The following is a 53,073-nucleotide window of genomic DNA, read 5'->3' as shown; positions in this document are numbered from 1 at the left end:
GTTTGATATTTAAATTATACTCATATCTTTTACAATAAATGTATTCCTTTCCTACACTTCTTTTAAATGCATTAGCTCACCCTAATATTCTGTTGGTATGTTGTTTTAGGCTTATCCCCAGTAATGATAATATATAAAATATGTGAGCTATAACAGGTATAGATAGACTAGTAGCTCTAGAGCTAGGTTAGAGTCTTGACTAAACAGTATTAGTTTAATTAGGAATATTTTCTTAACTTTTGGAATGAATGTATCTAGGAAACATTCCATCTTTTAATAACCTCTAAACAATTAGTATGTTTATTTTTTTAATGATATTGAATTATAATTAGTATTGCGTTTACCAAGTCGAGGACACCTTGTGAAAACTCTTCAAACTCCTTCTGGTAAAGACTCATCACTCTTCAAACTAAAATGTTCTAACTCAATGCCTCTTCAAGAGAAAAAAGGAGTGTTTTTGCAGATGACACTGTGATGCCAAAGTTAGTCGGGTGCGTCAAATAATAGTTAATGTTATAATAATGAATGTAAATTATTTACTTTGATGGTTGTATTATTTATAGGGTAATTATGACATTTATGGGCCCTCATCTATAAGGGCCTGGGTAGGCCCAATGACCCATTTACCTCATGAGTCAATTGTTTGATCTAGATTCTACTAAGTTACAAAGTAGTAGATCATTAGCTTTGTCAGTCCAAAAGGTAGTTGGACAGACCAACTTATGGCTGGGTAGTGGTGGTCATTGATGAGGCCCAACTTAACTTGTTAGCCGTTGCTAGGACTCGGGTTCAATCCCCAAATCCTTGGCAACGGCGCCAAATACTTGTTAGCTCAAAAAATACTTGTTGGGCTCGATTTCGGCAAGTGCACCGAATCGTTCAAGTAATAAACCGGTAAGACCGGGTATCGTTTTCCCAAGAGACTCGTAATACTAGAGAATTGTGCGATTAACAACTCATATAGACTCAATAACATAACATCAATATACAGAACAAGTGCATGAATGTAAATTGATACATAATTACAAGGTTGGACTTTGGTATTGAAGGCACTTGGAAATGGAAAAGACTTGAAATGGTATGAAATGACATTGCTAAGGTTAGTTTTCACCAATGCACTCTTGTGTATAACCAATTTTATCTCCTCTCTATCAATTTACTAAAGTCAATCCACTAAAGCACTCTAGCCCTAATTCCTTAGATGAAAGAGCCTAGGTTTTCCTTATCAAACCCCAATTCCTTGGCAATCTAACAAGCAAAACCCGCATTAAAGAGCTGGGATCTAAGACAACATGTGAATCATCTTCCATTCCTAGAATCAATGACCCACAAGGACTCCTATTTTAGTTCCGGGTTTCATCTTACATTCCCATAATCCATAAAACCCCAAAATCAAGTCATGAACGTTCCCATTACATGCAAGCTTTAAGATTGGAAACAAGAATACTAGTAATTGATAGAAAAGGCATATATATAATCAAATCATTCAACAATTACACAAGAATTCAAAGGCTACAACTAATCCCAACAAGATGGGTTTGGTTCTCCATTTCCATGGAGAACCCTAAAGCTTACAACATGGAAGATGGAAGAAGAAGGAGAACCCAAGAGGAAGAAGGGAGTGTTCCCACGAACCCTAACAGCCCTCCAAGCTCTCCTCTCAGTGAAATCGCGCCTCCAAATGACCAAAGACCCTTAACCCTTCGCGTTTCTGGGTTAAATAAGCTGTCTGCCACATCAGTAAAAGTCGCGCCCGGGCGCCCTCTGCCAGTCGCGCCCGGGCGCGAGACTCTCTGGAAAAATTGAAAACTAGCGAAATGTCGCGCCCGGGCGCCCCTTTTCTCACGCCCGGGCGTGAAACTCTCTGGAAGCTGAAAGTGGACGAACGTCCACTTCTCGCTGCCGAGCGTCCACTAACGAGCGTCCTGGGTGGACGAGCGTCCTCTGCGTGTCTCGCTGGACGAGCGTCCTCTTATCTCGCTGGACGAACGTCCTCTTATCTTGGACGAGCGCCCGCTTTCCTGGACGAACGTCCGCTCTCTTGGACGAGCGACCTCCTAGCTGGGACGAGCGCCCTCTCTGCTAGCTTGGACGAGCGTCCTCTGCCTGGCTGGACGAGCGTCCACTTCTGCCTGGCTTGGACGAGCGTCCTCTTCTGGCTTGGATGAGCGTCCTCGGACGAGCGTCCTCTCTCTCTTTTTGTGGACGAGGACGAGCGTTCTCTCTGGCGACGAGCGTCCTCTTGCATGTGCTCACTTTGGTTCATCTCTATACATGGTTGGAGACTCTTCCAAGCTCGTTTTTAGCTACAAAATAAGGGATTATTGATGAAAGTACATCAAAGTAGCCAAAAACACAAATATATAGAAAACAAGACAAAACAAGAGGATTAAGCAAGTTATAAGTTAGAAAGGAGTTGATTTTGCTACTAAAATGATGCTTAAAATATGGTAAAATTTAGCATTATCAGTCATACAGGCCAACTTGTGTCCAGGTAGAAGCAATCAGATATTGTACTAACAAGTTTGCCTTGTGGTTGGATAGATCACCATTAACTTTGGCAAGCGGCACATGGAACTAGTAAGAAGCATGCAATCCTTGGCAGGTGACACCTAGTTATCGGCATACGACATCAAGTCCTAGTTGGCAACACATAGTACTTAGTAAGTGGTACATGACACTCAACGGGTAGCACGTAACCTTGGGCAGGTAGTACTCGACCTTCGGCATGCGACACATGACCTTTAGCAGACGGAAAGGATTTAGAGAGTGTGTAATAGTTAATAATCAAGAGGGGAAGGGTAAATTGGTTCTTTTTAAGACTTATGATTTTCTTTTAGAACTTTCGTCGAACAGTTTAAGTGCTAAAGTTACAGAGTCAAAGAAAATCAACACAAATGATTTTATCCTGGTTCGAATCAAAAGATTCTACGTTCAATTGTTAATTACTATAAAGAGTGATTAACCTTTTCCACTAAAATATTGTTTCAGATTACAAACAGATTAATACAAAGATTAAAAGATAGAGAACACCTTCCTTCGACAAACGATGGAAGAACCTATAGCTCAATCAACTTGAAGAGAACCGCTTCGACTTTAGACAAGCTAAATGCAAGCTTCTCACATTCACAAGACTTGATATGAGCACTCTAAGACTTGAGAACTTCCTCAGAACTTTTATGTATTCTCAAATGGCTTAGTCTTTTCACACAACTTTAATACTCTCAAATGAAAAGTTACTCTTTAAGAGTTGTGGAGAACTCTATTTATAAGCCAAGGTTTGTGCAAAGTTAGAAACTGAAAAGGTAACTCCCAACTGCCAGTAATAACCGATTATCAAAAGTGATAATCGATTATTTTAGGCCATTATGGATTTTGAAAGACGTGATAATCGATTATCCTAATTGATAATCGATTATTGTCACACCCTGGACAATATCAAACCAAGCAGTGATAATTGATTATACCCTGTGATAATCGATTATTTGCGCGAGCAACCCTTTTCTATTTTAGTTTGTGATAATCGATCATCCCCTATGATAATCGATTATTCCTGCACTAAATCACTAAATTAAGAAACCTTCTAAGTACTTACAAAAGTAAAATGATTCCTATACAAATTGTTTCTACATTAAATGTTTTAAACATTTACAAAAGGTTCTTCAAGTCTTCACTTGTATCATCATCAAAATTACTTTAAAGCAATAATGTTATCCATTGGTAACAAAATTGTGTGATATGCCTTGTTCATTACAAAAATTCTCAAAGTTTTCATTCTGGAACTCTCTCTCATGATCACTTCCAATAGCCTTAATCCTAAGATCTTTTTCATTCTAGATAACAGAGGAAAACACTTACAAGTTTTAAAGGTATCACTCTTAGATGCAAGATAGAAAGTTCAAGTGAACCTAGAATAATCATCTATAATGATCGGACCATAAAGATTTCCTCCTAGACTTTTGATTCTTGAAGGGCCACACAGATCCATGTGTTTTGGATTTGAAAGATGATCTGGTTTGTTTTCCCTTTTGACAAGCATCACAAAGTCTGTCAGATTCATACTTTATGTTTGGCAACCCTAACACAAGACCTCTAGATGCAAGTTTATTTAAATGAGGCATGTGAATGTGTGCAAGTCTTTTGTGCCACAACCAAGGTTCATCTTCTTTAAACAACAAGCATATAACAGATTTAGAGGAAGTCTCACTAAAATCAACCATGTATATGTTGTTAAGCCTTTTTTCATTTAACACAAGTGTTAATAAAAGATGTGTTTCGTTTATCACACCAAGAAAGGGGTGAATTCACTAAAAAAAAACTATTATTTAATAGAGGTTATTTTGTGGAGGTTTCAAAAACCCTCCACAGATTAACATGATTTAAAATGATTTTGGTTAGGGATGGGCAAATAGAATTGAACTACACTGTATTACTAAAATATGTACTGAACTAAAAACTAATTTGTCTAAACTAAACTAAGCTATAAAATAGTTCAAACAAACTGAACTGAACTGTTTTTTGTTTTATCAAACTAGACTGAACTGAACTATACTAAATTGTACTAAACTACAATATAAACTAAATTGAACTACTAACTATACTAATTTTAAACTGAATTGTACTAGTTTTTAAACTGAATTGTACTAGTTTTTAAACTGAATTGTACTAGTTTTTCAACTAAATAGTATAACAATACATGTTCTTTTTAATTGAAATTTATTTTAATATTTATTTTATTTTATTCATAAGTGTCTTACAAATTAACTTTTTAATTATTTGATATTATTATTTTCTATTTTATTTATATTTCTTTTATTATTATATGTGTATGGAAATTATTTTATTATTTATTTTTTTATTTTATTTTATTTTTTATTTTTTATTTATATTTATTTTGTCATGAATATTATTTTACTTTTATATTTATTTTTTTAATTTTGTATTTATATCTTTTTGTTTTATATGTGTATATAATTTATTTTATCTTTTTATCTACTTATTTTATTTTAAAATAATTTTTTATTTATATTTATTTTGTTCCCTCATAAAATTATTATATTAATCAATTATTTATTATTTATATTAAACTAATATTTATTAATTATTATAATATAATAAAAGATTATACTAGAAAAATTACTCTTAATAAACGTTTGTTAATTTTTTTGTCATTTGATATTTCTATAATATTAATTATTTTTGCTACATTACTATTTTTTTATGATATTTTATTATATATTCATTTAATAAAATTTAACGTTAAAAAATATATTTTAGTTTGAGTATGTAAAATACTATCATTTAAAAATAATAATATTGATATTTATTTTAAAGTAAGTTGATTTTTAAAATAAATAGTTATTTTAGTGTGTGCGCTTACACACATTTTAATATCATTAAAAGTTTTTTTAACATATTTTTACATATTTAATAATATGTTAAAGAATATAATATATTTAAAGTATTATTTTTTTACATAGTCTTTTCTTTATGATTTATATTACTTAAGCATTTAATAAAATTAAATTTAAAAAAATATATTTTACTTTTATTACTTAAAATAATATTATTTAAAAAGTAATATATGTTTATTGATAAAAAAATATAAAAATTTGTGATAAAAAAATTGTCTTAAAAAATTCATTATTAATTTTTTATTTGAACGGTTTCTTTTATTAATATTTTATTATTAGATAACGTTTTCTTAGCAAGACGAAACAATTGAATGGAAACTAGAGAAAAAAAAAAGAGTAGATATAGTTCTCACAATTAACTGAACCAAAACTGTTATAAGTTCAGTTTTTAAAAACTAAACCATAAACTAGTATACTGAACTTTTAATAAAAGTGGATCAGTTTTTTTAAGTATAATATAGTATAGTTAACTATAGTACAGATCAGTTATTTTTGCCCAGCCCTAATTTTGGTGAATTGTTTAAGTTCTAACAGAGGAGGATTAAATTCTTTTTAAAGGAGGTTAATATCTAACATAAATTATAATCAATTTTTCGTTTTACTTTTTTTCTTTCCCTCCATACTTTTGAGTTCCCTCCACGATTTTACACTCATTAAAACTTCCCTCCAAATCAAAACCCTAAAATAACTTTTTCCCCAAATCAAAACCCAAGAACCAGTTCATGGTTCAGCAACCTGGACCTCATCAACCTGCTTCATCTCTACTGCCACGCCTTCTCGACGAAGCGAGTCTAGCCAACGAGGTCGCCGACGATCGCTGCCTATTCGCTCTATCCTAGAACCCCCGCTAATGCCACCGTCCCAATCCTTTTCCCCATTCTCATACATTTGGATTCTTTGAACTCCTCATCGATGACGGAGTTTAGGTTTTCGAAGTCATCCACTTACGAACCACAATTGTGCTCCTTGTCATTGTGAATGCATCGCAAAGACGACAATAGCGATACCGAGGAATAACTGCTAATCGAGAATGCAAAGAAGGACAACTTTGAATTTGCAATTTTCGTGAATTCGATCGAAGTAGGGAAGGGGAAAAACGGGAATCACCAATTCATAAGCGAAAAATAGGAAACTCACCAGAAAGAACAACGTTGTCGTATCCTAGTGACCCACTTCGTTTCACACAATCCAATAGCGTGGTAAGTTGTTAAGGATAATCTTTATTTTGGTTGATGTTGAATAGTTTTGAACATTCTTATACTTCACTAGCTATATGAGATATTTTGTTTCACACATCTGTATGTGTTTACTTATTGTTACTACATTTCCTCTACTTTTATGAAAGAAATGTTGAGCAGGAGCCAAATAGTAATGTTTTATGGGAATTCATCATGATTTATATTTTCTGAATATGATGGAAGCTAATTACCGTGTAGCTATGTAATAAGAATTACTATACAATGAAACAATGCGCTTTTCAACTAGGAAATGGAAGTAAAGTTCAAAGAATAGGTTTTCTGCCATGTGGGCTACCTATTATGATTATGTTACTTGTACCTAAAATGTAATTTGCAAAATATTTAGGTTTCTCCTTGGCATGATATTCCATTGCTATCGGGTGATGATATCTTCAACTTAATTGCTGAGATTCCTAAAGTATCCAATGCAAAGATGGAGGTTGCAATTGATGAAGCTTTCACTATCATAAAACAAGATACAGAAAAAGGGAAAGCTCCGATATTACATGTGAGATACAATTTTTGAGCTCATGTTATTCCTTTCTTATTCTAAATTACAGTATTTGTCATTGCCAGTTCACTTTTAAAGTAAATATATTCTCTATATTATTTTAATGCTTTATTGTCGACATAAATGTGGTGTGATATTTTTTCTTCAGTGTTGTCTATTTACTACCATAAATCTACTACTTTTAGGGTTCAATACCCATTGCTAACATTTCATAATTACCCTTCCTTCTTAGATGCCATCTTCATGTTAATTTTTTATCTTTAACAGTTGAAGCATTTTGCATCTCTCATTCATCACATCCTTGGCTTCTTTTACTGTGTCTGGTGGATCTAGCTAGACTGATTTGGTTTCATATTTAGCCTATTCTGAAACATATCTTATTCATGTTCTCCAGCTACAATATACATTGGAACTATGGCTTACTTCCACAAACATGGGAAAATCCATCTTTTGCAAACTCTAAAGTTGAAGGAGCACTGGGAGATAAAGATCCAGGTATTCCATTAATAAAGATTCTAGATTTCCCTCTCTGCCATAATGTTATATTACGAATACAACACAATATTCCTGAAATCATTGTAATTCTGCAGTTGATGTTGTTGAGATTGGTGAAAGAGAGAGGAAAATAGGTGAGGTTTTGAAGGTCAAACCCTTGGGTGCATTAGCCATGATTGATGAAGGAGAACTTGATTCGAAAATAGTTGCAATCTCAGTAGATGATCCAAAGGCATCATTGGTGAATTATGTTAATGACATTGAGAAGCATTTCACTGTAATATCTCTATTACCTAACTATCTGATAACTTCTTTCATAAGTTTGCTCTTGTTCATTTTGTAGTTTATGATTATATTGAGCAGTTAGGTGATTTGTTAACTGTTTGATCCAAGCCAGGTGATTTTGTAGTTAGGGCAGTCAACTTATTTACCATTCTTGCTTTCTTTTGAGCTTTATAGAGTTATAGTATAGTCTTCTTCAACTTGTTTCTTCAATGTTTGTGATGACTTGGAATTGAAAGTGACTTAAAATCAATCTTTCTTCTTAGTATTTAACAGGAATGGAGCTACCTTAGGAGTGACCTTACAACTATTGATCGTGGCTATCGATGGATTTATAACATTCACCATGACATTGGAACCCATGTCATTCATCACATTTTCCCTCAAATACCACAATCTCTCTTAATAGAAGCAGCGAGTGTCCGTCTGCTGCACTTATTTTGATGAATTAAAGGAATGCTAATTTTATAGTAATTATTATCTCAGTTATAAATCACATATTTTTTTCTTATTTCATAGTCTATGAAGCATTGTGTAACTATTGTGGCTTTTTGTTACTTGTTTACTGGCTTTATTGCAGGCTTGCACATATTTTTGTCTTATTTCATATTGTATGAGGCATTATGTAAATATTATGGTTTTTATAACTTCTTTCTTGGCTTTATACAGGCTTGCATTAGTATATGCTTCCAAAAACATTAGTGGAGTTCACAAGCACGGTTGGAAGTACCTACCAAAAAGGAAAAGCATCGGAAACCTCAACAAACTCAACAAGAAAATGAAACAAGATGATGTTTTGTAGTGAACTTGTTTAAGTCATCAGCATTAGTTCATATGTTTTCAATTGGTCTAGTTGTATTTTATCATGCTAGATTTGTTAGTCAATCTTGCAATGTTTTTTAAACATTGTGTATTTTTTTATATTTACATTGTAATTGTCAATGAATGTACACTATCTTAAATTGTTAATAAAATTAATTTTTATTATTTGTTGTGTACCTTACAATTTTATATATTTTATTTATTTCTTATTATAAAAAACAAATTTGATTAAATTAAAAAATTATGAATATAGGTGGAAAATTATAAATAAAGGAGGTTTCAAACCTCTATAAAATAAGTCACTAATAGGAGAGATTAAAACCCTTCACAACAAAACTTCTACAATATAAATATGATACCAGGGTCATTAAAAACCTCCGCAAATTAATAGCTATGACTCTAATTGTGAGAGTTACAAAAACCCTTGAAAATTAATTTGTGGAGGGTGAAAACCTTTGCAAAATGAAAAAATAACCTTCATTAAATAACAATTTTTTTTGTAGTGATTGGTGTTGTATAAAAATGATTGCTTTTGAAATATTTTTTGCAAAATTACAAGTCTTTAAATTTTTCTTGAATCGCAAGTAACAATGTATGCAATGTGATAGTATGAGTATTCGAATACAAGTAATATGCAATCGATTAAATGCAGAGTTAGGGAGAAGAAGATACAAACTCCGAGTTTTTATACTGGTTCGGCCAAGCCTACATCTAGTGTCCTTCCGATCAACCTTAGACCGAAAGCCAATTACACTATAAGATCTGAGTTTTTACAACAAGGTTTTTACAGCGACCTCACTCGTCAAAATGTAAAGAACCTCTCTAACTCACTAATCTAAGATAGCCAATTACAACAGACTAGCAGCAAGAACAAACCACTCCTGCAGTCAACCCTTTTGAGATCCCCCTCAAAGTCAAGAACCACATGTTCTTCTTCCTTTATACACCACAGGGAAATAGCAACACTAAAGCGTTTGCAAGAGCTTCCTAATCTAGCAGTATGCACCTCTGTTGTGCAGAATGATCAGACAATTTGAATCAATCAATCCAACTTCTCAAGAAAACATCAAGACTTGTTCACCACGACAATTCTTGTTTCTTGGAGCGGTTTCCTCTTCTGTAAAACTTTAAAGCATTTATCTGAAACAGATATGAAAGTGTTAAAATCAATTGTCTTACAGAATTTCAAATCATGCGTCTATGTATAACATAAGTCAAATCAGACGCATTTAAATCGATTATGCTATTAATCTAATCGATTTCATCTCATAGTTATAACAGATTAACAGCAGTCAAAGTCATTAATGAATGCACAATTAATGTAATCGATTTGTAATTAATGCTTGATTAACATATTTTAAAATATGACCATTGTGACCGTTATGTCAACTAATGAAATAGTTTTCAAATCTTTAACAAACTTAATTGAATACAAGATGCATGTAATCGATTCAGTTTTAACACTTAGTATATTTTTTTGAAAACTTTTCTTCTCAAAATTCATCACAGCACACTTGAAAAATATTTGTGCAAATACACGAGTTTTAATCAATTTAACCACTAACGTAATCAATTTAAAACTTGTTGTTTTGCCACAGTTTAAAGTTTAAGCTGTCTAATGACTTTAATTGATTATCACACCATTGTAATCGATTAAGTCATACAGATATGCTTGGTGCATGTGATTTTTCCATTTCAAAACTCATATTATGCATACACAGATATAATCACATTTTCAATATAGTAGTATGCAATAATCAACATGATATGTTCATAATTATGCTTGTACATATCTCACAGTAAGCATATACGCATATAACACATATAACACAGTACATATACATGTGTTTTTATTAACTGTGTGTTGTCATCATCAAAAATAGATATCACAGAGATTGTGGGTTTAGCTAAACCTGTACTCCCCCTTTTAACAATCTCAACAACAAGTTCATTTGAAGATGCATGACAAATTAAACAATGATTTGGTTCAAATGTAACTTTTAATCCTTTATCACATAATTGGTTTGAATGATATTTTCAATGATATATGAAGACATTTTCAATGATATATGAAGAAGGCATTTGTATTTTACCAATACCAACGATTTTACCCTTACTGTTGTCCCCATATGTGACATAACCGTCTGTTTTGTAAGATAGGCTGATGAACCTTATAGGATATCCAGTCATATGTTTGGAACATCCGCTGTCCAAATACCACATGACTTCTTTTTCACCTTTTTCTTCATTGTTTCCAGTTTGTGCAGATTTGGCCATCATGCTTAAATCTGTTTGTTGTTTTGGGTGTTTGCAAACATCTTTTCTACCTTCATTTTGTTGCTGCAGAACTTGGTCTCTATAGTGCTTTTGATTTTCTACAAGATTCATGTCAAATTTCCTTTTGCATGTCAAGAATTTTGAGAACCTTTTAGCCATCAAATTTGTGTCTTCATTTTCTGGATTTTTTGTAGACTCTAGGATGTTGGTGAATCTTTTCTCCATATGATTTGATCTCTTTGATATATTTGTCTTAATAGGCTCATGAGAACTGTTAATAAAAAAAACTTCCATACACCTTTATCTATTGAATTCAAGAAATCATTATCAATTACACCTTTGCTCATGGTTTGAGACATATTGACCATCAGGAACAAATTAATTGATTATACTTCAAATCTAACCGATTAAAATTCGAGTAAAATTCGAATTCCCAGATCTAGTGCCAATTGTAGAAAAAGTGATGACTTATATCTCAACAAGAGGGGGGAGGGGGGGGGGGGGGGGGGGGGGGGGGGTGGTGAATTGGTTAGCCCTTTAAAAAATTGTTCTTTCCAAAAGCATTTCAAAAGCTTTTCAAAATCTTTAAGTTTTCTTGAAATCAATTTGACAAGTATATGAACAACAATAAAAGAGAAGGAAAGAGAGATCAACACAAAGGTTTATACTAGTTAGGCCAAGTCTACATCCAGTCTTCCTTCAACAATCTTAGTTAAAGTGAACCACTATAATGATAGAGTTATACAAGGAAGAATACAAAGAACTCCCCTCTCAATGCACTCTTCCTCCCAAACTCAATATCACTTACAGCACAAGATGTGAACACCTCACAATCTCACAACCCAGAAAGTAATCCCAACTTTTTGTACACCTTGTAGCAATCCAACTCTCAATGCAAAACACACAGGTTCTCCTCTTGGCTCACAGCAACATGAAACACAATCCTCTTGATTGTAGTGTAGACATTGATCCTCAAAGAGTACACCTCAAGTGCATAATATGATCAGCAATGAATAAGCATAACTATCTTGCAAGAATCTTGATGAATTTCTTTCCAAATGAATGATCTTGATTCTCCAAGAAGTCTGGGACGCTCCTACAATTAATACTTAACAAACAAGTCAGTTATGAAAGTGTAAGTATATATATTCATATTGAATGAGCACGCAACGCGTCTATTTATAGAATTTTTCAAACCAAACGCAGTTTAATCGATTATGTTTTTAATGTAATTTGTTAAGATTTTCTTTCTGCTTTAATAGTTTTACATCTGTTTCATATTTAAGTGATTAAATGGCGCATGTAATCGGTTAAGCAAATCATACAAGCCAACAACAAACAAATATGATCGTTACAGGTAGTTATGATTTTCAATGAAAATGATTAAACACTTTAACTGATTATGAAACTTATGTAATTGGTTAAGTTTCATAGTTAAGCAAGTTTCAAAATCATTTTCCATTCTAAATACATCAATGCACTCAACAAACACATGCTAGCATAACAACGTTTTTTAATCGATTAAACAACTAATGTAATCGGTTAAAACACAGCTATTTTGCCCCTGTTAAGCATGTACTGAAATCTGAAGAAATTTAACAGATTATATATAAACAATTTAATCGATTATTTCTTCCAGATATACAAAGTGCAATATGTTTCAACTTATGATTCATTTTCATGTAATGAATGCATATAGCAATCATTTCAAGCACACACATAATAAAGATCAAGCAATAGTTTTGTCATTTGTTGTGCAAGAAACTACAAAACATTTTTGTTCATCATCAAAAACACATATGTGAGATGGGTTTTGCTAAACATAACTCCCCCTATCAACAACCACGATGCCGATATTCGGTAGTCGTCAACTATTCTTACCACGCCGAGTACACCTTGTGAAGACTCTTCAAACTCCTTCTAGCAAAGACTTCTCACTCTTAAAACCGAGAGAGGGTGTGTTTGCAGAATACCCTCTGATGCCCAAGTTAGTTGGGTGCGTCAGGTAGTAGTTAATGTTGTAATGATCACTATAAATTATTTACCTCGATGGTTGTACTATTTATAGGGTGATCATAATGTTTGCGAGCTCTCACCTACATGGGCATGAATGGGCCCAATGGCTCATTTATCTCATGATTCAGTTGTTTGATCCAAATTATGGTAAGTTACAGAGTAATACACCATTAGTTTTGTTAGTCTGAAAGGTAGTCAGACAAACCTGCTTATGGTTGGGTAATGGTGGTCATATAGGTCGGCTTGTGGCGGAGTAGAAGTAGTCATATATTGTACTTATATGACCGACTTATGGTTGGGTAGAATCAGTCAGACATTGTACTTACAAGGCCGACTTGTGGCCGAGTAGAATCAGTGACATTATACTTATGAGGCTAGCTTGTGGCTAGGTAGAATCAATCACACAGGTTGTGGCCGAGTAGTTCAATTAGCTTTAGTAGGTGACACATGGTATTATAGGAAGCACGTAGTCCTAATAAGCAACACCTAGCTATCAGCAGACGACACCTAGGTATTATAGACAACATCAAGTCCTAGTTGGCAACATATAGTCCTTAGCAAATAACACATGACACTGAGCTAGCAGCACGTAACCTTCGGAATGTAGTACTCAACCTTCCGCATGCAACACATGACTTTTAGCAAGCAACAGTTAACCTTCGACAAGTAGCACTCGGTCCTCAACAAGCAACACCTAACGCTCATTGATAGACGACACCTGACTCTCGATAGATAACACTTACTTATAGTAGTCAAACACTTAGTTATAATTGGTTATAATAGTCAACACGTTTTACTAGTTGGCACTATGCAATTAGTTTTTTCTCGCTTATGTTTCCATCCAATTATTTTTTTTAGTAACATCACTAACATTTCTAGTTGTTATTACTATCTACTACTATTATAACCATCATCATGTAATAATTTATTATTATATTAGACCCGTTTATTTTATTTTTCTTTAAAAAATACTAAAAATAAGTAAAGTTCCAAACTTTGATGTGTTTATCAACTTTATTCATGTAATCATTCAGTTATAAAATAAGTAGTTTTTTTTCGTTTTTTAAGAATTAAACCTTATTTGGTTTTTAAATTTAAAATATTAATTTTAAAACACTTATTTTAAGTTTAAATTATTAACTAATTATCTTCATTATTTTATATTTTATTTGTCTTTATTATTATTATTATTATTATCAAAGTCATAAACTATTTAAGTTTATCACCATCTATCATCACTTTAAGTATAAATTAGTGTAGAAAGAATATACTATTATTATTTTTCATTATAATAATTTTCAGATCTAATTGTTTAATACATCCTATTATCTTTTCATCATTAATATTATTCTTTCGTTAAGTTGCATGAAACATGCACAATATACCGTCAATACCTTTTTCTTTTCTTTTGAACAAGCATAGTGTAATACTTTTTTTAAAATAAAATACTTTTCAACTGAAAATTCAAGACTAATTTATTAAAATACTGAGATTTTTGGGAATTTGTTCTTTGGTGTTATCTCAGTCCATATATTAAAATACTACAATAATGATTCTGATATATTAATTTTTTAAAACATTTTATTATATCAAAATTAATATATTTTAAAAATATAATAAAAGAATAATAAAAAATAAAAACGAAGTTAACTTTTTTTTATCACATTGGTTGTTAAAAAATAATAATTGTTAAAAGATATAAAAAGTTGCTTTAAAATAAAATATAAGTTCTTTCCACTTTTGATTTCACATCAGAAACTTCTATGATACTACTACTAACTAATAAAGTATGAAAAAAGTTGCTGATTTGATTGTTTTTTAATTGATCATAAAGAACAGTGTAATTGTAACCTAATTATTTTATTGGAATTTTGTGGTGTAAGCTATAAAAGTCAATCTCAGTGGGGTTTGGTGTGTCTATTCTAACTATTTTCAGCACATAAATTATTATAAAAAAAATCACTTAAACAAGTTGGGAAATTAAAAAAAAAAGAATAATTAAATCCAAATACAAATACTTTGACCAAATAATTTATTTAGCATAATTATTATTGGAAAATATTGAACATTTATCTAGATGTTCACTTTTTTTCTATTAGAGACCACAACGAAATTTCTAATTGTAGTATAATTCGAATTGGTTATAACGTTAACGTATAATATTTGAATTAATTGAATAAAAGTAAATATAGATAAAACTTTTTTTTTAAATTACATATACAGATGTGTTGTTATTTTTCTATTAGTCTCTGTTTTAAATTAAAGATATCTCTGTATTTATAATTTTTTATAATTTGACATTGAATTTTTAGTAATATTATATTAATTTTATTTTTTTATAAAAACATTTAATAAATATCTAGAGAAATAAGATTATATCTGTTATTCAAATACGTACAAATTATATGTCAGTTAAATATTATAAATAAAAATAAATATGAAATCTTACTTTTAAATGAAACGAAGACTAAGTCAAATGTAGTTTTCGTCTTTTCTAATCATTGAATAAGACAACGTTTGAATTTAAAGTTATCAATTTGAAATTAATGAAATTTTAATTTTTAGAATTATCAGTTTGACTATATTTTTATCTATGTTAAAAAATTTTTCACCAACCATCCAAAATTATCTATAATTTTAACATTTGTAACTTTCTTAAAATAATTTATTTTTTCTATTTATAACTAGTGTAAACTTGTTTGTTTTTATTTTTTATATTAATAAAAAAAATTAAAACACTAAAAAAAGTTATCAAAATGGTTCACAATATAGGTAACACAAATAATAACACAATCTAAAGAATTATCACAATTTTAAAGATGAAATAGTAAGAAAATATTGATGAAAAACAAATACAAAAAAATGTTATAGATGTACCATTAATTATTAATTTTCTATCACAAATGATCGTAATCTTAATAATTAGAGTAAATACAATATAGTCATTAAAAATAAATCCATTTTAATAAAATTGTGTACATGAATATTTATTTATTATTCTTAATTTATCAATAAAAAGAATATAATAAATTCTTAAAATGTATATAAATAAATTGTGATGGAAGGGCAATTTGCTTGGATTTTATTTATTTTTTTACTCTGACAATGATGAGTTGTTATCATTTATAACTTTCATGTGTATAGATTAATTTAATCACTGATTATTAATTTGTGATATCAACCAGTGGTGTCAATTTCGATAACTAAATTATTCTAAAATTGTGAAAGTCAGAAACTAAATTTTCTGAGTCTTTTTAGAACATCATAGACTAAATGAATTGACTTATAATTTTAATGATTTACCTTATGATATGATTCCAGAATATTCCATTAAACACATTCAACAGCTTTGGCAGTTAACAGAAGACAAGAAACATCATATTATTAAAAGAAAGTGTTACCATTACAAGTCTCAATTTCTTGGTTTAAACTAAAACAACATGTGTGAGGCGGCTAGAGAGGTTTGACTAATTGAGTTGATGATTGAAATGAAAATGCTCTCAAAAATTGAAAGTAGAAACATCCTTTTTGTGTTAATGGAAATGGCTGTTAGAGTTTGATTGTATGAAAAAAATCCTCGTCATGACAGTGACTTCTTATTTATGAGGTGGACATTGTCTGAAGGCACGGTTAGGTTGATGCATTTAATAGGAAATGTGTCTGACGAGACCATGAATTGCTGTTATTCACGTTCTTTGTTCTTTTATGTGTGAGACAACCATGTAATGAATTTTGGGGTGTCTGGGTGGTGTTCTTGTTTGAGACCTGGGAAAGGTTTCATATAGGAGAAGCTTCTTCACCAATAAGGATTTGAAGCTTTTCACTGTTTCAACATTCAACTAAGCAGGGGTTTGACTGGTAAGTTGAAAAGCCTCCTATGGTTATTTTTTTGTTTTGTTTTGTTTGTTTGGTCTGTTTAAGTATATGGATTTCTGAATTTTTATCACACTCTCGTCCCTTTGTCCATGGATCTTTGAAATTTCCTTTTTTTATCATTTAAAGTTGATAATTGCACACTGAGTTCTTTCTGGGGATTGTTTACAGAGTTGGGAATTTGGGATTAGGTTTTTTGACTCATTCATAAAGAGAAGAACTTTGTCCTGTGAAATTCAGAAATTAAATTGTTTTAATTTGGAGCTTGAAACCCTTGTCCTTGATTTATCAGGTTATTTGAAAAATTAATGGAGGTTGCTTTCTCTTTAAAACAAAAATAGTTCCTACAACACTCATTGTTTTGTATATTTCTAAGATTTCACTGTATAGATAAGTTTTATAGTATCAGTTATATACTGTTAGACAATTTTGCTTTATGTTAATTGATTTTAGCTTGAAATATGACACTGTAACCCTACTTTGTTATGACCTACGTAAGGATAAGATATATTTAGGAAAACTTCTCTATAAATGCTTCAAAAGAGAAGTAAAGCAATAAAGAAAAAAAAAATAAGTATTTTGAAAAGACAAAGTTAGCTTATGCATAATCTAATTTATAAAAGTTTGATTTTAACTTATATATATATGTTGATTTTCGCTTAATAGAGAAGTTTATTCCATTTTCCTATCTTACTTTCTTCTCTTAAAAATACTTATGAAGAAGTTTATCCTAGTAAGTCCTTAATGTGGTTTAGAAATTTGTTGCAAGTGTTTTGACATGAAGCTGTTAAATTTTGTTATTTTTAGTGCGTGCAAGTAACTTGATATTCTGATAGAACATTCATTTTGTTTCTTTTCGGCTGTTACAGATAACTTACATCCTTATTCGTAGGGAAGAGAGATGGAAAAAATTCTGGAAGCAGATGCAAATACTGTATCTCAGCGTTCCTCATCTTCTTCAGTTGTTGCTTTGGCAATCAAGGGTAACAAGAAAAGCAAATATGTGGTACAGTGGGCACTGAATAAGTTTGTTCCCGAGGGAATGATTATCTTCAAGCTGATACATGTTCATGCTACTATAAAAGGAGTTCCAACGCCATGTAATGTATTTTTATGTTTAATGTGTTCAATAAAGTCTGAACTTTATGCATATATTACATTGGGAAACTTCTACAAGTAATGATAACTGCATCAGTCGCACTTGTATCCTGAAGAAGTTTGTTTAGGTGGTCTGGTCTATTTGTAAAGGACTATGACTATCCAATTAGCAGTCTTGCATTGAGCCTCAAAGTTAGGGAATTTTCATATCTGCATAACTTTTGTCAACATGACAAAACTTTAGAACGTGATTTTGGGCCATGTTTCTGTTCTGTTTTCATTTTAATACTTAAGAGTTTTCAGCTGGAGAACATAAGTACTTAATTATATGGGTTACTTAAGTTTTTCTATAGAATAAGTAATTTGATAATGCACAAGTGAAGTGACATCTGGTAGAAGATGGATATGAATTAGCAGAAGATTATTTCGTTAGGATAATATAACATTTTTGTATTTCCAGTGGGAAATGTGATCCCTCTTTCACAAGTGCGTAATGATGTAGCAACTGCATTCAAAAAGGAAGTGGAGTGGCAAACAAACCAAATGCTGCTACCTTTCAAGAGATTGTGTGAGCAAAGAAAGGTCAGATATGATAGATCATGTAGATTAATACAATATAGGATTTGTTTTCTGATACTGTTGGTGCAGGTGCATGTGGATGTTGTACTGATTGAATCAGATGATGTGGCTATTGCAATAGCAGAGGAAGTGGCTAAGGGTGCTATCACCAAACTTGTTGTTGGAGCTTCATCTCGTGGCATATTTAAAAGGTATTTGCTGATATGTTGATGCATAGTTCAATAAACCAGTTCTGCTAAGAAAAATGATAAGTACTTAAACACTTCAAAAGCTAACTATTAAGGGGAGAGAATCAAACACTTCAATACTCCACCAAGCATCACATACTACTTAGTGTAGGATTTGGACACTCTCTAATACCCAAATTTGTATCATAATCTAATCACACATGAGTCCTTAAATTGGATATTTGGATTTAGGAGGACTGTTGCTTTTACCATTAATTACTATTTGTTGGCTGATCACAAATTGTACTTCATTTTTTCTTTTTAACTATGAAGAGACCTAGCTTCGTTCTCCTAACCTATATCACTGCATAGTTGATTATGAATATTTCTGGTATGAAAAATGCTATGAACATAAACTTTTTAAGCACCTTCTTTTTATTAGAACAAACTTCTAGGGAATCACAAAATTATGTGAAACTCACTTCCTATTGAATGAGTTTCATTTATGATTTTCAATAAATTTCAACCAATAATGGTGTGTTAGAAAATGTTTATTATAATACTCCTTTTTTGAAGTATGATAGGAACACTTGAGGTTGCTTTACCAATAAAATTCAAAATAATGAAATGTATCTTACCTAGACATTTTAGTATGAAATTAGGTTAAATACTCCATGCTAAATAGTGATTGTTCCCTAAACTTAATGGCTCTGTAGTCTCTAATCTCTCCTTGCACTTTACCACTGATTTTGTCCCTTGTGACAACTTTGTGATCAGTGACAAATTTGATGATATAGATGAATAAAATAAAATAGGCAAAGTTATCTATTAAAAAACACAACTATATTTGTAAATAATTGATCTTGTACACTATTTTTTTTTCTTTATTTGTTCAAAATGTGTAATCTCCTAGAGCATTATTATAGGTTTTTAAATTTTAAGGCCTGCTTAGAATGACTCATTCTAAAAGATTTTATTTTTTTACTTAATTGTACTTCTGATCTTCTAGTTTAGATTTTTGTTTTCCAAGTTTTCTTTGAATAAAGGAAGTCCCTCTATTTTTTAATTAAACAAATTTAGGCTTGTTGTCAAATTTTTTCTACCTGAAATTTCCAAAATATTAACTTCTATTCAAATATTTGGGGATTTGGGATATGAACAAATTTGGAAATTTATAAGTCACATATCTAGTGGGAGCTTAATAAAATTTGAAGGGTTTAGTAGGATGTGAATTTAGGATCAAAAGAGAGAAGATTTGGAATTTTTTATTTTTGTGGAAATTAAATACTTAGGTAGTAAATTTTGGGTAAAAGAAAGTTTAGAACTATTTAAATGATTTTGTTTGTGATGATTTTCAGTTGGAAGTAAGAATTTGAGAGATATAAGTAGAAAGAAAGTGACAGAGGGACTAATTATAACAATTGAAGACATTCAGATTGTCTGTAGGATGGTTTTCTTTTTCTGGTGTGCTCTAAGATGACTTATTGACCAAAATGATTTGTATAAGAACCTGAAAGTTAGTATTTCTTCCAACTTTTGTACATGATATGATGAACCATGAAAGCAGCAAACTTTTCGTAAAACTTCTATGACCAAAATTTTGTTCCAGACTAGATTTAATGTCAATGTTATGCTGAGAAAAAAGATTACCAATTCTGTGTTCTAATTTAGGATGGATATTTTGTTAACAATTTTTAACTTTGCCGACAAATTCAGAAGAGTTCTTCCTTCTTGTTTCTTTGTAGTTTGCCTGGACAACTCTGAATTGAGGTGTTTGAATTACCTGAACTAGAACTTCAATTTAATTGATAATAATATTCATGATAAAAACCATTTCTGCGCTTCTCTTAATACTTAGCTTATACGATGATTTTGTTCAATATATGAATATTTAGAGCATGGTTACTTATGGATTTTTAAACTGAATTTAATGATGAGCCTGGAATATTTTACAGTTTGTATCAGTGTTGAGTACATAATGTTTCATTTCAACCAACTATCTTGTGGTCTCTATCTGATTATATTCCCCCTTTACTAATGTATTGTTTTCAGTAAACAGAAGGGTATATCTATGAAAATATCAGTAAGCACTCCAAGATTTTGCACAGTTTATGCTATTTCGAAGGGAAAATTGTCCATACGACAGTCAGACATTCCTATTGATGGAAGCATTGTAGATGATGCTAGTGAAACCAGTTTGTCTTCCAGCAGCTCATCTAACTACACTTCCACCTCTCAGACAGGTCTACTACTACTAGTAACTTCTGCAAAACTATGGTTTAGAAATTTGTAAACCCTTAATAAGTTATGAGATCATATTTAAATTCTTAAATTGCTATCATCATGTCAGCATAGGTACATATCCAATGCCTGAAATTTTCCAATTTGACATTCTTGTGTTGCAGCATTGTTAGTATACAGATAGACACCTGCTCATATGTACTCCTGTAAATGGTAGACATTCACATTATTCTTCAAACCGTAATTTCCAATGACTCCCATCTGGATTATTAGAAATAAGGAAATATAATAAGAAATCATCTATATTTAAACTGTGCCACTATATTTTACAGTTCTACTGTGATATTTAATGTTCATATTACTCACCTACATTGCAAATAAAGGCAACACTATGGGGTGCTTGGTTTCAAAGATATGTTTATCTCTTCTCAGAAATTCTAGCCTGTGTTGCATCATGAAAACATCAAAATTGACTATCCCCTGTGTAGTATAATTATTATCATTTTTGGATGTATACAGAATCTGCCTCAGTTTCATCATATGCTGGTTTACACTCGTCTTCCCTAGCAACACAACGATTTCAAGCTCTTTCAAGTATAAATAGTGCACTTCTAAGCACAAATCCGAGTTTAAGTGACACTAGCCATTCTAGAGGCCAATCTCTAGATTTTGGGAGAGAAAATACTGCTACCAGCTCTGCCAGAAACTCAGACATTGATCATACCTTAAGTCGAGTCTCTAGTTGCAAAAGCTTTATTTCTGATACTGAATCTTGGATGTATGATCAAAATTCTATAAAGGATGTGCCACTAGCAACTACACTTCCATCACCTAATAGGCAGGTAATTGAAATTTTTTTCATCTGGCTTGATGAAATGGTACTGATTTCTAGCTCATACATCAGGTGATGGTACCCTATTGGAAAACATAGACATATGTATACATGATTTAACATCGGATGGCAAAGTGTTCATTCCTTTTTTTTATTTAATTTTCGTTCTATCCTATACTTGACAAGTCTCCAGCAACACAAATTTTATCTTCCACTAGAACCAGTTTTTTCATGCAAATGTAAAACTACAAATATGTTGTGCACAATCGAAATTTTTATTAATATGCAATCCTTCATAAAAAACTTTATGTTGCTTGTCATATAGCTATTGCTTCAGCAAATTCTAGATAGATACAACTCCAATTTGCAAGTGAACTTTCTTTTTGGTCATTTATTTTATCAGGCAAAATTGAACCTTGAGCTGGAAAAGTTGAGAATTGAGCTAAGACATGTCCAAGGACTTCATGCAGTAGCTCAAAGTGAGAAAGTTGAAGCATCCCGGAAGGTAACATCTGTTTTCTTATTGCCAAAAACACTTTCTTCTGCCTAATAAGTACAATAATTTAATGGGACCCCTGCACCCTAGCATACCTAAGTTGTTTCCTTGTTAGGTTCTTTGCTTTGACATCCATAAAGATACCTTACCCTATTATAGCAATTGGAAGATGAATTCACCATCCATATGCGTGCAACTAAAATCTTTGCTGGTATTGTCAAATGGATTAACATCATTTATTGTTTTGAACAGCTGAATGACCTTAGCAAGAAACGGTCAGAAGAAAGCATAAAAATGAAGGAGATTATTGCTAAGGAGGAGAAGGCAAAAGAATTTGCAAAACTAGAAATAGAGAAATATCAGGATGCCTCCAGAGAAGCTGTATATATGAAAGAATGTGCTGAAAGGGAGGCTGTGGAAAGGAAAGAAACAGAGATGAAAGTGATCCGTGCCACAAAAGAGAAAGAAAAGTTGGAAGATGCTCTTAGTGGTAATATACTACAGTACCGGAAGTTTACATGGGCTGAAATAGTCTCAGCTACTTCATCTTTTTCTGAAGATCTGAGAATTGGAATGGGAGCATATGGAACAGTGTACAAGTGTAATTTGTATCACACAACTGTTGCCGTTAAAGTTCTCAACACTAATGGAAATCGTGAAAGCAAGCAATTCCAACAGGAGGTATGAATTCTATAAATAAAATAGTAAAGCAAAAATATGTTCCATAATATGAGATAAAAGAATAAGTATATAGCTTCAATGTTGCAGGTGTTTATAGCATTTTCAGTGGCAAGTTTGGATTTTCTCATTGATGTATCAAAGTTTATAATCCTAATTCAAATATAATGGTTAGGGTTGGGCAAAAATCCAAATAGTCAAATCTAATACATATTACTTTATGTCAATTTTAACACAACCAAGTTAATTGTAAGACTGGAACTGAACCAGACAAGAATATTAAAAATAATTATAAGACTGGAACTGAACCAGACAGCAATATTAATTTATATCTTTTCTTTTGTTCTAGTTAGAGATATTGAGCAGAATTCGTCATCCAAACTTGCTGCTTCTTCTGGGTGCATGTCCTGATCATGGATGTCTTGTATATGAATATATGGAGAACGGTAGCCTGGAAGACAGACTGCTGAGAAAAAACAACACATGCCCAATCACATGGTTTGAGAGATTTCGAATAGCTTGGGAAATTGCATCAGCTCTTGCCTTTCTTCACAGCTCAAAGCCAGAACCTATCATTCATCGGGACTTAAAACCAGCAAACATCTTGCTTGGTCGAAACCTTGTCAGCAAGATTGGTGACATTGGACTTAGTACAGTACTCCATTCCGATAATTTATCTACCATGTACAAGGACACAGCACCTGTTGGGACACTCTGCTACATTGATCCTGAGTATCAAAGGACTGGGTTAATATCTCCAAAATCTGATGTCTATGCTTTTGGAATGGTGATCCTACAACTATTGACAGCAAAACCAGCAATAGCACTTGCTCATAAGGTTGAAACTGCAATTGAAGGTGGGAATTTGACAGATATATTGGATCCAGAGGCAGGAGCTTGGCCATTTAAAGAGACACTAGATTTGGCTTTGTTGGGAATGAGCTGTGCAGAACTTCGGCGTAGAGACCGGCCTGATTTAAAAGATCAAGTGCTTCCAATACTTGACAGATTAAAAGAAGTTGCTGATAGGGCCCAACACTCTGCTTCAACTGTTACTATTAAATCCAAACCTCCTAATCACTTTATCTGTCCAATTCTTCAGGTAATCAAATACTCCATATGTGACAATAAATTGATTTTCTATGCCACAATAATTAAATGTAAAACCTACTCATTTGGGTAAACATATTTTAGTGACAACAAACCCAACCTTTTTCCTTATGATAAGGTTGGATACGTCAGATAAAAAAATGTCATAATGTTACTTTAGGTTTAATTATTACTTTGGTTCTTATGCTTGTATTGTTTCTACATTTTGGCCTTAATACCTAAAAGCTAAACATTTTGGTTTGTGCATATACACTTATAATTGATCTCCTCTGTTAAGTGTGTCCTAAGAGCTAAAACCACCACAAATTTTATAGTGCTTGTTAAACCACAAGAACTTGTCACTTTAGCAACAAATTTGTGATAATTTAATAACTTCCCAAAAAAATCTGTAGCAGCTCTACGCTGTTAATATTGATTTGTGATGGTTTTATCAAATGGTAGGGCCAAAACAGAACTAAATGTTCACATGTAGAGACTGAAAGGTCAGGTTTTTAGGTACAGAGACTGAATGTAAAAACCTCGGATAGTAAAATATCAACTTATAAGCAACGTTTTGAATGATTCCACCTGTAGATTCTGGTAAACAGTCTTCACAAAAACATAAGGAACATTCTGTCCGTGTTAACTAGTTACCATCATAGCTTTAGCCAAACGTTGTTACCCAACTGTCTTGTCAATGTCCTTGAAGATGTCTGTTGTACTTTATGTGATGCAGGATGTGATGGATGATCCTTGTGTTGCTGCTGATGGATATACGTACGATCGCAAAGCAATTGATAAGTGGCTTGAAGAGAACGACAATTCACCAATGACAAACATAGCTTTACCTCACAAGCATTTAATTCCTAATTACACACTTTTGTCAGCAATTTTGGAGTGGAAGTCCGCAGAATCATGATATCAGCAACATTTTCTTTCTCCATATTGATATTAAGACCAATATTTCTCTGATTTAGGGTTCTTAGAAACATGTAGCAGTGTCTTGGATGCAGATATTTTTTGTAGTTGTAGGACCTAAGAATGCTGTTTGATTAATTTAGGTAGATTGATTTTCAAGTGTAGATAGATTTGATTCTACTGTCTGACTCTCTATACACTTACCCATGTCAATCTTGTTCTTAGTATAAATAAATAAAACAAGAATCATATTTTTTTTGTATACATTTGAGTTTAGTAAGTGTATTATAATGAATAAAACACTCATTTCAAGTATTTAATGCAGTTGGACGTGTAGGATTCAAATTGTTTAAGCTGGAATAACCCTTTGATGGTTCATCCATGTTGGACGATTTATAAGAACCATTTTTACACTCAAGACAAGGGAAAGCCAGAGGAATCCACATAATCATCCGATACACGATACAAAGTTGTGTTTTTAAAAATAATTTTGCTTGCTTAATTTAGAGCTCTATGGAATTAGAATCTATATTATCATTTTTAGTATTTTACTGTTTATGTTTTTATATTTATATGATATATATTCTCTTAACAGTTTTTAAAAAGTCTTAATATAAAACAAGACTGTTTGTATAGATGCAAGTGTTAAAACACTTACATTTTTTTATTTACAGAAAGTAGTGCAATATATACATATATTTTTCGTATGATATTTTCTTATAAATGAAAATATTAAACAAAAATCAACTAACAAAGGAAACTTATACAAATTTTGTAAAAGTAATAAACACTCTTCCAGAATGCATTTTTACATTCGGAAAATTTTTTGTTTCACACCAGTCATTCCAAAAGATAGAATTGAAAGAGATGTAATAAAAAATATCATGTTAATCATTATTATACATTATTTTGACGTTTTATACTCACAACCCAAATAAAAAAACCATAATAAAAAAATACAAGCTTCAGAAATGTGAAATTGGTACCTATATATAAGAAGAGATTTCTTATATACTAAGTTAAAATAATCTTTTAGAGCCAGTTTTAATTCTTAAACCGTAAATTTTTGAGACAACTATATTTTTTAAAAAATAAATGAAAATGACATCTAAAATGTAAAGGTTCATACAATGACAATATTAAACTAACTTCTATTAGATGTTGATGGTACAAGAATAATGACGTACATAGAAAATCATGATGTAAACAATCAAGCCTTCTTCCATTTATTGCAATTGCCAAAAGAAAATCATGAACGAAGCACAAAAAATATATATTACAATGTATAAAAAATTTCCCTCCATAGTTACAAGTCCCAAACCTTCCACTTAACGGCGTAGTTACATTGTAAATAGATATATACTATATACAAGACCATGGTGTTAACTATGCTTTCATCCTGGTTCCTGTTAATGGCATAGCCATAACAACTTAAAGCAAGTAGCTATGTCCACAATTAAACTTCGGGACCAGATGCAAACATGGATACAAGACCTCTAAACACTTGAGCTGAAAGCTGGTGTGCCTGGAAAATCTCTCCATCAACATTCCATACACTCTCATCACCCGAAGAAGTGAAAGTAAATGCAGGGGTCTGCAAAAGCTAGACAAAATTAATAAATTATCCATGGTCATGCTTGGAGGTGGTGTGGTGTGTGGATTATGGAAAAACCAACCTTATGATGTTCAACAAACTTAAAATTTAAGGGGCTTCCCCCTCTTCTTGTAAGTTGAGTCAGATGCCTGCATCATTTTGTAAAGAAAACAAAAAAGGATATTGTTACTAAATGTTTAACCTATATTTGATTTCTGTAGAAATAATGACACAAACATAAAATACAATCATTTAAACTATATAACATATATGAGAGCAGAGCGTATGAATTTTTAAAATAAAAAATTAAGGTTCCACATAAAAGAGTATCACTCAACTTTTTCATGATTCAGTCTTCACAAACACGTCACAAGGTTGTGCAAAAGATTATTATTCTATTTATTCTAAGACTGCCAGAGACAGATTTCCAGAGGATTTTTTTAAGCAGTAGTATACCAAGTACAAAATATCCCACTAAAAACCAGGTGCAAGTCATTATATTAAATAGTCAATGGATTGCATACATTTAATGTAAAATTATTTTTCTTCAATTCAAAAGTTCCATTAGCTCAATTGAGCAGATCCTACATGTAAAAAAAATTCCGAGGGTTCAAAAGATTGATGTGATATGGCATTGGAATGCAAGATTTCCAAACATACGATAGATAAAGATTTCTTTCTTCGTAGTAAAGAACAGATTCAAACTTTACAACAGATTTACTGACTTTGATAATTTCACATGCATAATGTAGAAAGAAGACAGGTGGTGTTTACCATAAATAAGATGCATGGGGACAGTCTCTGATCAATATAAGATGAAGGAAACCATCTGACAGGTGTGCATCAGCCACCAATCCATCCGGTGCTTTTTCATTTCTGCAAGAGATTACAGCAGCTCCTACACTAAGAAAATGTCCCTTGGATCTTGCCCATCTTGTTTCTTCTGAATTCAAATGAGGTGTGAGGCTGCAAACTCCAACAGATGCATGATTTGGCTTTTCATTACAAACATTGCAATTAGTTCGGCAGATACGTCTTTCTGATATGTGTGAAGACCTTATTGCCCGTATCAAATTACCCTGATAATCTCTTTTGGAAGTTAAATTGATTTCATCTGATTCAACATCTAGGTATGCTATTTCTGCCTCATATGACCTGAAGATATGCATGCAAAGGCCAAGTTAAATAAGCAAGATGTTAAGTGTCAATAACAAAGGAACAACCCTATTAGTTTGTGCATAAAAAATGTCAACTATTACCACAAGAGGTCTTTAACCATTTTTTTAAGCTTGTTTGATAAAAAAAGATTCATTCTCTTCATAAAAGAGATAGAAGTCGAACTAACAAGGAGTGATTCTTTGATTTGTCCATGGAGTTGAATAACTCGGTAAAGAAAAGTTTATGATCCAAATCAAAGGATTCAATAGAAAGAGTAACCCTCATAATACACCAACAAAAACCGATTTCATGGTTACAATCTTATATCCTAAGAGATAAGGAAACTGTGCATATTTCATCCAAGACAATGTTATGTCCCAAGAGTGCTTAAGGAAATAAGGCAAGTAATACTCAGAGACAACCAGAGACTCTCTAAATTATTCTAAAATACAATGAAGATCTTATTGGATATCTTTCATGTATGCCAACTAATGGAACCTATAAGTATAACAACATATATTTTATGAACATGGCATCTCCAGCTGTGGTTCAAAACAAAGAAAGAATACACATTACATAGTTCCCATATAACAGACAGAATAAGGGAATAAAGTAAGAAAAGTATGGAATTCAAGAAAGGAATTTACTTAAGATTACCTGTGCTTTAAAAATACCATTGTTCCGGCATAATCATAACGTGTGGGACCCATCCAACGATACTTCTCACTCTCTGTGATGACATCACCATAAAATCCATACCTGATACCAATAACGTAGGATATAGTATTACTAAATCTCTATAACAATTAAGAATTAATTTGTAGTATATGCAAGATGATTATGTAGTACATGCCTCAATGAGTTTTAGATTGAAAACAGCTTCTTGATTGGACAAGAAAAATTTCAACTATTATATGCTAAAAAGTACAGCGTAAAGGCGGAAAAAGCTTCACATTTTATATCTCCATTTGTGAAACTAACCGTGAACATTTTCCAACTGAGAATGCAAAAGATGCACATTTAAAGATGAATAAAGACAAACCTTAATTAGTTATCAAAACAAAAATGTCATTCAAGGTTTGGCAGTGCAATGAGGCTGGCAGATTAAATGTACTTTTACTATATTCAGAAATGCTCTCCCCCCTATTCTCTCAGCTAGTGGTCATGTGCAAGTAAATTCAAGACCCATCCCAAAATTATATTTATAAATTGATTGAGATAAAAAAAAAAAAAAAAGACATAAATATATTGGTCCTCTTTGGAAAAAAAATTCAAAATTCAATGCGGTTACTAATCATTGAACATATATGTTGTTGAAGATCTTATATCGATTAGAGATATAACCACATTTAGTGTATATATATATATCGGTGCAAACTTCTTCTTAAGAACTAGTTTTGTGAGGTTGACTTACATTTAAAGTCCACCTTCAAAGATATCTGAAAGGGAAAACCCCTTTGAAAATACCACAAGCTTTACACTATGCAAAACCTAATCACTGTGAGGGGAGCTTAGGACTTCAAAATAGGTTTAGTAAGGACCAAAACTCAAAGTATAGTTAGCAAACTGAAATTGTAAAATTTTAAGGAATCAAACCAACAAAAGCTTGTCAATTTAATTTCCTCAACTACCGTACAGCACTTGTTGTGACCCTTAACAACAACAATTACAGACATTGGAAATGTTTGAATATTAAGCCACAAAATATGCTTGAAAGATAAAACATTTGCAACTAAAATACGCTAAAATCGAGTTAGAATTGTCTTCTTTTTATATTTAAAGAACACATAACAGAAGAATTACCCTGAAAAGGAAGCTGCATAGCGCACATTAGGTTCAACCTCAGAACTGGGAGTCATTTTCCACCGTACAACTTGAGCTATGTCAAGGTGCACCCTCTTACCAAGGACAATATGCAATGCAGAAGTAATAGGATCCCGAGTTCCAGTGGTACTACAAAATACATAGTGTTGTATTCAGAGTTTCACATAGCCCATGTGAATTGTATCATAAAACTTTAAGGTTACACAGAAAAATATTTGCTACACAAATCTAAGGTGCATATAATTTTCAAATATATATATTAGGATTTTATAAAAAAACTAGAATATCTTTAGTGTATCTTAGACTATTTTAGAATATATCAAAGATCTTTAGAATATATTGAGGAATAAACTAGTTATCTAATTAATGTTTAAAATTGTTTCCTAATTTTATGATTTACCTCCTTTATTCAGGATTAGTAGTTTTATTGAAATGAGGCTTGTAATAGCAATACTACACTAGTACTTGTGTTATGTAACAGTTAGTTATGATAGGTTAGCTACCCATTGGTTAGATAGGCGTTGCCTATAAATAACTAAGAGGGAGCAAGTCGTCTTGGGAATTCTTTGGGACAGAACCAGGTCACTCAAATACTGGAGTGTAACACGGTTTCCCATCAATAAAGATAATTTCTGTTAGATGTTAAGATGTGTGTTTCTATTAATTGGGCTCAGCCCATTCTGTATTAAGGGCATGGGCCCATATCTTACATTATAAATAAACTACCCTATGTGTATACAAAAGATACAAGGGATATTTTCTCCCAATCTTCTCTATTTCTCATATGGTATCTAGAGCATAGGATTAGTTCCAGCCAACTCCACGGTCTCTGGCACACATCATCGTCGCTGTCGCCGCTGCCGTCGTCATGTGCTTATACCCCTCAACAAAATGGGGTGGCTGAGCGCAAGAATAGACACCTTATTGAAACAACTCGTACTCTTCTAATTCATGGTCAAGTACCCTCACGTTTTTGGGGTGATGCAGTTCTCACGGCATGTTATCTTATAAACCGCATGCCATCTTCCGTCCTAGATAACAAAATCCCTCATTCTATCTTATTTCCTCAAGACCCTCTACATCCATTACCTCTTAGAGTTTTTGGGTCTACATGTTTTGTTCATGATTTTAGTCCTGGTCTTGATAAGTTATCTCCTAAGTCTCATAAATGTGTCTTCTTAGGATTTTCACGGTCACAAAAGGGCTATAAGTGCTTTTCCCCTTCCCTCAATCGTCATTTTATCTCTGCTGATGTCACTTTTGATGAATCTTCATTTTACTTTTCACATCTATCTCCTAGTTTTGTACCTCCACCTGCTACTGTTGATATTCCTATTTTCTGTGATCCTCCAGGTGATGCTCCACCCATTTTGTCTCCTCCTTCTTTAGACTCTCATTCACCACAGGATCGTCCTTCACCACCACCCCTTCAGGTTTATAGTCGCCGCAATTGTCTCCCTCATGGCTCACTTCCAGTGCCGCCTCTTGTGTCTCCTCCGACTCCAGCAAATGAGTCTGATCTGCCTATTGCCCTCCGTAAAGGTATACGCTCTACCCGTAACCCTTCCCCCCATTATACTGTTCTTAGTTACCACAGATTATCTCCATTTTTTTATACATGTCTCTCCTCCATTTCTTCTGTGTCAATTCCCAAGTCTGTGGGTGATGCCTTAACTCATCCTAGTTGGCGTCAAGCTATGCTGGATGAATTAAGTGCTTTACAGAAAAGTGGAACTTGGGAGCTTGTCCAATTACCATCTGGAAAGTCTGTTGTTGGTTGCAGGTGGGTGTACACTATCAAGGTTGGCCCTGATGGCACTATTGATCGTCTGAAAGCTCGACTGGTTGCCAAAGGCTACACACAGATTTTTGGTTTGGATTATGGTGATACTTTTTCTCCAGTGGCAAAAATGACCTTTGTTCGCCTATTCATTGCCATGGCCGCTCTTCGCCAATGGCCTCTTCACCAACTTGATGTCAAAAATGCTTTCCTTAATGGTGATTTGCATGAAGAAATTTATATGGAGCAACCGCCTGGCTTTGTTGCTCAGGGGGAGTCATCTGGATTGGTATGTCGTCTTCGCAAATCCTTATATGGCCTAAAACAGTCTCCTCGGGCCTGGTTTGGTAAATTCAGCTGTGTTGTTCAACAATTTGGTATCTCTCGCAGTGCAGCGGATCATCCAGTGTTCTATCGCCACTCAAGTGCTGGATGTATCTACTTAATAGTGTATGTCGATGATATTGTTCTCACAGGAAGCGACTATCTTGGCATCTCTCAGATGAAACAACACCTTTGTCATCATTTTCAAACCAAAGATCTTGGCAAACTCCGGTACTTTTTGGGTATTGAAGTAGCACAATCCAACACCGGTATTGTCATATCTCAGAGGAAGTATGCGTTAGACATCTTGGAGGAAACAGGGTTAAAGAACTCTAAATCTGTTGAGACACCTATGGATCCTAACATCAAACTCCTACCAAATCAGGGGGAGCCTTTCTCAGATCCTGAACGGTACAGAAGATTAGTTGGTAAATTAAACTATCTTACTGTTACACGTCCTGACATTTCCTTTGCAGTTAGCGTGGTGAGTCAATTCCTAAACTCCCCATGTGAAGACCATTGGGATGCAATTGTTCGCATACTGAAGTATATTAAAGGATCACCTGGAAAAGGTTTGCTATATGGTCCTAACAACGATACAAAAATAGTTTGCTATTCAGATGCTGATTGGGCTGGTTCCCCTTCTGATAGGAGGTCTACTTCTGGATATTATGTCTCTATTGGTGGCAACCTGATATCTTGGAAAAGTAAGAAGCAAAGTGTTGTGGCAAGGTCCAGCGCAGAAGCAGAATATAAAGCTATGGCATCAGCTACTTGCGAGCTTGTGTGGTTTAAACAATTACTTAGTGAATTGAAATTTGGAGATGTCACTCACATGACACTTATATGTGATAATCAAGCTGCTCTCCATATTAGCTCTAACCCTGTCTTCCATGAGAGAACCAAGCACATTGAAGTTGATTGTCATTTTATTCGAGAAAAAATCATATCCGGAGATATCAAGACTAAGTTCGTTAACTCAAGCAACCAGTTGCCAGACATATTCACTAAGTCCTTACGAGGACCTAGAATTGATTATCTTTGTAACAAGCTTGGAACATATGATTTATATGCTCCAGCTTGAGGGGGAGTGTTAGATGTTAAGATGTGTGTTTCTGTTAATTTGGCTCAGCCCATTCTGTATTAAGGGCATTGGCCCATATCTTACATTATAAATAAACTACCCTATATGTATACAAAAGACACAAGGGATATTTTCTCCCAATCTTCTCTATTTCTCACAATTTCCATCTACAATCTGATCTAGGTTCTAACAACTCTACCTAATTATTATATTAGAATATAAAGGACCACAATACTACAACAAGATGTAGTGACTAGTACAGTACAAAAACATATCAATCTAACATCATTAAATTATGCAATCTCAATAATATGCAACTTCTATTTATGGATAGATCATCATATAACATCAATATGCTCTTCCACGCATTATGAATAGTTATGGAGGCATCTGTATTTGCTAGCAAATCAGTGAAAGATAGCACTGATGGAAATAAGTCTATAGTTAGGTTAATTTAATGTCTACATTCAATGTTTGAACTATGTAGTAAGTAGTCAATCCCTTAGATTTGATTATCATGGTTAGGCTTCCTAGATTATAGCTGGTATATATTGATATATATGCTGCCCCTGTGAATGACTGAGGAACTAGTTTAGCAATTGTCTCCATTTTTTCCCGAAATGAAAGAAAAACATGGATACCCATAGATCCATCATCCTCTAATGAAAAAATTATGTCCAATTTCAATACATGTAGTGCATAGGCAATCCTTTCATTTAGTGACCATAATTAAGCCTCCTTGATTATAGATTGTATTTACTGTATGACAAATAATATATGTTCAGCTCCCTGTGTGAGATTGTGACCCTTAATTTCCAAATTAAACTGTTAAAAAATACATTTGTAACAGTTGAATATAGTGAAAAACTATATTTAGATTAATCTCCCTTGTGTAAAATACACACATAGGGTTCTCTATTTATAATAGAAGAAATATGGGCTAAGCCCAAAATACAAATGAGAAATAATAACAAACCAACTAAAAGATAAAAGATAATATATCTAACACTCCCCCTCAAGCTGGAGCATACAAATTGTATGAACTAAGCTTGGAATAGATGAACTCAGTGTTAAACTAGATGATTTGTCTTCAAGAGTGTGAGGCAAACATAGATGAACTAACAGCAGCTTGTGAAACTTCAACTTCAAAAGTGGATGAAGGAAAGCAGTGGTGGACAATGACAATCTGCAAGGACTGATTCCCAATCAATGATGGATGAGTGACGGGATCAACAGTGGTAGCTGAAAGCTAAGAGCTACAAAACTGCAGGGACTACACTAAATTCTCATCAATGATGGATGGGTGACGGGATCAACAGTAGTAGCTGAAATCTACAAAACTGCAGGGACTACACCCATATATATGTGACTTGACTTGCAGTGTCTTGGAAACGTACTCCCCCTCACTGTGAACGGCGGAAATGTGGAATATCACAGTTGTTGGACCACTAAAACAAAACAAAATATTAAGCTACAATGCTGAAACAAAGACATCAAAGATTCAAAGATATTAGAAAGTGAGTTTATGCCTAACTCATCCCCACAAAACCGGCTTGTAAGGTGAGGTTTGCACCTCACTTATATATTATCATTTGGCCTTATCTCTAGTCGATGTGGGACGTCCAACACACCCCCTTCACGCCGATGTATAGACATCTCGTGCGTGATAGTAGAAATTGGGTGGTCCGATAACGGCCCGATTGCGGGTGGAAGAGAAGAATAGAATGCCCACTTAGAACTCGCTAGGATAGGCTCTAACCATGACTCTGATACCATATTAGACTCCCCCTGAGCAACAAACCCTGGAGGTTGCTCCATATAAACTTCTTCCTCAAGATCACCATGTAGGAAGGCATTCTTGATATCCAATTGATGAAGTGGCCAGTGACGAATGGCTGCCATGGCAAAGAAGAGACGAATAGTAGTCATCTTGGCTACAGGAGAGAAAGTGTCACAATAATCAAGACCATAAACCTGAGTGTAACCTTTTGCAACAAGCCGAGCTTTGAGCCGATCAATTTCACCATCAGGGCCAACTTTAACTGCATACACCCATCGACAACCAACCGCCTTTTTTCCTGGGGGAAGGGGCACCAGCTCCCAAGTATTAATGTGGTCAAGAGCCTGCATTTCTGCAATCATAGCTTGTCGCCATCCAGGATGATCAAGTGCTTCTTTCACATTCTTGGGTATAACAACAGAGGACACTGAGGATAAAAGAGAAAAATAGGAGGGCGACAATCGATGATAGCTTAGAAAATTATAAATGGGATGAGGGTTCCGAGTGGAACGAGTACCTTTTCTGAGGGCAATAGGCCATGCTGAATCATTTGCACCAGGAGGCGTGGGAGGAGGTGACGAGGGAGAAGAATCTGAAGTAGGAGATTCACCATTGTCTTGGGGAGGTGGACTATCCATTGGGGCCCTGTGTGGGATGATCTCAGTATGTGGAGAAACAGGTGTAGAAGGATTGTGATCATGACTGGGAATGACAGAGACAGTGGAGCTATTTGACTCAACCATTGGAATAGGAAGGACCTGCTGGAGGATAGAAACATCTTGAACAGATGGAGAGAAGTAAGGAGTCTGTTCAAAGAATGTGACATTGGCAGACATGTAATACTTCTTAGTTTCAGGAGAGTAACACCGATATCCTTTTTGAAGTCGAGAATAGCCTAAGAAGACACATTTGAGAGCGCGAGCGGAGAGTTTGTCTAGACCTGGAGACATGTCATGAACAAAACATACACAGCCAAACACTCGGGGAGATGTATGAAAGAGAGGATCATTAGGAAACAAAATGGAGAAAGGGACTTTATTATCAAGAGAGGAGGAGGGCATCCTATTAATAAGATAACATGCAGTTAAGATGGCATCCCCCCAGTGATGGACAGGAATATGGGCACCAAGCAAAAGGGTACGAGCAGTTTCAACCAAGTGTCTATTTTTTCGTTCTGCTATACCATTTTGCTGTGGTGTATGAGGACAAGTAGACTGATGTAAGATACCATGGGAACTCAAGATGGCAGAAAAGGAGGATGAAAAATACTCTTTGGCATTATCACTTCTTAATATTTTGATTACTTGACCAAATTGATTCTTGATTTCATTCAAAAAGGATGTAAAGATAGCTAACAATTCAGAACGATTTTTCATAAGATAAACCCAAGTACATCTTGAATATTCATCAATAAAGGTAACAAAATAGCTATAACCAAAGGAGGAGATACGACTAGGTCCCCATATATCAGAATGGATGATGGAAAAACTAGAATTACATATTGATTGAGACCTTTTATGAAAGGAAGATCTAACATGTTTTCCTAATTGACATGACTCACATTCTAAGGTTTGGAGACCACTAAGTTCAGGACACATCTTTTTTAATTTGGACAAATGAGGATGGCCAAGTCGATCATGTAGCACTTTAGGATTAAGAGCAGCAACACAAGACACCCTTGGACGAGATCCAAAATGGTATAATCCGCCAGCTTCATATCCTTCTCCAATCTGTCTCCCCGAACCACGCTCCTGTATAACAAAAGATTTATGATCAAAGGTTATTGAACAATTTAACATTTTAGTCAACTGGCTTAAGGAAATTAAATTAAAAGGACAATTAGGGACAAAAAGGACTGAGTTGAGATTGAGGGAGGGAGACAAAGAAACATGACCGACTCCTTTGGAAGAAGTTTTAGATCCATTTGCAAGGGTTATGAAATGAGGTTTTTCTCGAAAGGAAATAGATGAGAACAAAGAGGTATTACCAGAAATGTGATCAGAAGCACCTGAGTCAATTACCCATGAATTTTGACATTCCATAGATTGAGAAACGCAGGCTGTTGATGTATTGGGAGATTGAGATGGTTGTGCCAAGCTGTTAGACTTTAACCTTAAATACTCTTGATATTCATCCTCAGAAAACATAGAAGTAGAGGTTTCAGTTTTCAAAGTGGAAGTTTCAGTCTTCGAAATATTGGCGGTTTTGGAAGGGAAACCATGTAAGGAGTAGCAATTCTCTTGAGTATGACCCATCCTTTTACAATATGTGCATTGAGTACGTCCCCGACCTCCTCGTCCTCCTCCTCTAGTGCCACGTCCTCCTCTTCCTCGTGTGGCAACCATGACAGATGGTTCCACTAGTTCATGCGCTTCTTGAGTTTGAGATACCGGGACACGCAGAAGGCGAGTGGTCAATGTTTCCATAGAGGGGACCTCATGACTAGTTAGAAGTTGATCTCTGAGATGATCAAAATCGGGATGTAGGGCACGAAGGATCAACACCATGTAGAATTTGTCTAGTTTCTTTTTTATATCCTCTAATGGATCTACTTCCAAAAACATCCTAAGTTCTTCGACAGCAGATTGGGCTTCAGTCATGAAGGACACCATATCATGGTCTGCCATTTTAAGAGATGCAAGTTTATTCGTAGTGTCATAGAGACGTTGAATATCGTTGGCATAAATGCTTTGGGCTTTCTTCCAAAAGGAGTGACAAGTTTTGAAAGCCCTCAAAGATACAAAAAGTTTGGGTTCCACTGATTGCCATAACAGGGCACACAACTGGAAATCTGCTTGTTTCCACTGATCAGCTTTTTCAGTAGGCACATGGCTTCCATCTCGCTCAAGGTGGTCATAATGCCCTTGGCCAAGGAACCACATTTCAACGGCAGCAGACCATGATAGATAATTTTTTCCATTTAGCTTCTCGGAGGTAATTGATGGACTTCCAGAGAAGGAAAGAGTACTGCCAGACGCCATTTCTGAAGAAGACGAATAGTACTAACGAAGAACAAGAAAACCGGCTTGTAAGGTGAGTTTTGCACCTCACTTATATATTATCATTTGGCCTTATCTCTAGTCGATGTGGGACGTCCAACAAAAGATATGTTGGAGGTCCAAAATTCTTTGCTGGACAACTCCCAAGTGGTGATACTTAGCCATGTATCACAAGAAGATCGGGCTAAACTCTAGCCCAAGAAGAACTGACGCAGTTGCGTCTGTCTGAGGCGGTAGCGACTGTAGCGGCGGTTGACTACTATAAAATTGTAGGGACTAAATTGCCATCACTGACTGATGGGGCCTGTAGTGGCTGGAAGCGACAAAACTACAGGGACTGCCATCACTAACTGACGAGGTGATGGGGGCCTACAGTGGTTGGAAGCATACGGTGCCTAGACAACGGCAAACGGCGAGGGACAGCGGCAAACGGCGCGGGACAGCGGCAAACGGCGCGGGACAGCGGCAAACGGTGCCTGTACAGCAGAAAACGGTGCTAGAACGGCATCAGCAGCTGAGACGAAGCACACAACGCAGAAAGGAAGGTCCAACAATGCGGAACGTGTGGCGAGATGAAGATGCTTTGAAGACAGACGAAGATGGCAGCAATGGCTGCTCTGGAAGGTCTGAACAGAGAGAGGAGGAACCCTAAAAATTCAAAGTGCTGCGATTGACGCAACGACCACAGATCCAGAAAGAGGACGAGGAGGCGATCACGGCGGTGCTGATCGGCGGCGGAAAGCTCCGGCGACTCTTGCGGAGGCGCGTGGAGGCGCGTGAGAGGTCTGATCGCCGCGATCTTCGTACGACGGTGGTCGCCCAGCCGAGACGCTTCCGATGGTGTGGTCGCCGGTCGATTCTGGAACTCCGGCGACGGCGATGGCGGCGGCGGCGGCGGTGGCGACGGCAGCGGCGGCGACAGCAGTGGCACACTGGGTCTGGACTGGTGCTGACTGTGGCAGAGATTTAAGAAGAAAAATAGACTGCCCACTGAGATTTTAGGGGCTGCCGGCGGCCATGGTGGCCGGCCGCCGGCAGACAGCAGAGACCACCAGAAGAGGATCAGAGAACTTGCTCTGATACCAAGTTGAATATAGTGAAAAACTATATTTAGATTAATCTCCCTTGTATAAAATACACACATAGGGTTCTCTATTTATAATAGAAGAAATATGGGCTAAGCCCAAAATACAAATGAGAAATAATAACAAACCAACTAAAAGATAAAAGATAATATATCTAACAGTAACAATTAAAAGTAATTTATGCTGAAGAAGGCAAAATGAAATTTTGATAGAAGATATTGCAAATTGGTTTGGTTTTAGATGCATGAAAATCAAAGCAAGATTATTCTGTATAAATATATTATTTAAATTAATATTAGATGACATAATCTCTAGTGCAAAATGGAAAGTACGAAGGAAAAAGGTTACCAGATTACAATGGCATCAGTTGAACCTGCAGGAATAATCCCAAATCTAAACCATTCATTGGGAACAGGAAATTCAGCAGCCTTATCTTCGGAATCTTCAAAACCACATAATAACCAAGCATTAAATGTCATTCCTTTTTTTCCTTTTCTGTTATAGTGGCTATGTGCTTCTATAAAGTAAAGTAGAGATGTAAAGGAGGGGAAATGGTGGTTGCAGAAACTAACACTTCACAGTGTCACTGAAGTATGGAAACTCTAATATGTTAACTAATAGAAATTATACAATGCAATTAATGAAGAGTTGGAATGATGCCTATAACTAATCCAGCACTGACATTATTAGGAGTTGATGTACCATTGGAAACATTAGGGTCTTAGAAAGTAGTTGAATGCTTATTTACTGTCTTTGTAAATATAAATTGTATTTACTTTTTCCTGTGTATATATACAAATATGCTATGGATAAATCAGTCAAGCAATTCACAAATTACTTTCTTAATTTATCCTCAAGTCTCTAGTATTTATTTTCATGTTTCCCAACTCATTTCAGTTTCAAAGGCGATATCCAAAACAATATGTACATGAAACAAGTCAGCAACTCATCACAATTACAAAGCGTCTGTTTGGGAAGTAATGGTGTACAGAAAAATTAAACTCACTCAGATTTGAGATTCTGGATCCAAATTGTTTTGGACTTGAAATCAGAGGAAACTGGTCTTCCATTTTACTTGAAGTCTCGGCAACAATTTCATCTTCGTCATTAACCAAGGAATCACCATTATCTTTAACCACATGAACAAAATCTGAAGGAGTTGGTGGGTAGGGAGCTTTAAACCTGGGAGAAAGAAACCCATTAAGGATTTCATTGAAAAATCCATCACCACCCTGGAACCACCACAGTTAGAACAATATAATTTAAAAACTGAGGAAAACCATTTGAAAGCAACTAGTTGAAAAGTGATTAAATGGATGCATCTAAACTATAAAGGTTTGAAGCTTGATAAACATAAAATCTCATGAACATATCAAAAGAATGGTTGAGGTATTACACCATAACGAGAATATGCATGAGGTTCTTGGATATTGTACTGTAGTGCAAGGCATTATAATAAAAATCAAATCCAAATGTCAATCTTGATATTGCACAAGCTCATCATATCAAAGGCATCTCTTGACACTGTACCATTTGGTAGAGTATATTAGATCAGAAAGCTAAGTTTTTCATATTCATTTATGGTTCCAGAGTTTATACAAGTTTTATTCAATTGTTGAGGTAAGATGAAAATCGAAAAGTGACAGAACTGAATGAAGACAGAAGAAAGTGGAGAAAATAAATGAAGAGAAGTGATGGAAATGTGTATTATTCTCTAGTACAACTGGCATAATTGAGCCAGAGATGAGGTGCAGTAATACTTAGGGAATTTGAGTGACCCTGACCTCACCCTACTACAAGTCCAATCCAATACTTTCAAACGACAAGCTATATTTATTTGTAAATATCTCTTGTTTATAGGCAATATGGATTAATTCTTTCTCGTTCTCAGCCCAATAACAAATAAATTTAACTACCAGCTCCCTCACTAACAGATTAGCTATCAGACACCTAACAAAACTTCAAACATTAGAGATTAGATCCTCTTTAAATAGGGAAATATCTACAGCTAACAATCAAGGATTGTATCCCTTATTACTCTTTAATTTGTTTCCATATTTAGTACTCTTGATCATTATAAATGGAGAATCCCTTGTATGCTAACACATTCTCTAAATCCTACACTGTATAAGAGCAAATAGTTTATTTCAATTTTTTTAAAGAGAGAAATGCTCTCAAAGAAATTATTAATGATTTTGACCAATTGGCTGATTTGTTCACCAATTCTCTCAAACGTTCTCATGTTGACAACATTTCTAATAAGTTTGACTTATGATATATATGCTCCAGCTAGAGAGTGTTAAAGATATGATTAGATCCTCTGAAAATAAGGAAATATGTATCGCTAATGATCAAGGATTGTATTCCTTATTACTCTTTATATTGTTTACATATTTTGCATTCTTGACATAATGGAGGTAAGTGTAACTAACAATCAAGAATTGACCCACATTAGGATATTATGTCTTTATTGGAGGTAATATGAATTCATTGAAGAGGAAGAAGCAAAATTTTATTGCCAGATCCAATGCAGAAACTGAGTACCAAGGTACAGCTCTCTCTACATGTGAGCTAATATGCCTAAAACATCAACTCCAAGAATTGTGTTTCTATGAAGACTAAAGGAATGTCATTTGTTATCGTTGGAAGTCCCATATCGACTAGAGATAAGGCCAATTTAAAATATATAAGTGAGTGCAAACCTCACCTTACGAGCCGGTTTTGTGGGGTTGAGTTAGGCTTCAAGTCTACTTCTTAATATGGTATCAAAGTCAGGTTAAAGTTTATCCTAGTGATATTTGTTGTTTGTTGGACATATTATTCCACCTGCTGATACCGGACCACCCATTAATGTATAGTCTCATGCTCAAGATGTATATACCTCGGCGTGAAGAGGGTGTGTTGGAAGTCCCACATCAACTAGAAATAAGGTCAATTTAAAGTATATAAGTGGATGCAAACCTCACCTTACGAGTCGGTTTTGTGGGATTGAGTTAGGCTTAAAGTCAACTTCTTAACAGTTACAAACCAAGCAACCCTGCACATTGCCTCCAATGCAATCTTTTATGAGCAGACTAAGCATACTGAGATTTATTTCAATTTTATTATGAGAAGTTTATATGTGGAGAAATTACTAGTTCATTTGCTAGTTCTACTAAGACCACTTAACAGATATTTTCTCCATGTCTCTTCAAGGACTGAAAATAGCAAACATATATTGCAAGCTTGATACATCCAGCCGATGTGCTCCAAGTTCAGGGGAAGTGTTGAGATATTACGTAGATTATATAAATGTATTAAAAGATATGACACAACTATTAATTAATTGACATTGTTCCTATTATATGAGATTTGCTTTGTATTTATGTAAATAACATTTTTAGGAGAGTTGTACCTAAGGTGATTATGATCATATTTCTAGTAGTATCGTGCCATTAGATTGACCTCCATTCATATCCTTTGCACAGTTTAATCAATCATAAATTTACATATTTTTCAATCATTTCCTATAGTCTTAACTATATCATAATGAGATTTATCAGCATAGTGCAATAAAGTATTACACAGTTATTTCTGGTCCAATTCTATCAGAATGTAAAGAAGGGAGTTAAGTTCTTACAACGGCTACAACACCATCATATGAGTTAAGCTCCATATTTGTTATAGAAGACATCACATCAAATGCCTCTCCTGCTCTCTCTGTCACAATCACCTAGCAAAGGAAAGTAAACTTATTACAAGAATACAGATTAATTATCACAAAGATAAGTTCTCCTTCTTTAATTTGCAGTATTTAGAGCAAACAAAAAAAGTTGTGATGTGAAAAGTTTATGTTAGACGTGTATACTTGCAGACATAAAGGTAGGGCAGTAACTAAGCTGAGCAAAATTAAAAGACAATCACCTCAAGCTAATGCAATCAAAATATATCAATCTTCCTTGTGCTTAAACAGATAGAGCGCAAGTCAGTAAGATCATTTGAAGAAACAAATTCACACAACATTGATCATTACTTCATTCTCCCCTGACCTCCAATATATTATTACATTTTCTCATCTAATAAATTTCTTTTTGTTGATTATCAACAAAATCATGTCAATTTTTTGTTATGGACAAAACTTACATATTGTACTTTAGGTACATAAATTTGGAGTTTCACCTCGGCAATATACATTTTATTAAACACATTATATATTTCAAAAATGAAACTCCAAATTTAATGGGACAAAAGCACCAACTGTACCTATAGTACACTATATAAATTTTGTCTTTATGCTATTTATATTATTAATTATTAAATATACATAACAGATCAGACTCCATTTAATCAAGCACCGAAATTGACCATATTCTTAATCAATATCTACCATATACATAAACTTATTTTTTTAAACATATATAAAATGCAATTATAACTCAACTTTTAAAGAACAAGCTCAAATAGATCACTGGTGGTTTTATTTGTTCACTTCACCGGTCTAAGTTGTAGATTGACCGGCCAAGGCAAGCACAACAAAAAAGTAAAATTATTTTAAAAATGAATCTAAAATTAGAATATTCATCCTTGTGAACTTCCATAAATTATTAAAACAAAATCCATAAGTTAACATCATGAAATTAATGGAAATGGGGTTTATTCATTTCTGTTACAACAGTGGAGAACAGTCCAAAAAAAATATTTTAAAAGCTATTGAGCAAGGAGTTGATGGCCCATTAGAAGACATGGACAGGAGTTAAACATACATAAACATATCATCCAAAGTTTATCAGGAGTTATCCATTTAGGATATCGTCCGAGATTCTAAAGTTTCACCTTTGTTTCTACTCTAGCGCGAGAGAATATAGGAGCTACAGCTTCCCAGGTTCTACAGCCATTACCTTTACCGCTCCTTGGATGAACAAAAACCTAGTGAATCAGAAATTATATCTGGGAAAAGTTCATTTTAATTAATCAATAAAAGTAAAATGCAAAATTGTAAATCTTTGACCAATAATAGAGCATACCAAAAGATTCTTTGGTCTTCCAACTTCCTGTTTCAAAGAAGCATTAAGTTGATTAACCCACTTCCGACACACTTGCAAATTTGTATGACCAAAAGTATAATCAGCCAGGATACACTGAGAAGGTTGATTTTTGCTCCTTATAAAACCATGCACAGTAAAGCGGTACATCTGCATAATTGTAAGGTAAATAGAATGAAACAGTACAAACCTCTAAAGAAAAAAATTGCATAATCGTGAACAAGAACAAGAGCAGACCTGTATGTCTTGACCCAAAAGTAGACATTCAGGAGCAGGAGGGAGACTCGATATGTAAATTGAACCATGACCGTTTAACTCAACAGCATATATCTCAGAAAGTTTGATCTCAGTAGCAGCCTTGGGAAAATATTTAACACGTAAGCAAGTTGAAATATCCTGATTCGTTGAACATTTAAGAAAAAATAGTATTAGAAGAAACCCAAACTATGTGCTCAATTTAGTAATTACAGTTTAAAAACTATCCACTGCTCATATCAGGTCATATTATTGCAACTAATTATAAATATATATATATATATATATATATATATATATATATATATATATATATGTTTGAGAGTAAAAATAAAAAAATAAAACATAAACAAGCCATGACAGGGATGATATGCTAGAAAGAAATTGAAACACAAGGGAAGCTCTGTCATTATTAATTTAGATATGAAAAATTATTGAAAAACTACTTTTATAAGGAAATACATTGTTGTTACTCCACAATGGTAGTATTTCCTTCTACTCTGCAGCAAAGAGTGTGGCCCTTGGCTGTAGTAGAAATTTACCCACTATCAAATCTAATAAAATGTGACTATAAAGCTGTCTTATTTTATATTATATGCCAAACTCTACTGCAGTTGTTAAATTTCAATGAGAATTACCCATTATAATTTGTTTATGATTACGTATGAATCTTTGTGAGCATTTGCCTATTTATTGATATTACTGCCCACAGGGAATGTATATGTTCCGTCATTTGTTACAGATTAAGGTCTCCGTTTGCATCAGAGAAAGACAAATGTATTTTCCTGATTCTGAGCATGTTCATGGTTGTTTTGTTCAAATGTCGATAGGAACCCAATTGAATATAGGTAGAAATTTGTACTGTAGATTGAAAAATAACTTCGACTAAAGAGAAACCCCTGCAATACCAGTACATAAGTTCCTCAGAGAAACTATTTATCTACTTGATAAAACAATCCAAAATTCTTCGCCGTATACATCTCCCGTTACTTTGTATGTAACCACATTTGCCCCCTTATCTCTCTATAACTAATTTTTCCCTCCTTCTCTATTTTCCACCTGAGTTAACTGGATCGGGCAAAAGATATATGGGCATGCAGGTACCCCATAAGAGGTTGTCATGATTCAATGGAAATTGAAAACATATCAATGCCACTTCCTTTAAATTCTACCTTGCCCTCAAGGAAGAGGAAGGAAATTGTAATGTAATATACCTGTTGCCACTTCCCAACCCTCTGGGCAGAAGGAAAAGTGACAGCTTGAAAATATGCTTCCTCCCGAGAAGCTTATTCCACTGGTCAAGCCTTCCAAGAGATGAGCTATTCAATAATTGTTGTTCCATTATCCTTGAGGCAAAAAGAGAGAAGCGTCTCCTTCTCTACATTTGCTTCTTCCCATGTAGCCTCTTCCATTGCTTGAACCTTCCAAAAAGGATAAGCCACTCAATTACTTTTCTCCCATTACAGTTACTCCCTTTGCGTTCACCTACTATTTCATTAGACTTCACAATTTTTTCACTGTTTACCCAATTATGTAGCAAGAAAAAGGATTTTGTAAATGTATACATCATGTAACTCTATTTTGTGAATCCTTCCATGTAAACCAAATCCAAACATCAGCCCATGAATTTTGGTTTCAGTAATCTCTGCATTAACATCAAAATCCAATGCTTCCACTATAGAGGCTTTCTCCAACATAGCCAAATTGATAACTGGTGATGAAACCAAAAGTGTAAGTATACTTCTCAAAGCTTATAACAATTCCCAAATCTGTAGCATTCTCTACTCTCCATTCAGTAACTAGGATGAATTTAAAACCTCACCCAATTTCAAATCAAATGCACTAGAGCCCAAGTACAACATCTTAGCAATATTTTCATTCACAAGGGTTGGTTTTGAATAAATGGTGCACATGTTAAAGAATAAGATGGTTTTTTCAAAGTGAGTGATACTTTACCCGTTCCACTACAACTATTAAATGCACTATAGCAATTTGATTGCTCGTTCAATAGCTTCCAAGACATTGGATTATTCGTTGTGTGCAGTTCTATTTCTCATAGAAAAACCATTGAAATGACTAAAGAAATGAACCAAGACACTGACTCAATTAAGTTGCCAATATTGCCATCATCAAACACAACTTTGTTTGGATGTATCTGGTTAATAATTGCCAAAATCAGCTGAACAAATCCCTCTCTCCATCAGGTCTTGACCCACTGCCAAGTAATACCTACCATTTGTTCAAGCTTCACTGATGGGGTCTTGTGCACCACAACAATATTTTAGGCCTTTCACAACCCATCCTCTCTTCAAAAACCATAAATGTGGATGCACTTGGTTGGAATTAGATTGACCTTTTTGCATGAGTATCCCGAAAGTATGGGATTTAACCCTTTAATTTGAGGTTTAAATATTATTTTGGTCCCTATTTTCATCCAGTTTGGTCAACGTGGTCCTCAGTGTTTTTGCGCTTTCATTTAGGTCCCTATTTTGGTAAAATTTGTTCAATTTAGTCCTTTTCTATGATGCTGTTTAAATTGTTGACGAAAGAGCACACAGAGTAGCATTGTTTGCTTGACGTGTGTTGATTTAGCTTACGTGCCAGTAGAGGAGAAGCTCGGTCGTCAAGCTCAACCAACAGAGGAGAAGCTCGATTGAGAAGCTTCAACCTTGCGCATCCTCCCTCTACTTTCATACTCAGTTTCTCTTCCTTCACCATGCCACTGCTAACAACTGCATCTCTGGCACCAGCTATCACTGTCTTCCCCAACCTCCTTCAACTTCCGTTTTTGACAAAACTCAAGAGATCCCTCCATTGTCGTTACAACAATGATTCATCTTCTCCTCTTTCCCCGTTACAATCACAATTGTTAAGTGGACTTTAAGACTAAATCATCTCCACAAAACTGGATTGTAAGATGAGATTTGCACCCATATATATGCTTTAACTTGGCCTTGTCGCTAGTCGATGTGGGACTTCTAACACACCCCCTCACGCCAAGATATATACATCTCGTGCGTAAGACTAGACATTAATAGGTGGTCGGATAGCGAGTGAAACAATATGTCCAACAAACAACAAATATCGCTAGATAGGCTCTAACAATGGCTCTGATACTATGTTAAAAAATGGACTTTAGGCCTAACTCAACCCCACAAAACCGGCTTGTAAGGTGAGGTTTGCACCTACATATATACTTCAAATTGGCCTTATCTCTCTAGTCGATGTGGAACTTCAAACAACATTTAATCACGAACAATAACAAAAATTAAAATTGAAATAGGGAAGGAGGAATGGGTTGAATGAGATAGAAAAGGTGAACACGATGGCGGTAATAGAGGCCATGGGCTTCGTTATTGCAACCATGGATTTGGAAGATTGAAACCCTTACAAAGGAGAAGGAATAAAGAGAAAACATTAGACAGAGTCAGTGATGGCTGCAATTGTGAGGGTCTCGGTGGCAAAGTGGTGGTGATTTGACGGCGAGCAAGCGACGGTTCTAGCTGGGTAACAGAGTGAGGCGACGGATCCTGGTGCCAATGGTGGTATGCCTCGCGGAAGAACGTGATAACTACTGACTTGCTGGCCTAGCTTCTCCTCTACTCGTCGAGCTTCTCAGTCGAGAAGCTCCTCTGTTGACAGGCCACATAAGCAAAAGCAGCACACGTCATGTAAACAATGTCATCCTATATGCTCTTTCGTTAACAATTTAATAGAAATCATGGAAAAAGACTAGATTGAACAAAATTTTCCAAAAATAAGGACCTAATTGAACGCGCAAAAAAAATTAGGACTACATTGAACAAATTGGACGAAAATAGGGACCAAAATAGTACTTAAGCCTTAATTTAAGAAACCTACCCACTCTACAAAATACCAGTTATGTCCCCCTTTGTATTTGTCCCAATTCAGCCCCAACCCTTGCTCTTTCCAAAATTTGTGTGCTATCATGTAATGACACAATAGCATGCATCTTCTTCTTCCCCTCCATCACCAAGTAGTGCCTTCCACCATATCAAAACCATAATTTCATGTATCTATTAGAAGGTTCAAGTTGTCCTCAATATCAAGCAACCAGAGTGTAAGTTGAGATGATGACCACCCATTGACTACCATTAGAAGCAATTCACAATTTAGTTGTGACTTGTTTTCCCAACAATGTCTCCTTTTGTCAATCTAGGTTTACCTTCATTTCTTGTTTTCTGATGATCTACCCAATGGACTAGTCTCATCAACTCTCTTTTTTGCACAAGAATGGGACTTTTCATTTCAACCCCCAAAGCCATTAGCATTTGGGTTTTATTCCTCTTCATTTCACCAGGAGTATTCATGTTGGAAACTGCCATTCTCTATGCATTTTCTAATCATAGTGACAGGAAACGACTCCCAATATGCATTTAGATCACTTTAGCACCATGACTGAACCACCAAAGCATGGCTTCACTGCACCCTTTGTTAGATATATTATATCTTTTATCTTTTAGTTAGTTTGTTATTATTTCTCATTTGTATTTTGGGCTTAGTCCATATTTCTTCTATTATAAATAGAGAACCCTATGTGTGTATTTAACACAAGGGAGGTTAATCTAAATATAGTTTTTCACTATATTCAACATGGTATCAGAGCAGGTTCTCTGATCTTCTTCTGGTGTCTCTGCTGTCTGCCGGCGGCTGGCCGCCATGGCCGCCGGCAGCCCCTAAAATTTCAGTGGGCAACCCTTCTCTCTTTCTTTTTCTCTTAAATCTGTGCCACAGTCAGCACCGTGCAGTCAGATCTCTCCACCGTCGCCGCCGCTTCTTTCCGGCCAGTCCGTCGCCGCTCCGGCCACCGCTACCGCCGTCGTCGCCGCCGCCGCCGCCGGAGTTCCAGAATCGACCGGCGACCACACCATCGGAATAGTCTCGGCCGGGCGACCACCGTCGCACAAAGATCGCGGAGATCGGAGCACCCACGCGCCGCCACGCGCCGCCGCAAGATTCGCCGCTGCCGCCGCTGCCGTCGCGCGTGCCGGCGCGTCGCCGGAGCTTTCCGCCGCCGATCAGCACTGCCGTGATCGCCTCTTCGCCCTCTTTCTGGATCTGTGGTCGTTGCATCAATCGGAGTACTTTGAATTTTTAGGGTTTCTCCCTCGCCATGGCTGCCCAACTTGATGATCGGAGTCGGTCTCGCCAACCAGACCATCGCCGCTGGCCATGCCGTTTGCCGCTGTCCCGCGCCGTTTGCTGCTGTCCACGCGCCGTTTCCCGCTGTCCAGGCGCCGTTTCCCGCTGTCCGCGCCGTTTGACCACTGTCCAGCCACTATTGATCGCTGTCCAGGTGCCGTTTCCGCTGTCCGGCGCCGTTTAGTTTGCCGTTGTTCGGCACTGTTTGCCACTTTTCGGTGCTAGAGTTAGCCCGATGTTTGGCCCTGTTTGCCGCTGTTCAGTGCTAGAGTTAGCACTGTTTGCTGCTGTTTGGTGCTAGAGTTAGCACTGTTTGCCGTTGTTCGATGCTAGAGTTTAGCCCGATCTTCTTGTGATACACGGCTGAGTATCACCACTTGGGAGTTGTCCAGCAAAGAATCTTGGACCTCCAACATATCTTGATGTCTTTGTTTTAGCATTGTAGCTTAATATTTTGTTTTGTTTTAGTGGTTCAGCAACTGTGATCTTTCACATTTCCACCTTCACACTAAGGGGGAGTCCGTTTCCAAGACACTGCAAGTCACATAAATATGGGTGTAGTCCCTGCAGTTTTGTAGATTTCAGCTACTACTGTTGATCCCGTCACCCATCCATCATTGATGAGGATTTAGTGTAGTCCCTGCAGCTTTGTAGCTCTTATTTTTCAGCTACCACTGTTGATCCCGTCACTCATCCATCATTGATTGGGAATCAGTCCTTGCAGTTTATCATTGTCCACCACTGCTTTCCTTCATCCACTTTTGAAGTTGAAGTTTCACAAGCTGTTGCTAGTCCATCTATGTTTGCCTCACACTCTTGAAGACAAATCATCTAGTTCAACACTGAGTTCATCTATTCCAAGCTTAGTTCATACAATTTGTATGCTCCAGCTTGAGGGGGAGTGTTAGATATATTATATCTTTTATCTTTTAGTTAGTTTGTTATTATTTCTCATTTGTATTTTGGGCTTAGTCCATATTTCTTCTATTATAAATAGAGAACTCTATGTGTGTATTTAACACAAGGGAGGTTAATCTAAATATAGTTTTTCACTATATTCAACACCCTTCATACTCATGAACTCCCATTGTAGCTTATCGCATAGTTGAATTTCTTGCTCCCCAAAGAACCTTTCAGCACTACCTATCAACCCAATAGAATCCATTCCCACAAAGTCCGGCAGCTCCACCACTCACGTGTTCTCCATCTCCATAAACACTAGGTCTCTCTTGAGCAATCCAACACACTGGACCAATTGATAGGGACCCAATTCAATATAGGTAAATTTGTACTATAGACTGAAAAATAAAACTATTACAGAAGAGAACACCCTATAATCCCAGAGCATTAACTCTTCAGTGAAAATTTCTCCGCCTGATAACAAACAACAACCCAAAATTATTCCCTACATACCTCTCACATTCCTCTTTATATAACCTCATTTCTCCTCTTCGCTCTCTATTACTATAACTCTAATGGGCCATGGGCATTTGGGCATGCTGGTACCCCATACTGGCTTGTACTGATTCCATGGAAATTGGAAACCTATCACAATCATACTTTGTCTTGCATAAAGAGCTGTAAGAAATCTGATCACAAAAAATTGTTTGTGTTGGCTTGAACATAAGTGATCTTAAACTCACTATTATCAAAACAAATTTTGGATGCTGCACTTCGCACCTCCTAGTATTATCCTGTAGCATGAAATGATGTAATGACTCCCTTAGTGATTCCTACAAGCTTCATGGGAGTTTAACTCAAACTTGCGTTCCATTAAAACAGCCAACAAATCCATCTCTTACCCACAAATTTGGCTCCTCACTCAAGCTCTACCAGCAAAGCTCAGACCCCGTTCAATGAATACATTTTATCAAACACAACAACTACATCAAACACGGTCACGAAAATTCAGAGTCAAAACCAATATTCAACGGCAGTTTCCAACATGCGGTACGGGTGCTGCTACAAGATACCTATAGCAACACATGGTTCGTCAATTTTTACATAATTACTACAAGACTGTTCAAAGAAAACCTGGTATGTGGTACCACGAATTCAATAGACAGGATTATTGATAGAATTCTGTAACTACGATTGAACATAGTCTACATAAGGGCGAGATGAATCATCAACCCCATCTGAGAAAAATGACAATACAAGCCAGACATTTTCACAAACATGTTGAAAGCAATCAAATGGACTTACATTATCCAAGGATCCCACCAATTTCCAATACAATCGGTCTGAGTGGAAGGTGACGGTGACCTCCCCAACGTGATCCAACAAAAAGGTGGAGCTCAAAACCGAAGCTTCACCATCAAAAAGTGAAGCTGTGAGAGACGTATCCCCCACATCACAATCGTTTCCTTCTCTCTCCATTCACAACGGAAGAAGAGTCAAGGAAACGAGTTGATGTATGTTTACCCGAAAATTAAAATTTCAAAGTTCTGGAAAAGGTTGAAAACTTTCAACCAGGTGAAAAAGGCTCGAATTAGTAGCGTTTGGAAAGTGCAAGGAAATTGCAGAGTAAAATCTTTTATTATGGTTTCGTTTGGTGTTCTGTTTTTTCCCAACGGAACTTGTGAGGGGCAAAACCATTGACTCGATTTAGCGCAAGCAAGCGATTTACCACATATTTTTACACCAAAATTGAACTGAATATTCTTTTTCCAAAGATTGCATACCAACCGTAAATGGTTATTATTATTCTTTCTTAATTATTTTTGTTTTTTTTTCAAAATAAATTAAAATACACTTTAACCAACTTCATCCTTTAACGTTTGAAACCAGATTAATTTAATCCTAGAAAAAACATATTTAACTTAGGTTTTAAAATTGTTATAATGTTGAGTTTCGTGGAATTACTTTGTCATTAAAAGATCAAACTAGCAATAAATAAATAAGAAATTGTTTTAATATTAAGTTATGATATTAGAAACTAATATGTTTAATTGAAAATACAATTTTTATAGATTTCTAAATAGCAATAATGAATTGCTAAAAACAGTATAGTTTTTAAAACAAAGCTATGATTAATTATATGATAGCGCATCAAAATATACTATATAATGGAGAATAAAAAATGTAAAAATCACGTTATTGTTGGGAACAAACAAAGTCCCACATCGAATAAATATATATTATATACACATAAGATGCATCCCTTAGTAAGAGGCCTTTTAGAGTGGTACCAAAAGCAAATCCGTGAAGGTTTAGCCCAAAGCAGACAATATCTTACTAGTGTGGAAATCTATGGATATGTGTTTATATTAAACCCACACAACATCTGATATCAGAGCCCATGGTTCAGATGTTGGGTACAAACAAAGTCTCAAATTAGATTAAATATGAAATACACATGGGTTTGTATACACATAAGATACATCCCTTAGTAAGAGACATTTTGGAGTGGTACCAAAAGCAAATCCGTGAGGGCTTAGCTCAAAGCAGACAATATCTTACTAGTGTGGAGATATATGGATATGTGTGTATATTAAACCTACACAACAGTTATACTATGAAATTAAGAAAATTGAAATAAAAAAAGAGAAGGTGATTCATATTATGAAAGAAATTAGACCATACGAAAGATTATACGTGATTTAATTACTTCTAGTATAATAATTGACATCTCAATTTTAATTAATCACTCGTGTTTTCTCTTTGTTTTACATGAAAAATTTTAAATATATCAATTTTCTTTATGTTAAATAAGAAAATATATGTTTGTTGGGTCTATTAAGGAGGGGGTTCACATGGGAGATACAAACACCAATGACATTTAAGTCTAACCATATAAGGGATTGACACCAACCTTTACCCAAAACCTTAAGGCAATGAGTTAATAGGTCTTTCATCTTTATATAGTGCTATACTTTCTCATTTCTATCCAATGTGGGACTTAAACTCACTTGGATTCCCAACAATCTCCCCGTTAAGGGTGAGTCTCTTTCTACATAGGTACACTCCCCCTCCAATAG

General features: G+C 34.8%; 2 protein-coding genes and 1 pseudogene across 9 annotated transcripts; 2 read left to right on the top strand and 1 right to left on the bottom strand.

The window, feature by feature from the left end:
* Positions 1 to 6,466: 6,466 nt before the first annotated feature.
* On the top strand, positions 6,467 to 8,910 carry LOC108347806 (soluble inorganic pyrophosphatase 6, chloroplastic-like; annotated as a pseudogene).
* Positions 8,911 to 16,486: 7,576 nt separating this feature from the next.
* Positions 16,487 to 25,288, top strand: LOC108347827 (U-box domain-containing protein 35). 4 transcript variants are annotated; one of them, XM_017587260.2, is made up of 10 exons: positions 16,487 to 16,913; positions 17,821 to 18,028; positions 18,487 to 18,608; positions 18,675 to 18,796; positions 20,825 to 21,015; positions 21,533 to 21,855; positions 22,249 to 22,350; positions 22,594 to 23,022; positions 23,369 to 24,121; positions 24,845 to 25,288. In XM_017587260.2, the coding sequence occupies exons 2-10, from the start codon at positions 17,830 to 17,832 to the stop codon at positions 25,025 to 25,027; spliced, it is 2,424 nt and encodes an 807-aa protein (XP_017442749.1). In that variant the 5' UTR covers positions 16,487 to 16,913; positions 17,821 to 17,829; the 3' UTR covers positions 25,028 to 25,288. The 4 variants fall into 4 exon arrangements, with proteins under 4 accessions (XP_017442749.1, XP_017442750.1, XP_017442748.1 ...); XM_017587261.2 differs by having other exon boundaries at positions 17,798 to 18,028; positions 18,529 to 18,608; XM_017587259.2 differs by having other exon boundaries at positions 17,798 to 18,028.
* A 941-nt stretch (positions 25,289 to 26,229) lies between these two features.
* LOC108347829 (ceramide kinase) lies at positions 26,230 to 51,676 on the bottom strand. 5 transcript variants are annotated; one of them, XM_052870468.1, is made up of 12 exons: positions 51,299 to 51,676; positions 43,913 to 44,032; positions 43,658 to 43,825; positions 43,467 to 43,559; positions 42,274 to 42,366; positions 39,661 to 39,886; positions 39,003 to 39,096; positions 29,582 to 29,731; positions 28,436 to 28,537; positions 27,395 to 27,775; positions 26,703 to 26,769; positions 26,230 to 26,629 (listed from the first exon to the last, which is right to left on the bottom strand). In XM_052870468.1, exons 1-12 carry the CDS (start codon positions 51,470 to 51,472, stop codon positions 26,483 to 26,485), a joined length of 1,815 nt encoding a protein of 604 aa, XP_052726428.1. In that variant the 5' UTR covers positions 51,473 to 51,676; the 3' UTR covers positions 26,230 to 26,482. The 5 variants fall into 5 exon arrangements, with proteins under 5 accessions (XP_052726428.1, XP_017442751.1, XP_017442752.1 ...); XM_017587262.2 differs by having other exon boundaries at positions 43,913 to 44,071; positions 51,299 to 51,675; XM_017587263.2 differs by having other exon boundaries at positions 26,230 to 26,620; positions 43,913 to 44,071; positions 51,299 to 51,674.
* Between the last annotated feature and the right edge of the window lie 1,397 nt (positions 51,677 to 53,073).

Source organism: Vigna angularis, chromosome 11 (assembly GCF_016808095.1).
Source record: "Vigna angularis cultivar LongXiaoDou No.4 chromosome 11, ASM1680809v1, whole genome shotgun sequence".
NCBI lineage: Eukaryota > Viridiplantae > Streptophyta > Magnoliopsida > Fabales > Fabaceae > Vigna > Vigna angularis.
This window is presented reverse-complemented; position numbering and strand designations above follow the sequence as displayed.

What these genes read in the sequence shown, in the direction of transcription:
- LOC108347827 (XM_017587260.2), top strand. Translation starts at nt 17,830, where the DNA reads ATGGAAAAAATTCTGGAAGCAGATGCAAATACTGTATCTCAGCGTTCC. An exon ending in GATTGTGTGAGCAAAGAAAG is followed by an intron (nt 18,609 to 18,674) that starts GTCAGATATGAT and finishes CTGTTGGTGCAG; the next exon opens with GTGCATGTGGATGTTGTACT. An exon ending in CACTTCCACCTCTCAGACAG is followed by an intron (nt 21,016 to 21,532) that starts GTCTACTACTAC and finishes GGATGTATACAG; the next exon opens with AATCTGCCTCAGTTTCATCA.
- LOC108347829 (XM_017587262.2), bottom strand. Translation starts at nt 51,472, where the DNA reads ATGGAGAGAGAAGGAAACGATTGTGATGTGGGGGATACGTCTCTCACA. An exon ending in ATGATGGTGTTGTAGCCGTT is followed by an intron (nt 39,887 to 42,273) that starts GTAAGAACTTAA and finishes TGGTGGTTCCAG; the next exon opens with GGTGGTGATGGATTTTTCAA. An exon ending in AGTTTGTTGAACATCATAAG is followed by an intron (nt 26,630 to 26,702) that starts GTTGGTTTTTCC and finishes AATTTTGTCTAG; the next exon opens with CTTTTGCAGACCCCTGCATT.